At 43.9% G+C, this 69,165-nt stretch overlaps 1 protein-coding gene across 1 annotated transcript; it reads right to left on the minus strand.

Moving 5' to 3' along the window:
- Positions 1-34,961: 34,961 nt before the first annotated feature.
- On the minus strand, positions 34,962-59,292 carry TTLL6 (tubulin tyrosine ligase like 6). The gene is made up of 14 exons (XM_066629266.1): positions 59,257-59,292; positions 59,010-59,140; positions 56,738-56,894; positions 54,527-54,670; positions 53,343-53,428; positions 51,228-51,453; positions 49,211-49,392; positions 48,324-48,356; positions 47,337-47,543; positions 45,288-45,444; positions 40,030-40,332; positions 38,226-38,586; positions 35,924-36,099; positions 34,962-35,012 (listed from the first exon to the last, which is right to left on the minus strand). The coding sequence occupies exons 1-14, from the start codon at positions 59,275-59,277 to the stop codon at positions 34,962-34,964; spliced, it is 2,235 nt and encodes a 744-aa protein (XP_066485363.1). The 5' UTR covers positions 59,278-59,292.
- Positions 59,293-69,165: the final 9,873 nt, after the last annotated feature.

Below are 69,165 nucleotides of genomic sequence, written 5' to 3' on the forward strand. Positions count from 1 at the left end.
TACAGAGAAATTAGAATCTGAACACTGGATGGTTGTTTTTTCGGAACTCTAAAAGGGAAGGAAGGGCACGACTTGGCCACAGTTAAGGGTCAATAAATCCCATTTATTTCAATGGGAGAATCAAACACACCTTTAATCCCATAATCCGATGCACGCTTTGTTGGGAATAGTGTACCTGCCAGGGGCTTGTATTGTGAAACTTGTATAGGATCGGGGCTGCCTTCCACTTCCACGGAAGTGTATTCGCCTTTGACGGAGATATTTAAGTAGCGACTGCCTGGCATACGATGGATCTTGCTGTTTCGATGATTGTTAATGTACTCGATATTCAATCAGTGATGTGCGCTCACCCAAGTTTGGGCAGAGGTTGTGGAGGGCAGGAGGGAGAAGAAACGATTTTTTTTTTTTTCATAAGATACTGAACTCTTAAGAACTAGTATGTTAAAACTGGGGAGAGAGAGAGAGAGAGAGCTGGGCTTGGGCTGCGGCGTCCTCAACTAAGCTAAGGGCGAGCATTTACTCGTAGTAGATCGCCTTCCGTGTGAATGTTGCTTTATAAAGAGGGAAAAGACAGGTGTCCGTCCGGAAGTGCTCATAACCTTTAGAAAGAAAGAAAGAAAGAAAGAAAGAAAGAAAGAAAGAAAGAAAGAAAGAAAGAAAGCATGGATTTCAGTTTAAGTGAATGAATGAATTAATAAATGAAGGAAGGAAGGAATCAATCATGGATTTCAGTTTAATATGTTTATTCCCATTCAAAAGTGAAAGAAAGAAAGAAAGAAAGAAAGAAAGAAAGAAAGAAAGAAAGAAAGAAAGAAAGAAAGAAAGAAAGAAAGAAAGAAAGAGCATTTTATTTCTTTAAAAAGGGGGGGACGGATCTTAGATTGCAACATATTTTCATGGAATCGGCGAGGAGAGGGCTCTATTTCCATGAAAAGTAGGCAGCCACTTAAGAAAATAGAGCGCTCTCCTCGCCGATCCCCATGAAATGTGTTGCAATCTCTCTTTCCCCCTCCCCACGTTTTAAAGCACTAAAGTGCTCTTTCTGGGGCAATTTTTGAGCATGGGGGCGCCCAAACCTCGCTGGCGGGGCGATGGCGAGAACCAAGCGATGAGAATCACGAAATCCAAGGTCCTTCAGTGGACGCCTACAAGGATCCGAGTTGTTCGGCTGGTTCGCCTCGCAGGTGCTGCCTTTGAGCAGAAGCAGACGGTCAGGACAGGAAGGGACGCCAAACCAGAAGGAGGGAACAGACCCAAGGCACCAAAACCAGGGAGAGACTCCAAGGTGTGTTTCGAAAACGCCCCTCCAGCTGGGTCGACAAGACCAGCTCGAAATGCCCAGGGTGCTCTGTTTTTCCCAGTGGGATTCTTCTTCCTGCTCCCCCTCCTTGCCTCATGGAGCAATGACGATTTTTTAAAAAAATTATTTTTATTCCGTGCCCAGCAGTCTATTCCTTCAGCAGCCTTCTTCAGGCGGAGAGGGGATTTCGAGGACTAGTTCCAAGCAAGCCAAGGTGGGCATTGCAATGGCATTGGTTTGGAGGGTTAAAGCACAATCCTGTGCATGTCAACTCAGAAGCAAGTCCCATTGTGTTCAGTAGGCCTTACTCCCAGGGAAGTGTGTAGAGGATTGTAGCCTTAAAGAGCAGCTCACAGCTCAAGTGGAGCCATGTACCCAGGGCGACCAGATCCAATGGAGGACAGAGTGCCTATACCTTTAAACACTGTATAAAAAAGAGGGGATTTTTTGACAGGTGTAACTTTTTAAACCCTTCCATGTCCCGCTGCACCTGCCAAAATTTCCTCTTCTATACAATGGTTAAAGGTATAGGTTCTCTGTCCTCCCTGTATCTGGTCACCCTGCATGTAGCTGTACTCCCCCTCTGGGGTAAATAACAACCAGGTGGGGAGAGCCACGGATTGGGACCATGGGGGGGTAGCATCATACAGTATCATTCTACCCCCTTCCCACCCTGCAGTCCCAATCCGCAGGAGGGTCATCATCTGACTGCTGTTCTATTCACAAAACTTGGGGGGGGGAATGACCCCTTCAAGGCTTTAAATACCAGGTCCAGTTTGCTAAGCAAAAGCGATTCCCTTCACAGTGCATGGGCACATTGCCCTCCAGGGTGTCTCATTTTGACTGGACGATGTTCTTTTCAGCTGCATCTGCTTACTTCAAATATCTCTGCCCACTGGATTGGATGGAGCTGCAGAGAAGGGGTAGGACAGGGGCAAAATGACCCTTATGGATGCTTTAGACTCATACTGTATTCTCTTCTAGGGTGGAGGGGCTTTAGGGACTATCCTATCCAGCTTTTTAGCACTGATGCAGCTGCAATGCAGCCCTGAGATAGGGGAACAAACTTTCCCTTACCTTGGGGAGGCCTCCATTATTGACACACACCCCCATGGCAGGATGCAGCGCATGTCCTGTTGGCAGGACTGCACCAGAGCTGGAATGTTGGATAGTATTTGGGGCCCTCAATCTCCTTATCATGCTGGAGGCATCACTCAGTGAGTTTGCTATTGTGCACAAGAGTGACAACCCAAGACTATGCCTGTCTTCTCAGAAGTAAGTCCCATTGTGTTCAATGAGATTTACTCCCAGGAAACCATGGATAGGATTGCAGTCTCAGTCCTGCTCACCCTTTGTTTTCTTTCAACCTGGTGCCTCTGCAGAAAGAGCTTCTAAGCAGCAGCTTCTAAGGGAGATCACTTGGAGTCCGTCCCCAAAGGAAGGCCCTTTTGGCTCAGTGAAGCTCTTATGGAGAGGGTCTGCTTCTCCATCACAGTGGTGGTCCCATGGGAAACAAGAGATAGGTTTCTCCTTCTGTGCAGGGATGCTGAAGCCTTCAAGGGTACATCTGTCCTGGGGTCTCAGCAAAAATATAAAGGTGGATGGGTGGAGATGCAGGGAAGATTGTGATCCAGGCACAGCTGGGGATGGGCAGGTGTGGTTCCAGAAGGGAACTGGAGTCTTGCGCACAGAGAATACTGTGGCACAAGGTCAAGTGGGCTACAGCCATTTTCTCATGAAATTTTCTTTCCAAGGAAAGCAGATGCCACAATAAGTCTGTCCATTTGTGAGGTGTTTTATTTTGACTGCAATTTCCCCTCTCTGGCACAGGGCAAAAAAATTGTTTCCCAGAAGAAGGAAAGCAGCAGACTCCAAGTCACTCCATTATTCCAACCCTTTGGCATTCTTTGAGATTTTCAAACCACATTCATTCCATCTCCCTTCTTCAAGAAGCTCAGGGCAGCAGTAATGGTTCTTTCTCACTTTATCCTCATAACAACCCTGTGACGTTGGTTAGACTGACATCCCATGACTTGCCCAGGGTCACCCAGGACTTCATGACTGAGTGGGGATTTGAACCCAGGTCTCCCTAGTCTGACAACACGTCTTGTCCCTAAAGTTGTTGTTTTTCCCTGGCTGGCAGCAAGATTAGAAATAGCAACCAAGTGGGAAAGTTCGAATTTCCTTACATTAGATTAGAGCAGTGGTTCTCAAATTTTTAGCACCAGGACCCACTTTTTAGAATGAGAATCTATCAGGACCCACTAGAAGTGGTGTCATGACCAGAAGTGACATCATCAAGCAGGAAAAATTTTTAACAATCCTAGACTCCAATCCTACCCATACTTACCCAGGAGTAAGTTCCATTTACTATCATTGTTTAAAGCATATACCTAGTAGCCTGTTTAAAAGTACAGATCTGTAACATTTCCCCAATGCAGTCATATACCACGGTAACATCAAGTCTGATATATTAAAAATAAAATATTGAAATGAATGGGGACCCACCTGAAATTGGCTCATGACCACCTAGTGAGTCCAAGCCACAGTTTGAGAAACACTGGATTAGAGCAATGTTATTAACAGGGATCACCCTTGGTATTAATTGAAAAGAAAACCAGTTAGTGCCTGCAATATACAAGGGAATTCCAGCTCTTTCATGAATGATTAGTATCCCTTCATCCCATCAGCAAGTTATGAGCCATGAATCAAATGTTTTCCTTACTAATGTTATTTTCATCAGATATAATTACAATGCAAGTACCTTTTGTGTTATACCTGCATTTTCAATTGTCACACTATACTCAGACATTGTTTTTGTAACTTTCCTATTATTCCAATGTTGCTATACATTGTATATCTATGCTGTTCCTTTCTTATACACACTGAATTGGAGGGGGGAAAATTGGCACTTCCCCCACAGGGCTGGTTTGCCTTTAAAACAAAACCTGCAAAAACCCAACAGCTGAGTTTTTTCTAGCATAGAAATGGAAAGATGAGGAAATCTTTGCCTGCGAGATTTCTGCCCATCACACATGCCTGCCACAGAAGGCCGTGCCTTCTAGCAGCCTACCAAGAAATGCATTCAATTCCACAGAGGAGCCCACTCTGCTAAAGTCGATTATCCCTTATCTGGACATATGAAATCAGGACTATTTTGAAATCCAAACACTTTTGTCCAATTTTTTTTTAACTTTTTGTAGTGTGAATACTAGAAAGTCTTGTGCTCGTTTCCACATATAGTGCAGTACAGGCTGTAAGTTCTATTCTATTGTTGAAAAATGTGAAAGAGACCTGCAGACAGACAACAGTATGAAACAGTGAAAGGAGCAAGGGGAAGCATTTTTTATTATATTTATGTAATTATTCTGAAATCCAGACAAATTCAAAATCCAGACACTTTCCTGTCCCAAGCAGTTCAGATAAGGAATACACAACCTGTACAAAGATTTCTTCTACTTTTCTCTCTCTGTTTCAGATTCAATTCTCCTTCCTTCCATTGCCCATAAAATGTCCTGTCCCCGCTCTAGAAATTGAGACCAGTGTTTGTGATGTGTCTATGTGCAGGGGAGTCAATGTTATTTGTTATTGCTCTGTTTCCCCACCTGTACTCCTTTCCACATGTTAAATTGCATGCTTCCAAGGTAGCTACAAGTGTACAAGTGGCCTGCCCTTCCCAGCTCTATCTTTACAAGCCAAGGCTGAAAAAAAATACAAAAGGGTTTAGAAGAACTTTTCCTTGACTTTGTTTTATTTTTAAAAAAGCAACAATCCAATGTCGAGCAAAAGTCACAGACGTCTCAAAAAGGTTTAGGTTTATTTGCCGGGCTCTTTAAAAGGGTGGCTGGGAGTGGGGTATGTCAATAGAGCAGGTGTATAGCAGCAGTGGCAGCCGATCAGCCAGCCAAGCAAAGAATTTTAAAAGGTCAAAGGTAGAAGGTTTCAGTCGCTTGAAGACACACACCCATCATGTACCTCCTTGTTTGCTTGGAAGGGGAGATTCAGTTGGGTGTGCTTGTGAGAGGCAGGCAACCTCATTTTCCTACTGAAACTTTTGGCTGCAAACAGTCATGGCTCAACCCGAGAATGTGTATCAATATCACACTAACATGTGTGCATAGCATATTTGAGTCTGTGCATCACACCTTTCCCTCATCACTGAATAACCACAGCTTCTAGGCAACTGTACAAGACAGGCTCCCAGGACATGAACTGGCTGAAGGCATATGCTGTAGCAATGATGTGGAAGCTGAGCGAGCTAACTTGGATTTGGGAGTTCAGCATGTTCTAGATGGGCAAACCTAACAGATTCGGTTTGCAATTTGAGAGTACTCCTGGATCTGGCTTGATCTTGGGTGGTCAGGTTGTGGCTGTGGCCAGGAGCACTTTTGCCAAACTTTGGTTTATGTGCCAACTACACCAGGTATAGTAACCCTTTTCTGACTAAGGTAGATCTGGTGGATCTAAGCTAGTGAGATGCCCTGAAAAATGGGGACCACCACTGGGAGCAGTTCTTTAAAGGCCATTGCTGTGCTGCTCAACTCCCTGAGTACATGGATGGGAGTTTTAAGAGGTCACACTATGTCAGGGATGGGTCATAGATGAGGACTCTGGTCTCTTAGGATGGAATGGCTCGTTACCTTGGCAAAGGCACATTCCCAAATATGAGATTGCTGAGGTCATATTCAGGCAGGGATCATGAGTATTTGTACAGGAGAATCCACAGAATCCTTAAACACTTCCACACCCACCTATTCTGCCATGCAAATGCACCCCAGGCCATTTCTCCACCAATTGGACTTATTTCCACCAAGAAACCAGTTTGAAGGTGCTTCTGGAGCAGGCCTACTGATTACAGCAGCCATTAAAGCTTGCAGTATCGCCTCGCCTTGCTTCTTTTCTCAGTCAAAGCGGGCAAAGGTTCAGCCTAGAAGTTGTCATCCACATGGCCTAATGCATGCTCTCCACATTTGCAGATAACAGTGATGGAAACTGATCCATCAAACAAGACAATATGGGCAATTGAGAACTCTGACTCTGCTATAGTTTAAGTCCATGCTTTTCAATCTATTTTTTTTTCCTCCAAGTGCCACCTTTGCAGGTACCACTTCTCCAAGCACCACTGCTGCCAGAGATTGAGGCTATGCACAGAAGTGGGTGGCTTTCTTCACAGTTGTTTGTGAAGCAAGGAAGAGGCTTCTTTGGATGCTGCCACCTCCTTTTCTCCATTCTGCGCCTTCTTTGCTCAACCCAGGCCTCTTTAGAGAGGTTGCTGCAAATCCACACCTTGCCACTGGTTCATTGACCCCCAGACACTTCCATTTTCGATGGAGTCAGGCCAGGCACAACAATGTTATACAGTACCTATGGCAGTGAGGCCAAGTACCATTGTGTTCATATTGAGAAGTACCATCACCAATGGCACTTGTACCACTAATTGAAAAATATTGGTTTAAGTAGCAGCCACACAAACTAAATAAGAATTAACAGCAACCATCTTTTCATTAAAAAAAAAACAGCATACATTTGTCTCTATGGCTTCATTCAATGTGCAGTAGAACGAAGTGAGCTGCAGTAAAGTGCCCCGGATGACACTGTCAGCAAGTGAAGACATTGTTTTTCACACTTTCATAAATTGGCTGATTCCTGTGCCAATCCTGACTCAAATCCCTGATGGTTCACACAGCAGAACTGAGACGCCAGTCCACATGAGAAAGAAGTACACAAAACCTTGTACCTTTATTCTTTTCACTTTTACCTTTATTCTTGTCACTGTGATCAGGCACTAGGTGAGCGTGGAAGTTCTCATATCAGCATGATTTTAAAAGGCTTTCCATCCCTCTGTTTAAAGACCAGGGTTTGCAACACTGACCGACTGTGTCATAACCGACATTGATCCATAGGAAAACAAGTACAGCAACACTGACTGCAAACAAGGTAATACATTTATGCCTTCATAACCTCAAGGGTGCAGCCCTGTAACAACTTCTGCATGGCAGATACACAGCCTTGAGTCCTCAGTTGCCCTTGCAAAGTGCTCAGATGAGCCAGCTGGCAGTGGTGATCCATCTTTTTTGTGGGGACAGGCCAATGACAGGACATTATACCAGCGTTAGTTCTGGCTGTCTATCAAAACCACAATGCAATATGCTAGTTCTGACTTATGAAGCTAATGCAATGCTAGGCTAGGCTGCATGAACAGAAACATAGGGCCCTGTATTGTTACACTGTACAATATTTTCAACTTTGTGTTTTCCTTGTAACCATAACATGGAGGCTGGGAGGACATCCGCAGGTGAGAATTGCAGTTTTATCTGCAGATGCACCTCTAGGTTATATTAAATCTTTTCCCCCCTAGCCTTATGACCCATCATGATGTTTCAGATCAGGCAAGGCCGCTAATTATTCATATTATATTTCCCCTATACAAATCTATGGTGCAGTCACATTTGGAATACAATGTCCAGTTCTGGTCCAGTTCTGGTACAATATCCTCAAGAAGGGTATTGTAAAGTTGGAAAAATATTAAAGAGTTTGCAAAAAAGGGCAATCAGAATAATCAGTGGGCTGAAGCACCTTCTTTATGAGGAAAGGCAACAGTGTTTGAGGCTTGTTATGTTGGAAAGATGAAGAAAATTCAGGATTGAAGAAAATTCAGGTGTTGAAGAAAATTCAGGATCCTGAATATGAGCTAAGGGAAAGATAGGAATCTACCAAATGTGAGGTTAAAATGCAATAAGCATGTACCTGTATAATCTACCTGACTTTGGAATCCAGTATGAAAGACATTCATTACCTAAAAATAATCATGCCCAACAGAAACACTTCCAACCAACAGACATTCTAATGGGGTAGAAGTGGTTTGAACATACATTGAGATTTTTTGGTCAATATGTTTGCACCAGTCCCACCCACAGGGTGGATTCTAAATGGCACATGGTTCTAAATGGTGCAGAGAAAGCCTCCATGCCTTTGCAGACAAGTCATAAATGTGCAGACGCCCAGGTGGGTGGCTAACCAGAGTGTTCTCATCTGACATCATGTTCAGGTAAATGCCCAGAGAGGCCTTGTGTCAAAACCACTTTCCACTATACCAGAGGACTTCAACTTTTTTTGTACCATGACAAGAAAGAAAGAAAGAAAGAAAGAAAGAAAGAAAGAAAGAAAGAAAGAAAGAAAGAAAGAAAGAAAGAAAGAAACTGGGGACCCCACCACCAATCCCATCTCCTTCCCAGAATCCTATCTGCCCACCCCTTCCCCCATCACCAGCCACTCCCTACCCCCCATTTCGCCCTCCCAACACTGTTCACTCTTACCAAATTTTCTTATTAGAGAGAGAAGAAAAGGTTACCATGAAGCCTGACATTAGCGAAAGCTATTTTAGTACAGTTGCTAACCTGAGCAGGACTGGGACACAATTTTCTGATTCCTGAAGGAGTATATCAGGTGACTCCCCCTTTACCTGGTGGTGCTCTAGTTCAGTGGTCTTCAACCTTTTTCATTCCTGTAAGTTGCTGCAACCCCACAATTGAAGCTTCCAGACCCCTCTGGGGTCCCGACCCCAAGGTTGAAGAACACTATACTTTAGACCAGGGATTTTCAACCAGTGTGCCATGGCACACTAGTATGCCACAAATGGTCCACAGGTGTGCCATGCGAGTTTGGGGAGGGATCATTTATTAGTTTAGTGCCTTGTCAGTGTGCCATGAGATGAAAAGGGTTGAAAATTGCTACTTTAGACAGTCTCTGTTTTTGTTTTTCACTCTCACTGGTATTTCTTAAGTTCTCAAATCTCCTTGCCAAAAAGGGCAGAGTTGAGGTGATTTTATGTGGGTGACAGACAGTGAATAATTTTAACAAGAAGTGCCAAACACAAGCCTGACAGGAACTCATACCTCTGACCCAGAAACTCCTCTCTTTTCTTAAATGGGCTCTTTGTAATTATTTATTGGTGAAGGAAGGCACTTCACTACACATAGGGTTGCCAGCTGGCCTAAATTTTACTGGCCTGTCTGGAATTCCATTCTCTTGGCCTGCTGCCAAGACAGGAGAAAGGAAAGGGAACAGGGAAAAAAAGTGTACGTGTGTTTTTCCTGTTGACATACTTGCTGTTAGTACACAAATATTTATTTCAAATATAATTATGAGCCTGTATAGAAAAAATCAGGAGAAAACAGAAGAATAACTGCTATCAAAATGGCAGGATTACCAAGGTTATTTTGGTATATACCTGTGCTGTTAGGAGGCAAATGGTTGAAGGAATGGTAAAAGCCTGCAGTTGAGAATCTCATATATAGAATAGTAAAAGTCAGTCTAGATGAAATCTGAAGCCAGTGAAGATTCATGGGAAAGAGGATCAGGTGTACCTAGGGTAGGTTTATATTACCCAGCAAGTAAACTAACTCATTTGATACAGTGGTTGAAGGACAAAAATAATTATTTTCCACCACTGGAGCAGAATTCCTGTAATATCCTACTAAGAGCTTGTGTCAAGATGTTGTTGCAGCCAAACCAAAGAAATCAGATAGGATTTATCACATCACAGGGACAGATCTAGGTTCTGTCGAGCAAAAACGAAAACTGATTTTATACACCAGTGATGGGAATGATAATGCTAAAGTTTCTTGGAGAATGACCACTGAAATGATATGAGATAAGTTAGCATTTTCTGCATCCTATAATTCTGTTGTCAATTTATTAAGGCTGCAATCCTATTTATACTTGCCAGAAGGAGCATAATTGAACAGAATAGGATTTACTTCTGAGTAAACAGTCATAAGATTGTGCTGTTAATCATGTAAAGCAGTGGTTCCCAAACTGTGAGCCATGGCTTGTTGGGAAGTTCTACAAAGCAGCCAGGGGAGCCACAGAATCCTTGCAAAAAACCCTATACAATGTTTAGAATTGTAGCCCTAATGGCCAATGGCCCAGTAGGTCAAGGGAGCTGCCAGTTGAAAAAGTTTGAGAACCACTGATCTAAAGAAATGTTTGCATGCAAAAGACATTATCTATTATGATATGGAGTGGACATTACACATGCTCAGAGACAGTGTGATGGGAATGTGCAAGATCCCTCGAGGAGATAGGTTGTGGTATCAACAGTGGCCCCTTGCTCTGGCAGATCTGGTAAGCAAGGGGTTAAAACCAGGGCCTTAGATTGCAGTGAGTGTGCTCTACAGCTGCAGCCACTTGGAAGCAACAAGACCTGTAGGGTTAAAAGCAGCACCTGAAGGAAGGAAAGGGAGTGGGCATAAAAGAATGGAGGTTGGAGAGGCTGGAAGGAAGTTGGAGAGACTGAGAGAGGAAAGAAAAGGGAAGGAGCTTGGAGGAAAGACTGACTGATAGATGGACTGAATGAATGGAGGCTGTTGGAACAGAGACTGCTGGAGACTGGTGTGTGGCTGCTGGGAACCAAGGTGTTGCTGCTGAGGCTGGAGAAGCTGCTGCAGGAGAGTGGAGGAAGGAGGAACTCTGCAGGTTGAACAGGCAAACTACCCTAGTGGTGGGGTCCAGCAGTGCTTTCTGCAGGATTAGGGCACTTTCAAGTGAATTGGGGAGCTAATTAACTTGAAGCGGGCATAAGTTCTCTAGACCAAGTTTGGAAAGAGAATTTGGCAAAGCAAGCAGTCAGAGATGTTAACATTTTGAAACAAACCCATCTGCACATTCTCAAATGCATTCTCATGGAAAGTCCGCTTCACGTATTCCAGGGTTTGGGCCTGGCATGGCACAAAGGTTCCAAAGCTAAGCCCTGGTGAAACTTGGCTAACAGAGGCCTCCCCAAGATTAAAAAAAAACAGAGTCCAATCCTGAGCTGGGTGTCACAAATGTGCCATAAGACATGCCCATGAAACCCTGTGCCGAGTCAGTGCTGGTGCCAGCCCAGTACCAGTTGGCTGAGCCCAGTGATAGCTGCATGCTGCCAGGAGCAAGAGAAGAGTTCTGGGTGGCAGTAAGGTTTGTTGGGGCAGAGGGAGGAGGCGTTCTGTGGCGGGGGGAAGCAGGGCGTGAGGGGAGCCAGTGGTGTAGCTGGCAGGGGCGGTCCACCCAGGGTACCACCCTTGAGGGGGGTGTAACACCACAAATGCCCCAACATCGCTAACATCACGAAGGTTAGGAGTAACCCTATCATGCTATATACCATTGGATGTGGAATTTCCAGCAGAATGCAGTGCAAAAAGTACGATTGAAATATCTTCTTTCCATCAAACGTTGTGGCTAAAAAGCCCACATTGAACCCTATGGAAAATGAAACTGAGCCATATCGTGCGTGTACTCACGAGTAGGCGAACTTGCCATAGTTCATTGGAAAGGGCAGGCTGAGAGGAATCCAATGATATTCGAATGGTTCATATCCAATGAAAGTAGCCCAAAAAAAACACCCAAGAAGGAAGTCCCTCCCTCCAAGCAGATGAATGTATTGAGCCCTATGGAAAGCAAAAGTAAGTCACATGGGCATGTTTACTCATGAGTAAGCAAATGTGCCTTGGCTCCTGGTCAAGTCAGGCAAAGGGGAATGCAAGGCTAACTGCATGGTCCCCATCTAATGAAAGTGGAGCTCAACAAATGCTCCAGAAGGCAGCCCCCCCCCCCCCAAGAATAAACCAGAGGCTTGAGCTGGTAAGGTGGGCACTGGGGAGGGCTGAAAATCTCACTGCTTTATTTGTGTGTGGGGGGTGTTATTGCAGGCAGCAACCCCCCCCCCCAAAGAATAAAACAGAGGCTTGAGCTGGTAAGGTGGTCACTGGGGAGAGCTGAAAATCTCACTGCTTTATTGGGGGGGGGGGTGTTACTGCAGGCAGGCTACAGAGAAAATTCACTTGGTGAAACAGGGCTGGCTTCCCCTTATTTATCTGTTTTTAATTTAATTATTTATAATTATTTTATTTTGCTTGATGATGTCGCTTCCAGCCATGACATCACTTCCGGTGGTTCCTGGACAGATTGTCATTCTAAAAAGTGGGTCCCAGTGTTAAAAGTTTGAGAACCACTGCCTTAACTCAAAACAGGCTAATGAGACATCCCGGGGGGGGGAGGGGTGAAACCCTAGTGCTCGAAATTCTGGAAATCATGGCTTTTAGGAATAATACTATCATGTTGCACTTGCTCCCTGTGTGGAAGGGATTGTCACTCCCGAATCGGCCTTTTCAGCCACACTAGACGCTGTTCCAGAACCACCTTTCAGAGCGCGATACCATAGTCTTTCGAGACTGAAGGTTGCCAACTACTATCATGTTATATACCATCTGATGCAGAATTTCATCCATTGCTTGTGGGGAAATATTCACTGCATTTATTTTTCTGGCCATTATTATTATTCATTCCATGTCATGACTATTACTATCTCTGTCTCACCTACCTCACAGGGTTGTTGTGAGGACAAAATAAGGGGAGGAACCATGTACACCATCCTGAGCTGCTTAAAGTGAATCAATTAATTAAACAATATAATTAATAATTAATTAGTTAATATATTGATTGATATTATTAATTAATTAAGTCATATGGGGTGACAAAAATTTATGGGCCCTTGGTGTCAAATGACCTAGCTATGCCTCTGAGGGGAACAGGACTGGTGGAGCTCTGCTCTGCCAAATAGCCAGTGCAGACTTGAGAAACCCCATTGAGGGACTTGAGGCTTTCCCTGGGGAGACCTCCGGTGTTTGCCATGCACAGCAGGATGCAGGGATAGACACTTTGGTGCCACACCTCCCTGTGGTGGCACTGTCTTCAGAATTGGGCTGTTATTACCTTACTTCAGGGCTGCATTGTGGCTGCTTTGATGCTGGAAAGTTGGATAGGATTGGGCCGTTTAATATCTTTGCTTTGAAAGGTTGGTTTATAGTTGAATTTATGATAGTCATAAAAGGACATCTTTTCATCTGCTTTTAAAATACAAAATTGCTATCCAGGGCCTATGAGAGGAATTTTATCAGGGGGTACAAAGTTTTTCTGGGCCCCTTCCCAAAGGGGGAGGGGCGCAATGGGGGCAGCAGAACGGGGGGGGAATAGGATCGGGGGAGGGTGCTGACAGCTACAATAGTCTTTGAAGCCCAGGTCTACTAGCCTTCTTTATGCAGAGCCCATCAGCAAGTTCAGGTGAGATAGGAAAATGTCAGATCATAGGAAATTTCTGGGCCCCCTCCTTTGGCTCCTGGGCCCCCTTTCTGACCCTGGGCCCGGGTACAAATTACCCTCTTTACCCCCCTCTCCTAGGCCCTGTTGCTATCAATATCTGTCTCTTAACAGATTCAGGTGAGTGGATAACTGGAAGTTGCTCTGCATTCCCTCAAGGGAATGACATGCACAGCATACAATCAGTATATTAACGACATTGCTTTGAGCTTTGGAAAGTGCAAATGTTTGGAAAGTGGTTTATAAGTGTTTTAAATAAATAAAATAAATAAATACAAGGAGGCAGATATGGCTAGGTGGATTTTCACAGACACAACCTTGGAGTGGGGTCTATTCAAAGAAAATGAAACCAGATAAATCACTATTGAATTCAACCATTAAGTGAAATCACTTTGAAATAAAGTCCCATTAATTTCAATTGCTATACAAAAGCATGCTGGCTCTTGAGTAGCTTCCATTCATTTCAGCAGGGCTTGCAGAGAACATCCTGCTGTTTTTGCCCCTTTCAATTAGATGGCATTTATAATTTTATTCATAGAATACACTTCGGGCACAATCCTATCCTGCGTTGGAACAGGCAAGCCAAGCAGCTTGCGCTGTATCCAGCGCAGGATTGTGGCCATAAGCGGTTCAGGCAGAGGTGAGGGGAAACTTTTCCCCTTACCCCTGCGTAAGGGCTGCTGGCCCCTATGGGTCCTGAGGTGGCACAAGTCTGAGGAGAGTGGAGTGGCTTGGAGCTGCTTTGTTCTCCCCAGGAATGGGAGTTGGGATCTGGCATAATTGCTGGATCCCAGCCCTGCTTCCCACTCCCGGCTCACCCACCCTCCTCCCACCCAGGAACGCCTCCCTCCTGCCTCCTCCCCCCTGCCTACCTTGTGTCAGCCCAGCTGGGCAAACTAAGTCTGAGAGACGAAGCCAACACAGAGGCTTGCATCAGCCTCCACAGACCAGCACTTCTCGGAGCGCTGGCCTGGCTTCCTCTCAAGGAAGCACAAACGTGCCATAAGGCGTGTTTGTGACACTCCTGGGCCTGCACAAGGGACATGCGTTGGCCCAAGGGTGCCTCTGGGTCATGCCCTTAATTATTTATAATTTTATGTATTCATTATTTCTAAATTTTGTTTATTACCCTTCCTCCAGGGAGCTCAGGGTGGTATATACAGTTCCTTCCTTCCTGTGGTTCTCACAGTAACCTTGTGAGGTAGGGGATTTTTCCAGGTTAGACCTGGAAGATCCAGGCTCAAATCCCCATTCAGCCATGAATCTTCCTGGGTGACCTTGGGCCGGTCACTCTCCCTTAGCCTCACCTACCTCACAAGGTTGTTGTAAGGACAAAAGGATGGAAGGAATCACGTACACCATCCTGAGCTCCTTGGAGAAAGGACGGTATAAAAATGTGAATGAATAAATAAATAAATAAAATGTGTCAGTGTTTAAGGTACCAGCCAGGTGACAAGATTCTTTGTTATCTGTCATAGCAGAGTAGACTACTGTCTCTCCTGAGACAGCACCTGGAGAAATCCATTCTTGAATATTGCTCCATCTTGAACCACAATAACCCTGCAAATGGGTAACTAGCATCAATTTGAAAGTTGCTGGAATAACTCAACCTCTACCGTGCTAGCTAGCTTGTCTTTATTTTCAGGGAGATTTGTTAGGGTTTTGGGACAGTGAATCCTAATTAATGCCCCACAGTGCAGAAAGCAAATGGAAAGCAACAAAGTGCTGAGATGAGCAGACAGCACATTGCGGACTACAGAAGGAGCACTTGTGTACAGAGGAAGTGTGAATACAAGGAACACTTGTGTAGTGTTTTCTGTAGTGTGAACACTAGAAGGTCTTGTGCTCATTCCCACATACAGTGCAGGTACAGACTGTAAGTTCTATTCTCTACTCTGTGGTGTGTACCTGTTCAGGCGCTGTTGAAAAATATCAAAGAGGCCAGCAGACACCCATATGGGTAACAGTGAAAAGAGGAAGCAGTTCTCATTATATTTATGTAATTATTCCAAAATCCAGACAAATCTAAAATCTCCCTTCCTGTCCCAAGCAGTCCAGAAGGGATATTCAACCTGCACTTAGAGGCATAGCTAAGGGAGGTACATTGCCCCGGGTATCACACCTTGACGGGTGTCTTAGAGGCCTTGGAAAGTCACTTCCTGTTTTTGCTGAAAATTGGAAGTGCCTTTCAGAGGCCTCTAAGATGTCATATGGGCGTGTTAAAAATGGGGAGGGGTTGTTATGCAGGTGGTATGGGGTATGGAGGGTTTTTGTGCCCCTGGGGGCAAGATGCCTTAGCTATGCCACTGCCTGCACTAAGAATGAATAATAATTTAATGAACAACACACAAATATTTTTCACCTCTTTGTGTTCTATCCAAAAGGTATATATTATTTTCTATAACTGACCTGCTCCAGCCCACCATACAGGGGTGGCCGAGGCCCCTTCAGCCAGGCCAAGGAAGGGCAGTGGGCAGGCCTTCCCAAGTCACCTCCTTGGAGCTTCCAAAGAAGCAACCTCCCTCCTTGCCAGCCCAGTTTCTTATGAGCCCTGCCGTTTGGTCGGGAAGCCCCGCCCCTTCTGGCCACATGGCCCACCTGAGGTCTCACAAGACCTTGGGCCAGCCAGAGCACTGAATGGACACAATCTTGTTGCCAATGCCCCACCCAGTGGGCATTCCTCTGGTGCCCAACTTCACTCCCCATCCCTGTGGGCACTTAATCAGTTCAAGATGGACAACTTCCCTGCTGGCATGTCAGTTTTGGGGGTACTATGTACCCATGGCCCCCCTTGGATCCACCATGCCATCATAAGACCTAAACTGAGCAATGTGGTATTGCAGCTGACAGTTTGGGGACCCCTGGTTTAGGGGTTTTGTTTGCTTATATTACAAAGGGAGCATTCAGAAATTTTCTTCCTCAGCACCATGAAGTTGTACCGTCCTTCCCACCATCTCATTTGGCTGCCTATGTAGACCAGGCCAGACCTTGTCCCCTTCACTGGCAATCCTGCCATCTGCATTTATCATCTGCTCTATTTATTCAATATAGTTCACAAGCTAACGAACCAGGCTGTGCCAGTTGCCCAAGATTATTATAACTCTGCTTGAATCCCCTTTATGGGGCACACAAATCACGCTCTTATATCCTGGATTTACCAACAGCTTGTCAGAGGAGGTGGAATAACTGGAAACCTTGTCAGGTGAGTCAATTTTATCTTAATTGAACACTTTGTAAGCAATTAGTTTCAAAGAAGTGAACAAGACTCCAGATGACTTAAAGCTTAATGAATTTTTTTCTTCTGCTTCAATGAAGGTTTTATGCCTTGCTTAATTTTCTAGCTAAGTGCAAATTTTCTAACCATTGTTTGGTAGATCCAATGTACGCGTGAATATGGGAAACAAAGACAGAGATACGTCCCTCCTGTGTATTTTCCGAAACAGCTTGTCACATGGGTGGGAGATGCTCATGGGAGGGGAGGTCACACAGATTGCTTTTTTGCCACTTTTCCGGGAATAGAGAAACAGTGAAGGGAAAGATAATCTGTTGAATTTTTGCCTCTCATACACCTATTAAAAGGCATAAGAGTCCTAGCAGGAAAAAACAATTATGGTAATCACCACCCTAGGAATTTCTTTTACCCTGTTAGATAATAAGATGATTTTATAGAAATCCAACCACTGTTACTGAAGTATTGTTGCCATAATCCCAAATACTCTCCACTGAAGGACTTCTGTGATTTATAAAGTTGCATAAGAGGCCAAACATCAGCGACTAAAACTTATCTCTGCACTGTGTGCATCAGGGTGCCATTAAGAGTGGTCAAGATTGGTATCCTGTTTTTCAGTCTACATGTGATTGTTCTCCAGGAGCACTGAAATCCCTGCAGAACTCCTTGTCTTAACCCACTCATGCCTAGCTCTCTGAGGTGGTAAAGCTATCACTGGAGTGCAGCACTTCAAAATACAGGTAGCAGCTCAAAGGAATGAATTCGCCTCCGAACAAAAGAACACACCAGAACTAGCATGTACATTTTTCCCATGTAGGTCATTTTAAAAAGTTTTCTAGAGTAATATATTCAGTCACATTCACAAGCACTCCACTTTGTAATTGGAAGTGGTACAGTCCAAAACAGCTTCACTGACTACAAACAGATCTGAAAATCAGTTCAAGTCAACCAGATCACAAACGCTTTCGCTTAAATCGCCAAACTGTGGCCTAGGGGCCAAATCCACCATGCCACAAGATTTTATCCAGCCTGCAGCAACTTATTTTTTTGTCAGAGCATGACCTTTTTAATCATTATATTTTATTTCTCAGTTTAAGCATGGCATTGTTGCTTTGTAATTTATTTTTGTTCTGAATCATGTCATACAATTACAAAAAAGATCCAAGTAAAACATATTCATTCATTTATAAAACAGATTTTTTTTTTGCCCCACCAAAATGTGTAAAAGATACAGTGTAGCCCTAATACTAAAAACATAAGAACACAAGAAGAGCCCTGCTGAATAAAACCAAAGGCCCATCTAGTCCAGCTTCCCGTATCTCACAGTGACCCAGCAAATGCCTCGGGGAGCACATAAGACAACAAGAGACCTACATCCTGGTGCCCTCTCTTGGCATAAACAAAAACATGCTCATCTGGTGTTGCAGACTTTTTGACCAGATATTAACTACAGGACAACTACAACAATTGCCCCTGCAATAACCTGCACACACCACTGATTTCCGAACCAAAAAGGAGATCATTCTTTGGATTGAAGGCAGGCTAGAAAAACAGAATTGTCCTACAATAAGAGTCACTTTTTGAAGTGATGCTCCCCTTATATTTAACAGGGGGAAAGTAACTGTCCCTTTTCACCCCCAGCACAGTGTCTCTTCTAGGTGGCTGTTCACTGGTGCTCTGCATCTTTTTAGTTCTGCATCTTTTTATTTGCGAGCCCTTTTGGGACAGGGAGCCATTTAGTTATTTGATTTTCTCTGTAAACCACTTTGTGGATTTTTAAAACAAAACAGTATATAGATAATGATAATGTTAATAAAAACAATCAATCAACTGCCAAAAAAACAGCTTTACTGGGAATGACTTACATTTTGTGACATTATTTATAATATCAAAATAGGATAAAAGCCAGGCATCCCAGTCCCTTGAGAAAGATAATGTTTGGATAAAACAAACCAGTCAATAACACCTATCTGACTGTGTGAAAATATCATCATCATCATAAAAAATGTAGTCGACAGTTCCAAACAGAGTTCTGCAGCTCCTGAATGGGAGGCTGTGCACTGCAGGGGGGGGGGGGGCTTTTTGTGTCCACACACAAACATTTGCACCAGAGACTGGGCACATCCACCCATCCATTCCAAGAGTCAAGTACTAGACTTTGAGGGAGAAGTAAATCCCAAGATTTACTTGGGTTTAAAAAAATTTAAAATCCACTCTAGCTTCCTCACCCTAACCTTTTAACTGACACACCCAGTGATGGGGTGGTTGTAGGGAAAGTTGGTGATTTTTCCGAGGCAGAGATCAGAGAACAATAACTGCCAGTGGTCAACAGGTGTGCCTGTCTACCACCAACGTCATGGCTGGCTCTTAACCCAAGCTGCCATTATCATTGGGCACCCTATTGCTCTGGGTGCAATCAGAAATGGAGAAGGATCCACCTTCCAGTTCCCTGAGGGGCTGTTCTGATGCGGTTGCTACTTTTTGTTGGTGACTTCGCTGGTCACTTGTGCCTGGCTGGGAGCTGCACATACACAAGAGGGGCTGGATCCTTTCATCACTTCGCAGCAACAACAGAGGGGGTGTCAAGAGTGTGGCGGGGAGGGGAATGCCTCTTTTTGGTATGAATTGGAACGGTGGGGAGGTTCAAGGGAGCCGGTTTTTCTGCGGGGGCGATTTCAGACCGTGAAATTGACAGATTGGCTACACGCACACCCCCACGCAGCTGATCCCGAGAAGCCGTGGACTCCTTGGGTGTGTAGTTGCCTGGGGTGTGATGCTGTTCCGCTGGCCCTGAAATCATCTCGTTTGGACGATCAGAATAATGAACCCTCTGATGGAAAACATTGTTTTCAAGCATGTCTACAGGTTAAAAGTGTGGCAACGTTTGTCCAAGAGGGAGAGCTCATTTGGTGTGTTACAGACCCCCCCCCCAACACACACCCCACCCGTAGAATTTCCCAGCCTGAGAAAGGCGCCTAGCTAGGGGTGGGCTTTGCAAGAATTCCGTGCAAAACTCGCATGCAATTATATGCATCGATGTAATTAAGGATCGTGGGTATACAATCCGGAGGGATTGATCGCGCGCTTCCACGCGCGGAAACGAATTCGGAGTAGCCCTTGTTGGTACATTATTCCGCTTCGTTTTCGTGGGGCTTGCGGAGGAGAAACTCCCCCCTGAATTGTTTCTATAGCTGTGAATTATATCAATGGGAAAGAGAGAGAGAGAGAGAGAGAGAATTAACACTTTAAAGCGTCAAAGAAATAAAAAACTGGAGCAAAACATGTTAAATTGTGTTTTAAACTTTTTTTTTTCCTTTCCCCACAATGCATCAAAGGTACAAACTTAAAAAGAAAAAAAAATTATTTCTATTTACTGGGAAAACAGGTGGTCAAAATACATTTTAAAAGTAGATTTGTTTTAAAGACAAAACCTGTTCATGATATGTGTGTTCATTCATTCATTCATTCATTCATTCAGTTAGTTCGTGATATGTGTGTTCATTTTTTTATTCAGTTCGTTCGTTCGTTCATTATTTATTTATTTATTTAGTCACAGCCCAGTCCTATGCCTGTCTACTCAGAAGTAAGTACCATTACAGTCAATGTGTATGGATTGGAGAGTGTGGATAGGATTGGGCTGTTAGTTAGCAATCCTAACCACACTTTCCTGAGTGTAAGCCCCATTGAACCAAATAGGACTTACTTCTGAGTAGACCTGGTTAGGATTGTACCCTTAGTTACGAAAACCCTTTTTATGCTATGCTGTTTTATGCTGTTGGACGAATAAATCTAACAGCATTCCCTTCTAAGAAGAGGAGTCTGGACTAAGAGAGGCTTTAAAGTATGGTTAGTGCAAGGATGTGGGGATTATATAGATATGCACGGAAATTTTTTTTAAAACGACACAGTGACCTTCTCAAAAATATATCAAGTTACCTCGCACTTCTTACTGTACATTGTAGATCTTGTAAATTAATAAGGCGGACTCCTCTGCCGAAATCTCCTGGCTCTTGGAACAGAAACTGTGAAACTGCTCAGAAACATTTAATCGCATTTTGCTATCATCCTGGGCTTAAATGTGCGTGGCTGTGAAAATAAATATCCACATATTAAGGGCTGTCTAGCAGTGGTAAAAAATACTAGGAAAGTTTTGAGCTCCTGTATAAACTCAAACATTTCTTTCTTTCTTTCTTTCTTTCTTTCTTTCTTTCTTTCTTTCTTTCTTTCTTTCTTTCTTTCTTTCTTTCACACCTTAAACGAATCCTTAAGGATGAAACAAAACTTCTCTGTCTAAAACGTTTCATTTCCCAGATTCTCCTTCGTCCTCGCAGCCCAGCTTACCCCCGTTCAAGACGCCCAGGCTGCCTGAGAGGAGTCGACACTTTCCCCACTAAAGTCACATTTCCTGAGATCTTCTACCCTGGACGATTTGCTCTCCTGGGTTCTCCTCTCTCCTTAGATCACCATGACCCAGAGGTTTGGGTATGAAAATTTGCCTCCTCTTATTCAATCACACACACACACACACACCCGCAATTGCTCCTGTCTCTTTCATTGTGGGCTACAGATGGTTCACAATATCCCAGTTTTTTTAAATGAGATGCTTTGGGTCAATTGCTGTCAGTACAGTATTTCCCTTGTGTTGTGGGCTACCTCCAAACTACCTACCCACCACCTCTTTCATTCCTGTCTCCTGGAGCCTGCTGCCTTCAATTCTGTCTGATTGTCCAGTTGCCAACAGATACTGGCAGGGTGACCAGAGATCCTCTTTTCCCAGGACATGTCCTCTTTTTTAGGTTTGTGCCCTGGAAAAGAGCTCAAATGTTCTCCTTTTCCCTGTGAGCAGGTAGCTCATAGCCTTCTTGTAATTAATCTATCTATCTATCTATCTATCTATCTATCTATCTATCTATCTATCTATCTATCTATCTATCTATCTATCTATCTATCTAAAAAATATTTTATCCCACCTTTCCTCTGCCAGAGCAGATGCCCAAGGTGGACTTTATAGAAAAGAAAAGAAAATTAAATAAATACAATTTATCAAAACAATAAATAAATAAATAATGCCAACTTGGAGGACGGCAAAACTATTAACATTCAAGGAACTGCTATAGAGGCACAGGAGGCAGACAACCCAAATGCCAAACAAAACAAAAAGCTTTTGAGCCCTCAGCAGAAACACCATGAAGGAGGGGATTAGATCTTAATTCCCCCAGTTGGCAGTTCCATAATTTTAATGAATTATATGTAATGTAATTTTAAATTTAATAATAAGTAATATGGTGTTTAAACTAACCACATGAAATCCATATACAAGTGTTTTTAGTTTATATTTTGTTATGTCCTATTTTTTCCTGGACGTCCTTCATTGTGGGATGCCTTTTCCTCTTTTGTGGCATCCAGTCACCCTGGATACTGGGCACAATCCAACTACAAGTTCGTGGAGGCAAGCCCTTCTGAAATAAACAGGAGAGCAGGTCCCGCTTGCCTTTGATTTTCTATTGTCAGTGTATGTTATTTGTTGCATCAATAGTTTTATGCTTATTATTTACATGTCACCCCTCTTCCCCCAACCTGCTACGAAAAACAAGCTCATTTTTTATTACATCCCCTCTGTATTCTTTTTTAGGGTATCGTATTCAGGTTAGCTTGCCCAATCTTAAAATGAATTTGTTTGCAAGTGAGATTCCCCTTGAAGTGAGAGGGAATTAAAATCTATCAGCTATTTTCTTTCTAATATTGCCTTATGCAAACAAATTGGGTAGATATTGGATATACATATTGGATAACCACTTTCACTTTGTGAACTTTTTAAATTGAAAAGTGATATATAAATACTATTAATGATGATGATGATTAGAGAGACTGACTGACTGACTGTAGGTGTCTGTGTGTGAAACTGTGCTTATTCATTGTGTAATAGCCCTCCAATCTTACATAGAGGCATCCCATTCTTTTCAATCACCCTTAGTCACAAGTGTGTGATGTTTCAGATCAGGGTGCAAGATTTTCCTTATCAAAACTATTTTGATTCAAAGTGTTGAGGCAGGAGCCATCCAAACTCCATAATAGTGCTTTGTTTTGGCTGGAATGTGCCTTTAATATTTTATTTACCTTACCGATTTAATAAAAGGAAAACAATTATCACCTAACATGGGGTTTAAAGGTTGTTTGTCATAAGAATTGATGACAGTTTTAATGTACCTGTACCGTGTGATTTCCTCTTTTCCTTATAACTCTCTTGGAGCATAATGTAGGCACTGTATAGAAAAGTGTGCAGATGAAGTTACTGTATTTGGATTCAGCACAAACTGTAGTGTTCATTGTTCTCAGAATTGTGGCTATATTTTTGATGAAGAGTAGTGTGTGCACATGCACGTGTGTGATATTGCAGACTGTGGTAGGAAGATTTCTCTTTTCCCCTTACAATGGTCCTCAGATATTTTCAAACAACCCAACATGAGAACGACAGAACTCTCTCAGTCTTAAATCTGTGCGTGTAGCAAAAAAGTCCCTTGAAATTGAAACTGCAATCTTATGCCCACCAATTTGGGAATAAGAACATAAGAACATAAGAACAGCCCCACTGGATCAGGCCATAGGCCCATCTAGTCCAGCTTCCTGTATCTCACAGCGGCCCACCAAATGCCCCAGGGAGCACACCAGATAACAAGAGACCTCATCCTGGTGCTCTCCCCTACATCTGGCATTCTGACTTAACCCATTCCTAAAATCAGGAGGTTGCGCATACACATCATGGCTTGTACCCCATAATGGATTTTTCCTCCAGAAACTCCAGATAATCCTCCAGATAATAAGTCCCACTGAATTCAGCAGGGTTAATTTCCAAGTTACCAGGCATAGGTTTTTCAGTCCCATTCCCACCCACCCCACCCACCCCCCCAAAAAAAAACAACCCAGGATGACATTGCAAGGCCTTATCTTTGTCATTGCCTTCTTGACATTAGTCCTTATCAGCAACATGGATTCCTTGGAAATCACATGGAAATCTATAGGTTTTATTCTGTGGCTGTCTAAATAGAGAAGTTGGAGTTCAAGTTATTGCCCCATTGCTGGAAGGTATCCATTGCCTTAATCCCAGATCTGTAGAATCAACTGTAGCTACTCCTTGGTGCACTCAGCTTAAATGCATTATTATTGTTATGGGGTGAACTCCAGCATTGAAATCTGGTTTTGGTTCCAGTAGTTCTGGAGATATTTCTAATTAAGGTCATGTAGGAGGAACAATAATTATTAATTTAACGAGTTACTCTTTTTTCTGTCATGGAAGTGTAAATGTCTTGCCTTTTATGGCATTCTATCCTCATTTGATTGACAGTTTCCTTTTTTTATTTTGTCACCAGGAAAATAAAGGCAACAGTTCAAAATAATATCCAAGATGCTTCCAAATCCAAAAAGAAACACAGAAATTTGGCCAGATTGATTGGTGCGACCAATGCTTCATTGCCCTTGAAGTGTTGGTTGTTTATCATTTCCTAGAGAAAGCAAACATTTATTTATTTTTCACATTTTTATACTACCACCAAGGAGCTCAGGAGCTACACCATTCCTTCCCTCCTTTTGTCCTCACAACAACCCTGTGAGGTAGGTAAGGCTGAGAGATAATGACTGGCCCAAGGTCACCCAGGAAACATGTTCTTCCAACTCATAAATATCTTACATGTTGAGAAGGTGATTTGCAGCTTTTTCAAATGATGTTTCCTTAGCAAAAAGTGTACAAAAACCACAAGTACACAAAAAGATGCAATAAGCCCATGTGCAGTCCCTGAGATCCAGAGTGTCCTGTGAGGGAGACAAACAATGGAACAGTAACTGGAAAAAATCACTATCGTGCATTTCGTGGGAAAGGGCCCTCTCCCACTGTCTCTCCTGGATGGATGCATGAATGTTCCTGACATGGAAGAGAGAGCAAGGTATATTCAGATCTAGCCAATATGGGTTTGACACTCACATTCTAGATTTGAACCCCAAATGACAAAAACATTCCCAGTGATTTAACATGCTGTTTTGCTCTTTCTGTCAGGCTATCAAAAGAGGAATCATTCTTACAAATGAAATGGCTTCCTTTTTTTTTTTCCAGCGGGATGGTTTCTATAGTAAATAAAGGCAAAAATATGTTTTTTGGACATAGCTAGTAGGCAGATGATCATAGCTAGAGAGCTGAACCATTAGCCCATTTAAATCCTGCTACCAGCATTTCCAACAGACTGTAGTTTCATTTATTTTTAAAGGTCTTGTTTATCTCAATGGAGCTGCCCTCTAAGTTCAGTACCAATAGAAAGGCTCCACATAACTGAATCTACACCTGAAAGGATGTTCCATTGAAATTAATAGGACTGATTGCTTTCTAAATAATTACTTCCAATAAACCAGCCAAGGAGTTGAGTGATATTAAACAAAATATTTAGTTTTCCTTTAGTTTTCCCTTATACACTACTGTTTTGCAGGTTTGTGGGAAAGGATCAACTACATTAAATACATTATTCTTGTACATGAGATAAACACATGAAGGCTTGTGTTAAATTTTAAGAATGCCCCAAACTATTGCCCTCCTCGAATGGTGTAACTAGCATTGCTCCTGCAGTGGCTACTTTATGGCTATCATAAATGCAGTGGGCCCACCGGGAGGCTGCAGCTGCCTCCCATGCACCAGCAGACCCATGGACACCCACTGGAGTAAGTAAGCTGGTGCAGGGGGTTGAAAGGAGATGGGGAGGGCATTGAACGGGATGGGGGGTGGGTGGAATGTAGAAGGGGATGGGAGGAATGGCGTGGTGACGGAGCAAGGAGAAGCATGGATCAGGTCCGGGAGGAGGGTGGGTCAGGTCCAGGAGAGGAGTAGGGTGGAGCACGTTGGTGCCAGTCGGGTTAAAAATTATTCTTGCTTCAGCCTCTACAAAGCTAACATTATTTCCATGTTTCCAATCCAAGGGGCAGAAGTCATGACTGAGGAGATAATATTCAGATTTTACCCACAGAGCTGCTACCCACAGCTGGGATTCTACATGTGCCTCCCACACCTGCCCACCATCTTTGCCCAACACTTCCTGTACCCTGTTAGGACTCATCCTCCCTCTTTGCTTGTGCTGAGCCCTTGCCTGGAGGCAGCAGCACTGACTTCTGCTGGACCACTCACGTGAATGGCCAACCAAGAGAAACCCCAAGCAAATGGTCTGGCAGCTGCCACTGCCTCCAAGCGGGTTGTTCACCAGGCTTTTTTTGCTGGGCTCAGCTGATAAGCAAAAAAGTGACCCAGTGGCATCAGCTGCCTCTAGACTGGCCTGCACACTTGCCCACTGTCTCACCCAGGGCCAGTCGGGTTGAGAAAGGGAGTGTGCCCAGGACCAACAGCAACAGCTGCTGCCACTGCTTTCTACTTCCTCCTCTTCCTGTTTCTCCAGGAAGTATATGGAAGTATTGATACGTGAAAATCCCCTTTTCCCTTCCAAGTTGTGTTTTTATATCTAGTTATGTATTTTGGACTATACAGACCAAGCAAGCAGGCCACTCCTCCCCCAGCACATGTTTCTAAGGGCCATGGCCAAGCTACAAACACATGAATTACACAAACCCCCAATTCCTTGCAGGTCAATGTATAACCTAATCACTGTGTCTCCTGATTATGCAAAACAAGCATGCACCTATGGAGGAGGAAGTCTATTGTTCTTTTGTTGTAGCTTTAACACTCTTAAGCACCTTATGCAAATTGCCTCCCTCCCCCAGAGCCAAGCTTTGCTGATAACTGAGTTCTGGACCCTTCCACCTTTTCTTTACATACTCCAAGTGTTACTGAGCATGCCCACAGCTCTGGGATACTTCCGGTCAGTTTGAATTGACTTCCAGGTCAAAGACAACTCTTAAGAGAGAACTCAGAGCACATGCGGTCTCTCTCTGTTTGCTCTCTTGCGAGAGTGGTCCTGCGGGACTCTTCATCCAACTGCTAACCCCCCCCCCACAGGTAAATATATTGTGCGTCTAAACTTCCCCCCCTTCTTCCCTACCTATTCCTCCCTTCTCCCCCCATCTTTAGTCAGCAACTGGGTTTAGCAGATTAAGGAACCCCTAAAATACCTTCCTACACCCTAACCATTTGTTTCCTTTTCGGATGCACCCCAAATACATAGCACATGCATCCACCACGAGTTAGGTACACCAGACAAGTATATACTTATTGATTCTCCATGTGTATTATGTTACCTTTGTGTGTTTTTGCAATAAAAATATAATCCTTTGATTGAAAGTTACCTTCCTCCCAGTCTCCTCATTAAGCTAAACAAGGGATTTCTTTGCTCTACGCTGTCTTGTATCCAGCCTATGGTCCCAAAAGTTTCCAGAAGGCTAATATAAATAATTCCCCTAAACAAAACAGCCTTTTTGGTAACAGTATGCTGAGGTGTGGTGGGGGCCTAGATCTCCAAGGAGATGCTCTAGATGAGATGTTCTAGGCCAGCACCTCCCCTCTGTTTCTTCCCATCTCTCAGCCATTCAAATCCAGGCACAACGAGTAGACAGTGATAAAGATGACAGTGATGAAGGTATGTGCTGGCCAGAGAAGGGGAGGGAGGATGGAGGGACATAAGGAGAGGAAAAAAGAGCATATGGCGATATAAGCTTTAGCATGTGTGCAAAAAAGAGAAGGGGTGGCACAGGGGATGTGCTGTTTCAAGTGCGTAGGAGGGTTATGCCAGAAAGTTCTGTTCAAGAGCTGCACTACAATTGAAGGGGGAATTCAGTCACATCATATCTGCATTGCTGTGTCAAAATCAAACACACAATGAGTATGATTCATTGTTGAGGAGGAGGTGTGCCCAGTGAAAAAACTGCAGTCACAAACCACTGGGAGCACAACTGGGTTCCCATGCAGCTCTCATCAGCTCTCATGCAGATTTATTTCAATGTGTCAAGGAGAGGAATTTCTCATTGAATTGTGCCCAAAATTTAGCATGGGAATGGGGAAAGATTCCCAAATGGTTGGGTCTTTCTACAGATGATGACGGTAGCACTGTATGTATGTGTTTTTGTTGTAATTATCGCTCTCTTTTCAGTGTCCATGCCCTGTGGACAGCTAACAATAAAAAAGTCCAGGCAATAAAGCACAAAAAAATTATAAAATACAGTAGATTACAACCATAGCAGTGCATTAAAACACAACTGAGCAAATGTCTTTAAAGGCCTGGGAAATATGGTCTTTGCCTTGCACCTGAAAACACAGAATTATAATGAGCCTCCATGGGAAAGATGCTGGGAGCAGAGTATCCCCCTCCCAGGTTTCTCTTTGCGCAGCCAGGTTAAAAGAAGCAAGAACAGTGGATGAAGCAAATGTGGTAGCACACTAGAAAATAATGGCCAGGGTGAGCTGGGAAATTTGGCACCACCTCAGGTGGTAGCTTGGATTCTGGACATTTGCTTCTTCTGAGAAACCTTGAATTGTCTCAGTGGAGTGCCACCCACTTGGATGACTTCATCAGATAATGCATTTCTCTGAGTCCAACTTCAAAGACATTTAAAGCTTAGGTGCATGTAGTGGCAGATGATGGGTCTAATAACAGCACATCTTCTGATCTATGACTAAGCTGCCATTTTTATCACCGCGGAAATACAGCCGACAACATCGTTTAACAAAAACTGGTAAAATGCTGGTAAAAACGTCTGTGATTCCTCATGGTTGGGTTTCGGTAATCCATCATTCTTGTGCAATTCCTGTTTAGGGCAATTTATTGTAGTGCTAGGCACAGCTTCAGACTACAGTGACTGAAGCACCTGCTGATTAATTGCCCCAGATCACAACAGAGGCAGACTGGCCCGGCCTGTAGGGTCACTGGCATTTGGCTTACAGCCAGTTACAGACCTTAAGGGAGGATTCAATGGCCGCCCAAGGCAGCAGCGTTTGGGTGCTGTGGAAGGACAGAGGCTCATCTGTTGTTTAACATTCTTATACTTTTAACCGCAGAGAGTGGGAGCATTTGGTTGCAGTGCCAAATATCTGGGACCAGCCCAGGTCTGCTGTTGCTCAGCTAGAAAGCTGTTCTTGAGAGGAAGTATCTCACTGGCCTTTTCAACTGAGTTCTTTCGCAGACTGGCTCATAATAAGCCAGAAACTAAATTGACATATTACAAATGAATGAATCCCTGAGCCCAGATAACATCTACCCAAGAGTTCTCAAGGAATTCACATGTGAAATTGTGAAAAAAAAATTCAGAAAAAAAATAAAAAACAAGTAACTTATCCTGTAAACCAGCCTCTATACCAGAGAACTGGAAAATCACACTGATTTTTAAAAAGGGATCCCACAAATTACAAATAGTCATCTTAAATTTGATTTCTGCAAAGGTAAGTCTTACCTTATAGAATCCTTTGAGAGTGTCAACAGCATGTGGGTAAAAGTGATCCAGTGGACTTTCAACAGCTTTTGACAAAGACCCTAACCAAAGGCTCTTGAGTAAATTTGCAGTCATAGAAAAAGAGGACAGATCCTTTTCTTAACTAGCAATTGGTTAGAGAACACAAATCAGGAGTAGGTATCTATGGCAAATTTTCACAGTGGAGGGAAGAAAAATGCCTCCCCTGTATGAGGACCATGATGCTAAATCTTAAAGGGACTAGAGTTAGGAGAACATGGTCAGGTAGCCAAGTTTGCAGAAGACACCAAACTATTCAGGGTGATAGAAACCAAAGCAGGTTGTACAGTGCTCCGAAGGACTTGGATGAATGGGTTACCATTGCCAAATGGTAATTGCATTTTGGTGTAAAGTGTCAAGTGATATACTCTGGGGCAAGAAATCTTAGCTTCAGATATACAGTGATGGGTATCTGAGCTGTATGTGTTGAACTGGGAAAGAGATATTGGAGTTGTGGGTAACTCCATGAAAACATAACCCAGTGCATGACTGTGGTGAAGCAGGCAAATTCCATGCTGGAGTCATTCAGAAAAGGATTGAAAATAAGAATACTAATCTATGGTGTGGTCACATTTGGAATACTATATACACTTCTGGTCACTGCACCTTAAGAAGGGTATTGTAGAGCTGGAAAAGGTGCAACAGAGGACAACCCAAACAGTCAGGGTATAGCATCTTCCTAGCAAGGAAAAACTGCAACATTTGGGACCTTTTAGCTCACAAGAAAGTCAATTAATGGGGGGGGGGGAATGATTGAAACTTAAAAAATTAGGCATGGTATGGAGAGAATAAAGTTTTTCTCTCCCTCTTGCAATACTAGAACCAGGAGTCATCCAATGAAACCGATTTGCAGGAGATTTAGGATGGACAAAAAGAGGTATTCCTTAACCCAGTGTGTAATTTTTATACTGTTTTTTATGACAAATATTGTATATTTATATATTTTGTTAGCTGCCTTGGCTGGCCACAAAGTGAGGGAAAGGCAGGGTATAAATGTGTTAAATAAATAACACAGGCCAACACACATTTTGCTTCCTTAAGCGTTACACCTGAATATATTTGGGGTGCTGATTCCAAAAATGGCATCCGTTTTGCCCTGTCACGTCTAGTTTTGGAGACACAGCATAGCCTTGTTAGTGAATGGTTCAAGCAGCTTCCTCATGAGGAAGCTGCTTGAACCATTCACTAATGAGGCTATACTATATCGCCAAAACTAGACGTGACAGGGCAAAACGGATGCCATTTTTGGAATTGGCACCCCAAATTCATATCAAACCACCATAAAGTTTGGGAAAAACTTTTCTGACCCTCAATTTTGTAGGCCTATGTAATTAGTCTGTGGAATTCATTGCTGTACGATGTGGTGATGGCCATTAGTTTGGATGGCTTTCAAAGGGGATTGGACCAATTCATGGAGGATAGGCCATCAATGGTATAAATCATAATGGCTATTCAGTACCACCAGGTTCAACAGCAGTATGCCTCTGAATGACCAGTTTCAAGGAAGAAATGGTGAAAGAGGAGTATGTCTTTTTCACCTGCTTGTGAGTTTCCCAGAGGCAGCTGATGGGCAAATATGGGAAACAGAATGTTGGAATAGGTCAGCCTTTGACTTGAACCAGTAGAGCTTTTCTTATGCCCTTATGCTCAAAGAACAAAATAAGTTACTGTGTAAGTAGAGTTGATCACAGCCCATCAGGTTAAGCAGTGCATGTTGAGTGTGAGGGGAGAACAAGAAAGGCCCTTTTATGGTCCCTGTGATTAACGTAAAAGCCTCTCATACCACCACATCCTTTCATCCAGCCACAACCTCTCTTCCTTCAGTTCCTTCCATGTATGAACACACACATTCACACACCCTCTCCTCTTTCTCAGAAAGCATGCCCATTCTTTTGTGTGCCCCATTTCCTCCCCCCACTGGGACCGGATCACCACTGCATATGTCTTGACATCCATCCACCATCTTTAGTTCCAGTAAGGCAGGGAGTGAAGGAGGCAGTTCAGATAATAATCTTATGGTCTGTATCATATCCAAATAGCTACACTGCAGTAGCAATGATAAGTGTGTCAAGTTTGAAAGCCCAGAATTTCATAGTGGTTGGTCAAAACAACTTCCAAGATGCTTTCAGGCCTACAGTTTTAACACAAGCACCAAGGGAGAACCAGTGTGTAAACAACACTAGTCAAACAACTCTACTTCCTCCATTGGCGTACAACTGATCCACCCCAGGTAAACTCCTACAAACTGTATTTGAAACCATGCTACTGAACCGAAACAACAAAATAATGGGAATAAACGCCAATAAAACCTTTATCTATGGGCAGGATGCGGCAATGATCATATGTGGCAAGCCTTCAGGGCAGAGAACTTTATAGGAAAGTTCCAAAATACACACATCAAAGACAAATGGAGAATGGCTGTTTGGTTTGTCTCAGCAGGGAGTCTTTTTATACAAGAAGAAGAAGAGGGAAAAAAGAGCCAACACAACAGTGACAGACCTTTTTTCCCCAAAACATTGAAATGTGGTGGGCCATCTTAGCCATTCAGTGCTGCCTCCATCTTGTGGCTCAGCGGCGCCAGAAGAGGAAAACAATTCCTCTGGCCTTTCAAGGTGCAACTGCAGCCACCTCCTTTTCCTGGCACACACTCTTCCTCGACGAGCCGTTAGTTATTGGTTCCCCAGCCCCCACCATCTTTGCTGACTCAGAGCTTGCTGGAGATTATTCAGACTGGAAGTCACATTGTGTCTTTCCGACTCCGTCATTAAACGTTAATTGTTGGAAAGGGGAATCGGCTCTTTTATTCGACCTTAGGGATGCACTGCAAGCAAGGAAGGGATGGGGAAATGGGACAGCCTGGGGCGTGGGAGTGTAAGTGAAACAAAGATTGGATCAGGAAATCTAGTTTCAAATGCTGGTTCATCTGTGAGTTTTCTAGGCATCCCTATACAAGTCACGTTCTGTCATAACTAGACGTACAAAACTGTAACATTAGTAGAATAGTTTTCATGTGGTACTGCAAAGTGCAACCATTTGCATGTCCCCACTGATTTTAAGGGATTCCCAAGTGAGTTTGTACAGGACTGTAGCCTAAGCAAATTATTCAGATTTACTGCAAAGAAAGCCCCCCTGAATTCAATAAGACTTATTTACAGATGAGGGTATATAGCAGTGGTTCCCAAGCAGTGTGTCACAACGCCCTGAGACAAAAATCGTGTGCTGGGAAAGCCTGTACACCTGCCCACCCAGGCCCTCTTACCACTGTTTGAGGAGGCATTGCAGTCCTCCAAGTTTGAAAGTATCTGGTGATGATGTCATCACCAGTCACTTCCAGGAGCCATGCACTGCAAACGCAGTGTGGTGGCATCAGTGGTCCCAACAGAATCGCTGGTATATGAGGTTGCAGTCCAAGTGTTTCATATATATTAGCTCAAATAGAGAATTGTGTTGGTCCATTCAAACAATCTAAAAGTAACAGTAGGATATGATGGAGGCAAATAAATACAGTTAATAGTAATAAAGCCAGCTGTTGACTGACAGGGATAGCTAAGCCTCCACTAAGGAAGGTTTCTTTTGAGCACAGATGCACATTTTGCTCCACCTCCCAGGTTACTTCATCTTCCCCACCACCACAATCACCTCCCTGGTCATGACAATCATTTGGCTAATTAATAAAAATGGAGGAAAAGGGCAGATGTTTCCAATAATTTTTATGCATTCATGAGGGTGGAACTTGCTTTTAAAATTAGAATATTAGGATGCTAAAACTGAGCCAAAATGGAGTTTCTGCAGTTGAGAATCCCACTTATATTCAGAAGATATCCCATCCTTGTGCCAGCACTGACATGGCTTAACCAGAAAGCCCATTTGCCATGCTGAAACTGCTGGACTTGTAATTCCGATGTCCTCTATATCTGCCTCCTGTCACTGGTGTGCATATTTGATTTATGAATATTTTACTTTTATTTATTTATGGCATTGCATCTGCAGAGAGAAAGGCAAACTTGGTAAGCTGGAAACTCCCAGTTGTGTAATAAAAACAAACTGTATCAATTGAGCAAAACTTGCATATACATAATTTCTATTCTGGTTTGAGTAGGATTTGTGTCTGTTTGAAGGTGATACAAGGCTGGTGGGGTGCAGGGCATGGAAATAGCTGGATGCTGATCAGAGAGCAGGAAACACAGAAACCTAAGAAATCCCACACATTACCTACAGGAAGCTATATGCAACCTAAGAATACACACATATGGTAGGTGGTACCTGCTCATCATACTGTCGTATGGATTACTGAGATAAAATGTAGACAAATTGCTTTCTACAGCTGAAATACTCAAGTACATGAGTCACCTTCATATCAAACTAGATGTTTATAGGATACAGTTACTCCAAGTGCCACATTTACTTTGATAACATTGCCAACAGGATCCACAAGATCACCAAGGTATTCCACCTCCTTCATCACAGAAAAGTATGTATCCCTCACTGCTGTCTTCTGTTCTGGCTCTTACAAGCTTTATCATACATCATCTCCACTGTCAGGAAGTCTCAACCCTGCCGGGAAGCCCCAGTCCCTTGACTCCTAGTAATCATGACTATAAACTTTTGCATAAAATAAAATAAACATACAATTCTAGGGACCGTGTTCCAAATACCAAAGTTTGTAATGCGCAGTCAACACGTCTTTCTGAGTGGCCTATATATCGTGCCAAGAATATGGCTGCCCAAGTATAGATTGCAAGCCATTTGGGGCCAAGTATGCTCAAGTATGTTTCAGCTCAAGTATGCTTTACCATCCCTTCTTTCTGCCAAGAACCATGGTGTGGATGGAAATAGGGAGGGCTGGGGAGAAGGAAAAATTAAACAGGTATCAAAGATATATGACCAATATGAAGAAAATGGGAGAAAAGTGTTGGAATCATAACAACCAATTACAACTATAGAAAGACACAACATAAACAATCCAAAGATGTACAGGACTCCATTTTATTCCAGTGGGGAAAGCCAAATCCCATTGTGCTTGAATCTTTGCCATCTTGAAACCTTTATTGAGATCTGTTAACTGTCCATTTGCTGCGCCTTCTTTCTAGTAGATCTACTAAGATAAGTTCCTCACATTTTTCCGAGCAATTTAGGGTCAAAGTTGACATGATATGCAATTGCATGTCTGTTTTCCCTGACATTTTTTATTTTTTAAAATAAACTGCAACCTTGGGGGTTGTGAACGGATGTAGCAGGATGAGAAGACTATTTAATCCCTTTTCCTCCAGCCATTCATCTACTCAAAATCACTCCTGAGAAGCTGCTGCTTCCCACAGACCTGAAATCTTTTCTCTGTGGATGCAAAAAAGCAACAGGTGGAGTGATTTTAGACAAACACCTGGTGGGGAAAGCGTGATGCAGCTCCTCCACCCAGCATTGTTCTGATTCTGATCACAATCTTTGAGGCTGCTTTTTTATTTATAAAACAAAACCCAAGTGAGTGAGACAGGTGACTGTATCACATCTAGTTCAGTTCAGTGTGCAAAACAAAGTGCAATGACTCCAGGTGCTGTGGATCTAGAGGGAGTTATGATAGGGACTTGTGCAGAAGGCCAACCCTCTAGTAGCGAAATTTATTCATGCAGCACCCATTTCTGTGGGAGTTGGTGAAAGAGGATTTGTTAGTCTGCATAGAAGCAATGGTAGCAGCCAGATACTTCTGAGCAGGAAATCAGAAGCCTTCAGTACTTCATGACCCACTTACTCTAAAAAGACCTAACATTTTTGCAAGTCAAATTTCTTTGGCTGCGTGAAAGCTCCAGTATATAGGAGAGTATTTGGAAAGTGTATAGCTGAAACAATCCAGTACACCTCTCAAAGGAAGGAGCGTCTTTAGGACTCCAAGAACCATTCTGTGTGGTCTGCAAGAGATTCAATCAGTTCCTGGAAGAAGAGGAAGGAAATGAGAAAAAATGAGCAAACAGTAGATAAAGGCAAAGGTCTGAAACATTTTGCCCAGACTAGAGGATTAGCGACTGTTAATTTCTGCCACTGAGCCTGACAACTCTCAAGGTGGCTTAACATAAAACAAAACCCAATAATTCAGTTTGAAAACAAATAACGTACAATTCTATATCTCTCTGGGATCACTGATTGGCAAAAATAATCTTTCTTTCAATGTTTTTCATCTCTCTTTGTTTCTCAACAAACATTCCCACTTTTTAACAGGTTTTCCTGTTTTAGACTGATCTGCAACCACATCTCGTGGATTCACTGATGCCCACCACACTAACAATGAAAACAGTTCAGAACCTCAGTCTACGCAATCCCATCTAGGAATGTATAACTGTGTCAAAAAACGTTCTGTATTTTGGTTGCTTCCAATGGATTAGGGCAATGATTCCCAAACTGTGTGTTGGGACCACACTGGTAAGTCACAACCTGATTTTTGGTTGTGCATGCACGTAACCCCCTTCCAAGAAAATAGTGCTCCTTATTGTGTTCCATCCTCACACAGGATTTAAAGTTCAAAGGAAAAGTGTCCTTTTAAACTTTAAACTATGGAAGGAAGGAGCATGAGGAGGGAAGGAGATGATCTGGTTCACACTCACTTTTACCTTGCATGGCTCGTGTCAACCCGAATCCACCACTCTTCATCCCCCCACCATCCACTGCAAGTCCAATCACGCCGTTTCATGGGCTGGGGTAGGTATGATGTAGACCTAAAGATAGCTGGAGGGGGTTGACTGTACTGAAGGCAGTTCCTCCAGTTCCTCCCAAGCTCCCTCCCAAGATTTTTACTTTCTGCTGCACAATCTTGGCGGTTACCTGGCTTCTGAACTTTCTCCTAGTACTGGGTCGCTGCTTTTCCTGGATTGCTGGTGCATCCGAGAGATCACCAAAAGGTCTTGCAAGCCATGCTGGTGATTAGGCCTTTGTGAGATTAGGTGAAGATTGTGGTACTTTGTTGGCTTCCTATGAGAAGCACTTCTTCTGCCCATATGGACATCTCTTTGGAGGGAGGCACTTTCTATGTAACACAAAAAAACATGATCAATATTCTGCAATTGTATACATGTAGCAGTATGCTGTGGACCTTTCTTGGACCTAACATACAGAGAGGAAATGCTGGTGAATGGTGGGATGTCAATTTCAGGGCCATGTTGAAGCACACAGGGGAATCCATAAGTCCTGCCCCCGACTCCCCCCAATGTTAGCCAAATCATTCCCCCTACCTTCCAAACACAGTAGCTGTGGGGAACAGCCTAAAAGGTAAGGAGTGGTTCCCTTCGCTCCCCTCCCCCTCATAATTTGAACACTGGCCTCTATCCTTGATCATTCAGCATCAATCATATTCACTGGCAAGTGCAGGCACAGGCATGCAGCCTCCCTATCTTCAGCCCACCCCATTTCTTCTCACACCTAAAATCAGCAGTTCAGGGATTATTTAGGGGTTGGCCCCAATTTTGGGAGTCCAGGTAACAGACCATCAGAGACCACACCCTCAGTCTAGTCACCAGTACTACTACATAGGAATATTGCTTGTTTGTAGGTTTTTTTAATCTTGCCTTTCTCCCACACTGAAGGGGATTCAAGGCTGCTAACAATATAAAACACAAAAAACAATACAATATTAAAAACATAAATCTTAAAAACAATTAAAACATAAAGCAAACAGCCAAGATCACAACTATTAAAATACAACTCATTAAAAAGCATCAGCCCTCAATATCAACTAAAGGCCTTCCTAAATAAGGTCTTGAGGCCCCACTGAAAGGACACCAGAGAGAGAGTGAGAGCTTAATTCCAGGGAAAGGGAATTCCATAAATGAGGCACCACCCCAAGAAGGCCCTATTTCTAGTCACCATCCCCCTCACCTCTACTGGTGGTGGAACCATCAAAAGGTCCCCCTCATATGACCTGAGCAGATGGGTAGGATTATATGGACTAAAGTGGTCCCTCAATACCCTGGTCCCAAGCCATTAAGGGCTTTAAAAGTCAAAACTAGCACTCAGAACAGAGCCCAAAAACGAACCGGCAGCCAGTGTAGCTGCAGAAGCAGCAGCCCAATTGAGCTGAACCAAGTCTATTTAGTAATATAAACTACTAAAAGGATCACAGGGTTTATAGAGAAATATAAAGAATATAGAAGATGCATGCCCCCTCTCTAAGCAGTAGAGCAATGCTGTATGCATTGCCTAAAATGAAGCATCTACGTGCCCCAGTATCATGAAAGCAAAGGTTCAAAGTCAGACTCCATCTTAAAGCATCAGTTGTGTGTGTATAGTGGGGGAGGAGACACCCAGATACTGCACTTACAATGCCTATTTATGGTCTGTGTGCTGATGCAATGCGATTCAACTCCTCCCTGAAAAGTGATCTCCTCCATAATTCCAAGGTCCAACTGACCCATACCCTTGGCAGTGGCAATCCTAGCACTGGTAGCGCCTGAGGCCACAACCACAAGCTGCCACCCTGCCCACCGACCGGGCCGCCACCCTCTGCCTCCTTTCCAGAGACCCAGGGATGCCACATGCAGCCTCCCCAACCCTCCGAAGTCCTTGTAAAGCCTTTGGAAGGCTGAAAACATCACTTCCAGTTTCACAGAGGAAACCGGATGTGACATTATTATGCCCTCAGAAGGCATTCTGAGGGCCAGGAAAATCTCCCCAGCCCACAGAAGGCCTTCTGAGGGCTTAATACATAACTTAAGGCACAGTGCTCCTTAAGTCCAGTGGTTAGCTAGCTACCATTTCAAGGTCTCCTACACGTGCAGGAAAATGCAGGAGTCTTTTCCCTTGGGACACCCCCCCCCCACATGCAGAATGACCACAAAGGTCTTACACTAGCAACTCTCAGATGTGCAAACCTGCGGGAGGGGGGTTAACACCACTGACAAGCCCCATTCATCTGAATGCTAGCAGTCCAACATGTTGACTCAGCAGCACCAATCCCCCAATGTGATCCATCCTGAATGCATTCTATTCCTTAGGAAGAAAAGGTGGGAATCAAAAGCCTGCAACACTGGAAAACGTCCAGGTGACCCTATTCTACACTTCATGTTCCACTTGATCAATGTTGCTGCAAACACCCTGACCCACCATTTGTTTTTTAAAAATTTGCACAAGGTACTCAGAAGAAGGGATGGCACTCACGTGCTCGACTGGCGAGTTGACAAGGTTGATGTTGCAGGCAAAGTCCAAGGTGCTTATCAACTCCGGTGAAATTCATCTTGTTGAAGAATTTTGAGAGAAAGAGGGGTTTCCTTTCTTTGTTATGCTCTGACAAGTTCACTTTCATTGTCTGGACAAGTAAGCGTGAGGAGCCTGGGCTTTCTCTAACACGAACGGAATCTCCTCCAAATGGACGAAAGCTTTTAACAGCTGTACCTCCACAGAAAAGCGAATCGGTTGCTGTTGCACTCTCTGCACGAAGCTTTATCATTGTTGGAAAGTATTTAGGAGGGCATGGGCTTTGCTTCCCACAAGCATTTGCAATTTCTTCTGGCGAGTGGACCTGGGAGGGAAAGAAGGAAGATCTGTGATACAAGTTTCCACTTTTCATGCCTGTCAAAGGTATGAATAATCCTATATAATCCTATATGATTGGGCTGCTGGCTGTAGCTCTTTGCGACCGTGGAAGAGACTTCCACTGTTGCAAAATGGCCAATGATAGTGCACAGCGTACAAGAGGCACTACTTTTCATCCATTGCGCAAGTAAGGCTACCGAGGGAGTGGGCAGGGGGTGAAACAGAATGGGGAGGCTGTGTGGAAGGAGTTGGATCTTGTGGCAATGGTACATGCCAGATCTCCCATCATCCCTTTTGACAGTCTGACTGCCTCCTTTCTCTCCTTGCACCTGCGCCAGTGAAAGAACTGATGCAGGTCTGAGGAGACCTATAGTGGAGTACAAAGCTTACAGAGGGGTAAAGGATTTAAATCCCCTTTCCCTTCTGAAACCTCCTGATCTACATATTTTGGTTGGATACAGCATGAGCCTTTCTGGCACTGCTGCACCAGTGGGGGGTGAGAAAAGAATAGGACTGGGCTCTCAGAAGGTGATTCAGTTGAGACAACATGCTTTTCATGCTCAGCTCTGGTACTGAGATAACTTGAAACACCTAAGCATGAATAAACTAACTGGCACTTATTCCAGGGTGACTAGCTTTCTATCAAATATTTATATTCAGATAGGTAGAAATACCTAGTTCACAAAACAGCAGGAATACTTGGAATCAATTTCATGAACCCCTTTCTATTTTGATCCAGGAGAATTTCCAATGTTTTTGTCCCTTACTGAGAGACATTATACAAGAAACACTGTCCCAAGCTGTGGAGACTCACTGGCAAGCAAAACATTTTGGACAAAACACTCACAGCCCAATCCTGAGCTGTCCAGTGCATAAGACTGCCACGGCCCCAATATGGCTATTGTGGCATCCAATGCATGCCGGGCAGCCCACAGCAACTCCTCAGTGAAGGGAAGCAATGGGGTTACTGGATTCTACGGTGGCTCTTGAGCTGGCGCAGAATCAAGGAGTCCTGTGTCGGGCCATGAAGCCCAACACAGGGCTCCGAATCTGGCGGAGCTGAGCTCCACCTGTCACACCCCCTTCTACTCCCTTCCCCACCACACCACCTCCCCGCCCTCCATGCACCCTGGAACAACTCCCCCACTCCCCCACTCACTTCACCACCACCTGGTGGTTCAGGCAAGCCACCACAGTGGACCACAGACCCAATGCTGGGTTAGCTCCAGCACTGGGCCCACAGTAATGGTCACAGATGTGCCTTATGGCACATTTGTGACAGTGCATACCAACGATAAGCCGGCGCGCAGGGCTTTGGATTGGGCCCTGACTCTGTTTCTTGCCTGATGTGACACTGAGGTTTGAGATCCAGAGCAGCAGTAATGTATGATAATCACAGTTTGTTACTTACTGTTGATCTAAAGCTCACATCAGTTGCTGAATGATGATTGCTAATGGTGTCCGTCAGTTCTGGACTGGAGTTGTATTGCTCCGGGATCCTGGAAGAGTTCTGTCTAGTAAGGTCAGGCACAGAACTGTAAGGCCTCACAGGTTGGCTTTCAGGTGTTTCCAGAGTGTTGACTGTCCCAGGGCTCTCATGCTGTGCCCCAGGGCTCTCAGGTGGAGGGATTTCTGAATCCCCACAAGCCACTTCTTTCTTGAATTCTTGCTCATCTGAGAAATTTTCAAGCAGAAGGGCAGTCCCAGGCCTATATTCTGAACAAATAGGCGGCTGAAGATATAAGGAAAAGAAAGCCAAAACAATATTACATTCAGGGCTAGAAAGTGAAGACCTTGAGCATTTGAACACTTAGATTAGATTTGATTCATTGCTAGGAGCTTCAACAATCATCATCATCATCAGCCTATTTATACATAATTCATATTTTAAAACTGCAGAAATTATGCAGTTTAACCAGTCTTTAGAGTATAATATACCGTATTTTTCGCTCCATAAGACGCACTTTTTCCCCTCAAAAAAGTGGGGGGGGGAAGTGCGTGCGTCTTATGGAGCAAATACTGCAAAAAAAAAACAAAAAACTCCGCCCCTGGCCCCGCCCCCTGCCCGCTCTGCTCGGCTCCGCTTCCCAGGAAAGTGTGGGTGGGGTGGCAGTCTTGCTGAGCAAGCCCGTGTGTCTACTCAGAAGTAAGTCACAGAGTCACTGGGGCTCACTCCCAGGAATGCCTGGGTGGGGTGGCAGTCTCGCTGCCCAATCCTGTGCATGCCTACTCTGAAGTAAGTCCCATTAGAGTCAGGGGGGCTTACTCCCAGGAAAGCCTCTCTCCGCCCCCCAAGCCTGGAGCATCACAGACTCTTGCTCTCCCCCCAAACCTGGAGCATCACAGCTTTTCTCTTCCACCCCCCAAGCCTAGAGCATCACAGACTCTTCCCTTCCCCCAAGCCTAGAGCATCACAACTTCTCTGCAACACAAACACTTTCCCCCTCTCTCACACACAGATGCTCTGCCCCCCCCCTCACACAGCAGGGGAGGGGCACTTTCACTCACCTCATCCAGCATCTGAAGCCCCCCCCCCCATCACAAAGAAAAAACTGTCTCCTTGGTCAGAATGCCAGTGTTTGCTTATTGCACAAGCCCCAGGTAAGGCTCGGTTCTCACCATAAATCCAGAGGTTTGTTGTATCTTGAGAATTCAAGTTGTGGTTGGACTTTTCACTTGTTCATTTGTATTGGAATCACGGAAGAACTGGCGAGGAGGTAGATGTGAGCAGTGGCCCCTTTAAGGGTAAGGCCTGGGCATCCAGCAGAGTGTACTGCACAGCTGCAGCCACTGGAAGGCAATAGGGCCCTCAGGGATATAAGGAGTACCTGAGGCAGAAAGGGTTTGTGGGTTTTGAAGGAGTGTAGGTTGGAGGTAGGAGAGGAGGCTGACTGGGTTTATTGAATTTGGAATTGGACTGTGGATTGTGACTGGACTTGGATACCCTGATGGATTTGACTGACCTTGGACTGTAATTTGGCTTATTGGTTCTGGACTCTGATTTGGTAACTCTGATTGATGGGACTGATTTACTTGGCATCTGTGGACTGGAACTGGACTCACTTTTGCTTGCTGCACTGGTGAGCTGCACAAGGGGGACTGATCAGCCTTAAGCGGGCACAGGGCCCAGTGGATTGGAATTTAGCAGAACATCATTGTAGCAGAAAGATAATGTGATCCCCTATTTGTGTGCACCTGCTTTTGTGAGCTTCATAAATTCTGACTCTAGCGATGATGAGTTCTTGGGGTTTCCAGAAAACTAGAGTACTCAAACCTTTAAGTCTCTCCATTTGTTAATGACAGTGATAATGGTTCTTAATGCCACTGTTGACTGCTGTTCACTTTACATGGTTCAAATGTTATTCTGTTATAGTTTATTAAATATTTTATTACACTATTTGGTTCAGAATATTTTTTCCTTGTTTTCCTCCTCTAAAAACGAGGTGCGTCTTATGGTCAGGTGCGTCTTATGGAGCGAAAAATACAGTAGTCAGAGTATTAAACACTACCCAGTTTCAAAGAAGTTGGGGCCTTAATCAATTCTGCTCTGTGGCAGCCACAGAGAAAAAGGTAAATAATCTTGTGACATCATTATCAAAACCCACTCCAAAACACACTCTTTTGGTATAGTCCAGGGTTTATTTAATTTATTTTTTTTAAAAAAATTTAAAAATTATATCTTGTCTTTCTCCTAAATTTCAGGTTGCCTGAGGTGGTGACTGTAATCAGCGGATGCTATTTTAATCAGAAATGAGATCAGTACATCATTGCTATTTTTTCATACAAATGGAGAAGAGATGTTTCACATTATAGTATCTCCCATTTCCCACAAGCACATTATCACATTTGTATCTAGGGTTTCTTAGGGTACGTTACACTGCGACATATGGCCCATTCCTAATGAGCTGGTGTACCAATGGAACACATGTTCTGCTGGCACATGCTATCACAAAACTGCTGTAAGGTGCTTTGCAACAGTGCTTCCAGTCAATGCACCTGCAAGGAAGGCCAGAACCTTCTAGCACATTCCTGTGCTCGCAGGGATGCCCACCGAACCAAGTAAGTCTGGTGCAGGGGCAAGGGGAGGACAGGGAAGTGTGGAACAAGCTGGGGGAGGGTGACGATCAGGGAGGGTGGGCAGATCGGGACCAGGAGGAGAGTAGGACTGGTGGCCACGGCACATGCCAAAATCTGAGCCCCTTCCCAGGCCTTATCCTCCTTCAAGGAGCAACACAGACTTGCACCAGCTGGCACAGATCCAACTTGCCCCATAGCAACTGGACTGGTGCTAGTTGCTGTAGCAACTGGGCTAGGGCCAGTTGGCCCATAGCTGGGGCTTACCCTGAAGCAAGGGAACAAATGTCCCCTTACTCCAAGGATACCTCTAGCAGTCAAAATTCCTCCACAGGATGTAGCAGAGCCTGCACTAGCGCCACAGCATCACTGCACAGGAATTGAACTGCGCAGGCTGCCTGTGACATGTCCAACATCACTCACTAAGGGCACAATCCAGAGGCGTAAGTCTCTTGCGCCAGCCCAGGAGGGTTGCAAACATGCCGTAGAGCGCATTTGTACCTCCTCAAGAGTAAGCCGTGTCGGTGCACAAAGGTGCACCAGCACAAAGAGGCTGAATACAGCCTCCATGGCAGCTTACTCCATGAGCCTTGCGTCGGCCTGGCCGGGCCAATGCAAAGCTCTGGGGTGGGCAGGAGGGAGGTGTTCCTGGGCGTGGGGAGGGCGGGCAGTGGGCAGCCCCAGGGGCAGGCAAGTGAGAGGGGGAGCTGGGATCTGGTAGTCATGCTAGAACCCAACCCTCGTTCCCAGGGAGATTGGAGCAACTTCAAGCCGCTCGCTCTCCTTGGACTTATGCCACCTCAGGAGGTGGTGCAAGTCTGAGGAGACCCATAGGGCCAGCATGCTTTTCCTAGAGGAAAGGGGAAAAGTTTCCCCTTGCCTCTGGCTGAGCCGTTTTGGGCCCCTGTTCTGCGATGGATACAGCACAAGCCTCTTGGCTTGCTTGTTCTAGCACAGGGTAGGATTGCACCCTAAGTTTCATGTCTGAACTACCCATATCTCCTGGATTCAATTCCACTGCAGTATCCACTAAGCTACACTACTTCACACATACATAATTTTCATGCTGAGCATGACTAGATATCTTATGGTTTTATTACATGTCAGCTATACTGGCAGTTTTTAAATGGGTGACATATATTTTAAATACATAATTTATACCTCATCTTAGTGTATCAGACTTTGAGAATCCTAAAGGTTATTGCTTGAGAGCTATAGAAGCCTTTCTTTTGGACTCTAGCTGCACCTTGCTTTCTCCCCTTCACCCCAAACCCATTCTCATTCCTTCTCCAGTTACCTTGCAAGGGGTAAATAGGCACAGTCTCCCTGGGATGTAGGTATAAAGCCATAGCATCTCCTCACAGCTTTCCTACAAAGTAAGTTCAAACTATGCAGTTCAGAAGTGGAATGCATGCAGAGTGAGAGGCCAAGCAGATGCTGCATGATAGCTGCATGGAGACTTATAGAGTCCTGATTTAATGTACACTTTGCAAATGCCAATAGCAACTCTAGTATTACTTAACTATAAGGTATAAATAGAGTGCAAAGTGTTCTACAGAAAACATACATTTCTCTGCAGTCTACATCAGACCATTAGGATCCCTCCTCAAAATGTACCTCATCAGGTAGTAGATAGTGAAGTCTTTGGCCTCTAGCCCCATAATTCCAAACTGAAAAGAAATACAAATTGGTTTTACACTGCTTCAAAACCCTTGCTGCAAGTATGATAGAAAACCAATGTAAGGATGTAAGGAGATTAACATGAAAGTATGAGAGAGACAGAAAGATCCAATTAGCAGAGTATTTCCAGCAGACCAGAGAGGGAAGATCAGACAGGGATGGTATACAAGGAGGAGGCTACAAATCTAGATGAGAGACAATCAAAACACGGCCAAGAGTTTTTGACGAGAAATAAAGAGACGAAAGGGAGGATCTGACAGATTTGGAAAGAGAAGAAGTTGACGGAGGCTATCCTACCCTCAACATGGTGGATAGTCAGATATAATAATTGTATGAGGATTAACCTTAAATAAGGCCCAAACCGTAACCAACATTTCAGCTCTGACATAGCTGTGCCAATGGGGCATGTGCTGCATCCTGCAGTTGGGTGGCAGTCATGGAGGCCTCCTCAAGGTAAGGGAATGTTTGTTCCCGTACCTTGGAGCTGCATTGCCCTTAGGTCAGTGCTAGAAGGTTGGTTAGGATTGCACCCTAAATCTCACTATTTTCTATGGGGCTTAAGTCAGCCTCAGTGAGTGCAGGATGGCGCTTAATCCAAGTCAGCCTGACAATGACTTTTGAGGGGGTCTGGTAATTGTAACTGATGAAAGGCCCAATCCTATCCAACTTTCCAGAGCTGATGCAACCATGCCAATGGAGGGTATGCTGCATCCTGCAGTGGGAAGACAGTTACAGAGGCCACCTCAAGGTAAGGGAATGTTTGTTCCCTTACCTCGGGGCTTTGTTGCAGCTGCATCAGCAGCAGAAAGTTGGATAGGATTGGGCCCTTAGAGAGCCAAAATGAAACTAGATTTTCCATTTCCTTTCCTATTCCTCCAGAAGTACAAATGGGAAAAAAATATCTCTCTCAAAATGATTGTGACTCAATCCTACCTGGGTAGAGATTTGTACCACAAGTGCTCTGTTTGGTGCCTTTTGCCTGCACACCTTTATCTTTTCTCCGCCAGACTCTCCCTGCAGCTCAGCCTTCTTGTCTCTCAATAGAGATGCTTTTTGCTCCTGCTTGAGACGCAGCTCCTGGATCTGTTGCCTAGTGATGACATTGTAAGAAGGTTTTAACAGTCAGGATGCGGAGAAGTGCTGCATGCCATATAAATGAACCACTGTCAAGATGTTACACTGAATTTATGAACCTCTTAATTCCCTGTGGACTTCCAAGCATCCAAAAAAAGGTGCATAAGGCTCAGTGGAGATGCCATCAGGCATCAATCTGACCTTGCTATTGAGCCAAACCCAGTTGATTGCCTGGGATACCCCCTCTGTAAGGTAGCACCATAGTTGGGTGAAGGGAAGAGGGTTTCTTGTGGTGGGCAGGAGCCTTCTCCTGAGGACCAGGGGCACTTGCCTTGGTGGATTTATGGAGGCCTGGATCCACCATAATATAAGTATCACTCTATATGGTGGCAAAGAGAGGTGGGCAGCATGGGGTACTGAAGATTTTTTGGTTGGAGTCTCTGAAAGGAAAGTTTGCTTAAGGTTCTGCTTTCCCATCCCCAAATATATTTATGATATATATATGATATATATATGATATATATCTGATATATATCATGGGTATTAGACAAAGCATGAGGTGAATGCTGGACGTTATTTCAAACTGTACAGAATACTTATCTCTAGTGAACCTAGATAGATAGCATGATAGAACCTAGTATTGGAGAAAACTGTGACATGGGCACAGTCATGGGCAGGGTGACCTGGCATCCTCTTTTTCCAGGACATGTCCTCTGTTTTAGCCTTGTGTCCTGGAAAAGAACTTAATAGTCCTCTTTTTCCCTGTGTGCGGGCCCCGCAAGCAGCACATAGCCTTCTTGTAATTAAATTGTATTAATATAGTTTAAATTTTAAACTATAAGTAATACAGTGTTTAAATTAACTACGTGAAATCAATATACAAGTGTTTGTAGCTTCTATTTCGAAATGTCCTACATTTTTCTTGGATGTCCTACATTTTGGGATGCCTTATCCTCTTTTGCAGTTATGACATCTGCTCATTGTGGTCATGGGCAATCATTTACAATAGATAACCAACATGTGCCTAGATGGCAAGTCACCTGGAATCACACACAATGAGAAAGCCAGGATCAGATGTAAGGGGAAACCATGGTTTCCCACTTTGAGAACAAAGGGAGCCTTTGCCACTTCTTCATGAGAAAGAAATGCTTACTTGTATTATAAAAATGGTTTTGTTCTGCTTTGTAATTATTTCTTGGTTTGTTTTATTGTATTTTTGTGTAATGCTTTAAAAAAACATTTGTTAATCTTTGACATTACCTTAGCATACAAAAGCAGTATATAAGCATTTAGAATAAATTTAAAAACCACACGTGCACACGCCTGCACGCATGCATGCATACACAGCAGTTCCATGTTACATAAAACAAGCCAGGATATTTAACCAATCAGTCTTATCTGATTGCTTGTTTTAACTCTAGTTAATTAACAAACAGTTCCCCAAGTCTGTATGTAAGACAGAACTGTGGTTTGTTTTAAAGTGAAAACTCTCATGTGTAAAGGAGGGAAAGGGAAGCCCATGAGCCTATGACTCTCTAAGGCTCACATATGCATGAACTGTGGTTTCCAATTCCATCTGAACTCAGCCATTGATTTTGTTAAGAACAAAACCTCAAGGACTGCCAAGAAGGATTTGGGAAATGTCTGGAAGTGTGGGCTCAAAACAGGACAGTAGGTGTTGAATTAATCTTGCTGCTGCAGTCATGGGATACTTGCTCAGTCTGTACACTTTGTAAGTAAAGATAGTATAGCAAAATCCCAGTACAACACCAGTGCTCTGACGCCCCCCCCCCCTGTAAAGACTGCCTTGAACTCAGAAAAGGACAAGAATAAACTGTTTAAAGCCATTAACTTACTGAACTTAGCAGTAGTTTAACAGAAGACAGGTAGAGAAGTGCTCTTCCTTACCTGGCATACTCTTCACGTGCCCTGGAAGCTGCCGTTTCCTGGAAAATTGAATTATTATGTTGGAAAAACTTATCGTATCTGTCTGAATCAGAACTGGGGTAAATGCGGCGATAGCCTCCTGTGTGTTTTTCTTCATATTTCTCTGCTTGCTGAAGCCAAGCTGCTTGGCAGTTCTTGTATTCCTCGGCCCTGGTAAAATCACCCAGGCTGTTAACAATCCCCAGAGAAAACTGTTAACAATCCCCAGAGAAAACATCCACAACAGATTATCTTTCCCTTTTATTTTCATGTTGTCTATTTCAGTTTTAAATCATTTATCTCTGTGCAGTAAGGCAAAACATCAACTATCTTTTGAAGAAGGTTAAAATATATAAAATCATACATTTATAAAATGCAAAAATAGCCGCATATCCCTTTTACTTCTTTACTGGATACGGAAAGTTCTGGAGCACATAAGTTGCCACAAGGACATACAGCTCAACCTTGCTTGCTCCTGCCCACCCATGTCACTCGGGAATGCAAGACCAAGAGGAAGGTTCTCTGGACAGGGTAACAGCTAGCCCTCTTTCCCTTCCTTGCTTCCCTCACAGCAGGAAGTAAGATGGGCAGAAAGGAAAGAGGATGCTGGCACAGTTCTTGAAAGAATTTTGCACCAAGGCTCTCCTCTCATTCATTCCAACATTTCCCCAGATGACTGAGGACTTAAGTCTGCAAATGACACCTGGAAACTGTAAGTGAGTTCCATGTTCTACCTCATTTACACCTTTTGTGTACAACTTCCAAGAACATACACTTAACCTTTATACAAATGAGATTGCTGAGGAAACCCAGCTTGAACCAAGGATAACGAAGAGCTAACATTTTAAAAATGTGCTCTGTTCTTTTAAAATTAACACTGGGGCATATCCAAGTACGGGATCAATGATGCTGTCTCTTCTGTGCTGAGTATACTCTGCAGTGCTCACAAAAATGGTGAGTTCCTCTTGCTTTGCTGAATGCTGCAAAGCTCTCCTACATTCCATAGAAAATTAAGGCACTAGAGACAAAAAAAAAAAAAAAGATGATCCTCAAGCCTTGAATGTATGCCCTGGATGACTAAACATGGTGCGATTACACAAATTCTGCATTGTTTTAGGAGAAAATAAATGCAAAACCCGAACCCAAATTTCTGGGAGAACAAAGCACGCACAGTATCTCACAACTGAGAAGGAAAAAAATGAAAACAAAATGAAACGTATCAATTAGTGTGTGGTCTGGCCACACTCAAAGGTTGTGAACTGTACACATTTCTCAAAAGTATACTGATAAATTCATTTACTTGTGATGCCTTTTGAAAAACTGGTTTAGCTGTTTAAATGCTGTGTTCCTTTCTGTGTGTCACCTACGGCTGCAATACAAGAAATCAGCTGCTAAGGCTTAAACTAGAGGTTGCACTCACATGCTGATGCAGCTGAAAATTGTGTTTAGCAGTATAGAACTTGGTGTGGAAAGAAACACACAGTGTTGTGATATCAAGATATGGATGAGAGATATTCAGCATTGGGTGTGGTGATATGAGCTACACAGTTCTTTTCTCAGCAGCAGCTATGTGCATATCATAATGGCTCATGCTGGCCCAAGTTGCCCAAAAAATATGTTTGTACGTTTTGTTAATTTATGTGCAGTTCCCTTTTAATAAATGTTTAAAAATCTTCATCAATGAGGGCTACTAAATGAATGGGAAGCTGCTTCAAAAATATATCATTACTTGTATGTTCCAAGCAATGCAATTTTTGCAAAAGTAAACAAATGTGCAGATCCATTGCACTTCAAATATTTTTTGCAGAAGGTGTTATAGAAATTCCAGGAGTAGCAGAAGGAGGCAAAGCTCATACCTGGCCTCTCGATTACGACACTGCTTGAAAAGTCTTTCCTTTCCTCGCCGTTTCTCTTCTTCTAGGATTTTCCGTTTATCACAGGCTCCCAAGTTAACCAAAATCAGAGTGTCGTACAAGAGTTGGTCTTTCACTTCTTTGTCCAACAGCGAATCAGTACTGAAGCTTGGAGAATGATTCACCTGAAATTAGAGGAGTCATACTTATTTGAATTTGCTACAGTTTGACATGCAAAAGGAACATTCCTGGGAAAATAAAAGTGTGGGAAGATCTGAGATGCACTTGCAAGGGACGGAAGCTGAAACTCAAATTTAAAATTTCCAGAGCCTGGGGTCTGGCTAGCCATAGTGTTGAAGGCACATTCATATTCCAACACTAATCAAAAATCATAATACGCAATAGGCACACATAAAAAGGCACACTGATGGCCCAATCCTCTTGGGCTCCTATGTGGTGGAACATGCTTTCCACTAGCATATGTTGTCACAAAAATGCTGTAAAGTGCTTTGCGAAAGCACAAGTCCCAGGAATGCTGGTGCCAGCAATTGTCAAGAGGCCTACCAGAACGGGTAAATCCAGTGTAGGAGTATGGAGAGGGCGGGGGAGGAGGTTGAATGGGGCAGGGGAGAGCAGAACATGGCAGTGGAGTGGGCAGATTGGGCCCAGGAGGGGGAGAGACTGGCAACACCAGCACATGCCCTATCCAAATTCTCTTCCTGGGCCTCATGGACCTGCATGGATCAATGTGAACTTGCACCAGCAATATCACAGATATTGATATTTGATTTGATTTGAGAATCTGGTGCAGATTTGAGCAGAACTATTGCAGCTGCTGGGGCTTACTCACAGAGGACTTCCAACAACCAAAAATCCCCTACAGTATATAGTAGACGCTGCACCAGCACTGCTGCATCTCTGCACAGGGATTTAGGTAGGATTGAGATGTTAATTACTGTTTCTCAAGTATGGCAATCTGTTCTCCTAATGTCTAGAGAATCAAAATACCAAAATTCAAGTTCAAGCATCTTCATGAAAGTCTTGTATGTACTTACTGAGTTTTTATCTTGTAAGTCCTCTGAAGGAGGGTTGTAAGCTTCCTGTTTGGTCTTGACGTTTTAAGACTTCGATTAAGCTAACCCTGATTATCTGATTACTAGATGATGAGGATTATCAAGAGAAGGCAGCTATCACCATCATGGTCTGATTAAGAACTTCTTTGTGGAATCTGACTGGCCACTAAGGGAAGGCAGAATGACGAGCTAGATACTGTGATCCAGCTTGTCAGTTTTCTTTTCTTAGGGCACTTCGAGGCATCCTTCTTGTAGTGTCAGCCAGCCACCATTTTTCCACTTGCAGTCACACACACAATTGCAGTGCTCCTTCCACACCACTTTGTATGTGGTCACTTGCATTGTATAATTTGTATCCATTCTAGCAGGCAGTGCTTAGCAAAATATCACTGAGATATAACTGACCCACTCCTTACACCATGCCTTTCAAAAAAAGGATGGAGCGGGAGTGTTAACAACAGTCCACACATGTGACCTGCCATCGCACTGCTGTATCACTGTACTTTTTAAAAAGTCAGTTTTTCTATGCTGATAAATGTGACGATTTAAGCATGGGAGAAATACACTGTTGGATGTTGTTGTGAGAACCACCCACTACCACTATCACCACATTCAAAAGGGAGTAAACAAGATGTGACAATCCCAGCTTAAACATCCCAACATCCCTAAGTCTCTTGAAAGACTCTTTTATGAAACCAATTGACTGTCTTCTCAACTGGGGCTTTTTTTTTTTAAAACATTCCCTTTAGTCTAACGCCCTCTGCTGGACATCCACATGACTGAAAGAGTTGCCATGGCTTGCACACTGGTGAGGCAAGTAAGGAACTAACAGAAGTGGTGGAGGTCAAGTTAAGTTGTAACAGAGGAGTCTGGGAATAGAAGTCTTTTGTCTCCGAAGGCTAGTTTTTGAATCCAAGGTAGAGGCCACTTGTTTTGTAGGAACATACCTCAAGCAGCCATGGTTTGAGTTTGCGATCCAGTAAAATATCAAATCCCAGAATTTCAAAGCAAGCGCTCCACATGGTGTGGTTGGGGAAGCAAGTGAGATAATTATGCCTGATGACTGGATGAGCCGATATCAGGGTTTTAATAACAACATCCTCAATGTCCTTCCATATCTGGTCTGTTTCATAACCATTTTGCTGCATGTGCTTATTAAAGGTGGATAGCTTCCTTAAAAAAAGTGGGGGGGGGGGAGAGAGAGAAAGACAATGTAGCTGAAGGACTGAACACTGTTTTTCATACTTTAAGTAATGAGGTGCTTGTTTATAGTTGCACCTGATCTCAAATATCACTCTCGTATACGGTCATGATCTCTGACTTGACATATATTAATCCAAAATAAGTGCAAAGTTCCTATCTCTAGATCTGCAGTCACAAAAACAAATGCCACAATACTCAGGAGTCAGGGTGACCAGATGCCCTCCTTTTCCAGGAAAATCTCCTCTTTTTTAGCCTCGTGTCCTGGAAAAGAATTTAACTCCTCCTCCTTTCCCGTGAGCAGGCTATGCAGACAGTGAGCAGGCTATGCAGACAGCACATAGTCTTCTTCTAATGAAGAAATTATATGTAATATAGTTTTAAATTTAGTAATACGTAACATAGTATTTAAAATTAACCACATGAAATCAGTATATGAGTGTTTTTAGCTTTTATTTTGTCGTGTCCTACATTTTTCTTGAATGTCCTGCGTTTAGGGGTGCCTTATCCTCTTTTGCAGTTATGATATCAGGTCACCCTGGGGAGTGCATGTAAGGAAAGGGGTGGGAAAAGTCACCCCTTTACCACCCATCAATCATCCAAATTATAATAAATTGTTAATAATCCAATGGGAGGTCAGGGTAGAATGGGATGGGGTAGGGTTACCTAGAGTTGAGGAGAACTAATATGCATTGCAGTCTTGAGTGTGCATCATGTAGGATTCCTTAAGAACAAAGTCACATTATTGGTCAACCCACATCCCAAGTTATACAGCCAAGGGGATGGGCTTGATAGACCAAGGGGAAGACAGCAGGAAAATGGGAAACAATATAAGACAACCCAGGTAAGCACTTCCCATCTTTTACCAAACTTGACATGGTGGGCTGGTTAAGTTCAATTTCTAACACCACACCTTAAATGATCATGAGATCCTTGTGCCTACTTCAGGCCACCAGGGCAGTACAAAAAGGACATTGGGTTATGTGGAACCCAAGTGGAATGGGAAATAGATTCAGGCAAAAGCAAACACCTGTTATTGGATATACAATCCCTAAGAAAAGGTCTGAATGCTGCAATCCAAACTCTTTCCATCTTTTTTGCTTCCCCGGCCAGGAACTAACAGAAATGTGAATATTTTCAAGGGCACAGATTGATCACACAGTGATCAGCGAGAAAAATCAGAGCATGGACAGTGGTCTTTTAGCCTTGGGAGTACAGAGACATTTGCTGTAGTAACTTCTCCCTCTTGTTTATTGATGTACCACATTGCAGATCTTATTTTGGATAGCAGCACAAGCACTGCAGGAGCGAGGCGGCGCTGCTGGCACTTGACCCTCTTACTGGAGAAGTAAAATAATGCTGTGGAAAAATACCCAAAAAGCAAACCAAGCTTTTGCCGCAGTGGGCAGAACACTGCAGAAGAGCAGCAGCCAACAGACTAATAAGGTATTAGCGATCAACAGAACAGCCAAAGAGAGCTAGTGCGGGGGGGGGGGAATTGAGGCGACTGTAATTAGATAGAACTGACCGTTCCATGCAAGATTTAGAGAGGTGGCTAATTACACTCACCGAAAACAATAAAACAGAGGGCGGCAATCCAGTAATTCCATTTGCAACAAATTCATTTGTATTTCCTTTAGGGGGGGATAAATCCAGGCTCCTCTCGCCTGCTTCAGGTCCCCTGCTGTTACTCATCTGAGCTTTTTAAATGATTTATTTCACCTAACGACAGAGAATGTGCCACGTGCCAGCTGAATTTAGAGAAATGTTTCCTAAACACGTATGAAATGGCCATAAAGATTCATGAGAGCAGGCCCACCAGCGTCCCCCCAGCTGTGATTATTTTGGAAAACATTCTGTACCTCTTGCTACCAGAGTCTTCATCTCGTACAAAATTAGCACTGTGCTTGTTAATTGAATAATTAGTCAGGTGCATACAGACGTCGTCCTGTAAATAATTAAACAAACAAGCAGATTATGAGGCTACAGAGGTTTCAGCATCCCTTATGCTCCTTCTGCAGGTTTGGGTGGGAATGGCTGAGGCATGAGAGGAACCACCTATACCTTATCTAATGTGTACATTGGATGGCCTTTTAAACCCCATGCTTCAAGGAAATGGACATGGCTTTCCTTATTCAGTGTATTTGGGAATGGAATTTGAAGAGCAAAACAGGGACCGCACCCCAACCACTTGGAAAGGGGGTTCCATACTTCTATACTCCACAATCAGAATAAATTATGTAAGGAACCTGATGATACAAAGAGAATCACAGATATGAAAGCGATATAAAGGCCATCCAATCCAGGCAGGTTTTTTGAAAGACTGAGAGTTCAAAGCAAAGCAAAATCAACGAAAAAACCTCAATGATTGAAACCTCCTGCTCCACAGGAAGGAGCTATCAGGCTGGTGTTCTAATCTCAGCATAAAAAGAGAGCACAGACCTCTTTAATTGAACCACGGGCTTTGACCAAAAACGCTGCGATCTCGAGTTTCCTTATGGCCTTTAAGATCTAACTACACTTTTAAAACAAATAACTGGACACAAACATGCATTGGGAACTCTGCATTATGGATTTGGAGTAAAGAAGCAGAAGGTAAGGAAAAGGTTAAGCACCCCATTCTCTCCACAGTTCCAAAGTGTCTCCTCTTGAAGCTGCTTTAGGTTTTGGAGTTCTCTTACACACCTCTGTGTGTATAATGTTTAAATTAGGCACTGAGAAACACCACAAATCAAACCATAACTTTAAAAGAAGTTTGCAGATGTTGGTTGCGGTGTTGTCTGCAAAGGATAGAAGATACAAACATTTGTCCATCCTTATTACCTCACATGGCAACAAAAGAAATTATGAAGACCCTTGTGTGTGACTATACCTTTAGTGAGATAAGTAATCCATAATATTGTTACATTTCCCCTGAAGCTATAAGGCTTGCATATAAATTCTTTGGAAATTTTAGCAACCACTCAATGAAAGGTGTGACTTGAACCAGAAATGAATACCATCCTAGAATCCCAGGTAAGGTTAACAAGATTCTTTCTCTGCTCACCAAGTTGCTGTGTGAAGGGTCTGAGTAGGCAGAAGTTGCAAAGCGCGCAAGACCCTCCTTGTAAACAAATACCCGCAGTGGATCACATGACGTCACCAGCACATAAATCCGAAGATCAAATTTGAACCCATCAATGATAAAAGGCTTGGGAGAAGAAGATGAAACTGAGTGAGCACCATGCTTCCCTCAAACATACAAAGGAGATAATTAACTTGATAAATCTGGAGAGTGCAATATCACTATATACGAGTTCTTGACTGTTCCGGGAGTTTCACTAGCTTCCTACAGTCTTCCTGTCCTAACCCGCATGTACTTTTTGACCTATGGAGGCCCAAAAGGCTTATGTCTTATATATCTTACAGTCCCCTATTACGTGCATCAAGACTGATTAAGGGCGCAATCCTAACCAACTTTCCAGCACTGGCACAGCTGTGCCAGTGGGGTATGTGCTGCATCCTGCAGTTGGAAGATAGTCATGGAGGCCTCCTCAAGGTAGGGCAATGTTTGTTCCCTTATCTCGGAGTTGCATTGCCCTTATGTTAGTGCTGGAAAGGTGGTTAGGATTGCAGCCTTAGAGTGCTATCTACTTAATCCCACCTGCAGATGAACACACACAGAGTGGCATTTTCAGTGACTGCCCCACAACTGTAGCAGCCCTTCCCTGAAGGTTTATCCCAAAGCTATCAGACATCTGGAGGCGTGATAAGAACTGTTAATACTGACAGCATACTGCTGGACCATAACATTTTGCTTTCTGAAGCAGACCATCAAATGGTACCCCTTCCCTTCTTTTTTTCTATTCAGATTATACTCCAGTTCCTTCCTTTCTTAAAATCTCTCCTTGTTTCTTTTCAGTTAGGAATGGAAAAGAAAAAGCAGTGTGGTGCCACTTTGTCATCCTTCCTCTGGAGGCCATAGCCATTCATGGCAGGGGTGGGCTGCTGTACTGCCCCTGAGAACCGGACCACAATCTGCTGTGCTGCCCCTTGCTATATCCAACTTCAGAAAAAAGCCACCCTTACATACTGATAATCTGGAGCTAGAGCTCTGCAGTCAAGCTGGTTGCAGTGGCATTCCTGGAGGGGGGCAAAATGCTAAGTTTTTCCAGGTGCAGGATGCCTGTGTAAAGTGCCCCCTCTCCGTTGCTTACAGAGCCACTCTCGGCTGTGAAAGCCTTGGCTGGAAAAAACTTAGCATTTTGCCCCCCTCCAGGAATGCCACTGGTTGGCTGATAATTTCAGATCAGTATGCATAATTCAGTTCCTGCTCCTCCTCTACACCTCAGCTTCCTGATTCCAAACTCCTGAGCTTTTTACACCCCTGTCTACCATCAGACCTTCCCAATTCTAGGGTTTGTGGGACACTTCTCTTCAGATTCTGTGTCCCACCCCAGCTCCCCAAGGCTCCTGCTTCTCAGTTTGTTGCCTACTGTGTCCCTTTACTTAACCCTTTATGCCCCCTTGATGGGAGCAGTTTGAATGCTAAAAGATTGATTTGATTTGAACCCTTATGGCAGTGGTTCTCACACATTTCGCACCGGGACCCTCTTTTTAGAATGCAAATCTGTCAGGACCCACTGGCAGTGACATCATGACCGGAAGTGACATAATCAAGCAGAAAATTTTTTAACAATCCTAGGCCAAAATTCTACCTACACTTACCTACACTTACCCAGGAGTAAGTCCCATTTACTATCATTGTTAGAAGAATATACATAGTAACTTGTTAAAAGTACAGGTCTGTAACATTTTCCCAAATGCAGTCACATACGATGGTAGCATCAAAGCTAATATAGTAAAAATAAAAAACTGAAATGAATGGAGACCCACCTGAAATTGGCTTGTGACCCACCTAGTGGGTCCCAACCCACAGTTTGAGAAACACTGCTTTATAGGATTAATTCACTGTCTTTCTTGGGTTCCCTAGTCTCCTAAAATTCTTCACTGCCTCAAGCCCCCTTCCCAGCAAAAGGATACAACTTCTTCTGTCTCCAGGTGCTATATATACATCTACGTCCCCACCCCAACCCCAGTCCAACTGCTTCCTTTACAGATCACAACTGCTTCCTTTACATCACATTTCATTGAATTACTAACCCTTCCCCCTCCATAGTAGAACATTTATGAACATTCACAATACTGCAGCAATCAATAGGTTAGAGAAACTTGAGGGTGACCAGCAGGCCATCTTAAGCCAAATAAAAAGGGTTACCTTTGAGATATAGAGCTGACAGATTAGATCCTCTCCAGGTTTGATATCTTTCACAGTTTTTGTGATGAAGATGCCTCTGCCTTGACAACCAGAGTCTGGTTTACAGATATAGGTCTTATGTTTCTTTGACCGGCCATAAGCCTGTAGTTCTCCATAGCTGAGAGCAGTGAAAGCAAAAGGGGATTTATATGGGATATTCTACCAAACAATGCAGGGACGTGCAGTCAGGGGAGGAAGAGCCTCACCAGATCCAACAAGTAAAACACAAAGCACAAGCAGGGCAACCAGATGTCCTCTTTTCCTAGGACATGTCCTCTTTTAAAGCCTCGTTTCCTGGAAAAGAACTTAAATGTCCTCCTTTTCCCTGTAAGCAGGTAGCACATAACCTTCTTGTCATTAAAAAAATTGTATGTAATAAATTGTATGTAATTTAGTTTTAAATATAATTATAATATAGTGTTTAAATTAACCACATGAAATCAATATACAAGTGTTTTTAGCTCTTATTTTGTCATGCCCTACATTTTGGTGTCCCTTGTCCTCTTTTGTAGTTATGACATCTGGTCACTCTGAGCACAAGGACCCAACAAATAAAAAGAAAAGGTATCCTGCTTTTCCACACCAGACCTTTCTTCTCCAGCACAGTCAGTGAGTTAAATCGCACATGCGAACACATACATTCATTACAATACACAGGGAAGCCAATTCATCATGGGTTACAAGTCATGGTAGGTATGTGCAAGCTCCTGGTCTTAGAGATAGGCTGCCTCTGATTGCCAGATGCAGGGTTGTGCACCAGGATGCAGGTTATGTCTGTTGTCTTGTGTGCTCCCTGAAGCATTTGATGAGCCACTGTGAGATACAGGAAGCTGGACTAGATGGGCCTTTGGCCTGATCCAGCGGGGCTCTTCTTATGTTGCTGCAATCATGGCTGGCTTCCAATGCAAAACAGGCGGTATGCCTGTGTCAGCAATCACTGGGGAAGCAGCAGGTAGAGTTGACTCAGTCAGTTAGGCCTCATTCATGGCTGACTTCCAATGAAAAACCAGTGGTGTGGCTGGCTTCCAGTGAAAAAAAGGCAGTGTGCCTACCTTTTAATGGGAATATTAAATTTAATATTTAATATTAAATATTAGAGGATAGAAGACAACAAGTAGGTTCTCCCTCCATCTAGATTTTGGAAGAGCACCAATTCCCTTATCCTGTCATTACAACTCTACAATCACATTACAATGAGTTCCCAGGTTATATTAAGCACGTGCTTAATGCTGACATGCTTGGTCTAAACAGATAACACATCGGTCCTCACTCCTGCAAATCAGAACTGCAATGTGATAGTGTGCTGTAATCCTCTGCAATTGTCTTGAGTTGGATCTCCCCTTCACATTTGCTATTTGCCCTAGATGTCAGGTTAGCCCCATGGAGAAGGCTAACTGAAGAAATCTCTTCAGGCAGCAGATCAGTGAGAGATGGCTGCCTCAACTGCTCCTTTTCTCTCCTGGATTCAGAAAGGAAGAGGGAACCACAGCAAAAGAGGAAGTGTGGCAAGAAGAGTGGTGGGCTAGAGTAGATGAAGAACAGTGGAGTGGCCGCTGATGCACCACCAGGAAATGAGGGGAGTATTTGATACATACCCTTAGGCACCAGAAGTCATGTCCAGTTGGGAATCTCTCCTTGGCACCAACAGAAACTTTTTTCCCCAGGCATACAGCAGCCACCAATGTGCATTGAGAGCATGACAGAGGGTTTAAAGTCCCTCTGCCCCATATATGATCCCAATCTGCAAGGGGCCCATTTGCTATTTAGTTTAAAAGCACATAAAATGTTAAACTCATGCTAAACATAACATGTCATATGACCCTCAGTTCACACACAGAAAGTTTCAAATAGGATGTTCAGAAGTACTCAGTGTTAACATGTTCTTATCCCTCTTAAGGCAGAAATTTCAGGACTGATAAAATGTTATGGGTTCATCCACATTCAGCTTTAGGGATGGCTCAGATGCATGTTATTCAGTACACTCAATCTTCACAAACCACAGAGCAGTTGTGCTGCTACCCACCAGTCCAAGTGGTGAACAGGGAAACAGGAAGAAAGTGGCATCTTCAAACAGACCCAAAGAATTGGTCAAATCATTTTTTTTTTTAAATGTATGTAAAAAATACCTCTCCCCCACCCACTTTGCCTTCACTCCAATTCTGAATCATTGTGATGATGAAGCGAAGCTAATCCAGAGGCAAAACCAGTACATAAAAATGTTAGGAAGACTCACTCAGCAGGAAGACACCAAGCTCTGGGAAAGAAGTTAAATTCTTTGGGAAAAAGCTTTAACATTCTGCCCATGTTCCTGGCCAGAAGATCCTTCCTGCAGATTTCAGACATCCCAGGGAAATGATTGATTTTCTAGAAAAGGAGTTTAAAGACAAAACCTTTACTGATTAGATCTTCAGCTCTGTTCTTATGAATGAATTTTTTTTTAAAGGCAGATGCTTTAGCTCCACCTCTGGAGTGACAAATACCTGATAGCTTTTCATTTCCATTACTCGATCCAGTGAGACTGAATAATCCGTCCAATACAGGGTCCAGTCATCAGTCTCACTTGCCTCCCTGAGGCCACACATCATAGCAGCTCGTCGCACTGCATCACAGGAAGACAGACAAGTCACACCATTGTTTGCATAGAAATATCTGGTGTTTTAGCACTGGACTGAAAGTGCAGAATATACCTATGCCAAAGACAGTCTTGTTCCCAAAACAAGCAGATACTTAGCAGTATGGGCAGTGGCGTCACTTGGGAGGTGCGGGGTGTGTGAGCTGCACCGGGTGATGCACACAGGGGAGTGTACCACTACCACTACTCACCAAAATTTTTAATATCTTGTTATATGAAACAAAAAATATCTCTATTCTTTCAAAAGTTATAGCCAAAAAACCAGTGGGGGCGGGGCAATGGTACATCACCACAGCCAAAACCCAAGGCATGGGAGGAGGTTCAATATAGGGGTGATGGGCTAACCACCCATACCTGGTGATGCAAACCCTAGTGATGCTACTGAGTATGGTTGTTTTCTTATGTACGCACTCTCAGTCCTTTGGTGGCCATCTTGCAGATCATACACATCCCAGAGGTAGTCCACAGGGATCTATGAAATCCTTATGGGATGGAAGATCTGAATGTCAATATTACACTAAAAACAGCACTCACCTGCCTTGGTTCTCGTGTAGCCAAGCATCATGATTCCCATGAAGGGGAAGGGCATGCACTGCAAAAAGGGAGCTGCTTTATGGTCTTAGGCACCAATCACTCAAGATACAGTAAAATAATGTTTTTCTTACTGTTTATGAGAATTGACTGGGGAGCAAGTGCAACCCTTCTCCTTCACAATCAGGGAAAAATATTTCACGAAGAATACTACTACTCACCACTCTCGTATTTGCAGTTGGTCAGATTTATCACTAGTCATCTGGAAAACATAAAAAGAAGGAGAAAGACAGAGGCAGACAGGCAAAATCCAATTCATAGATTTATGACAGGCCCACCAGAGAACCTTCTGGATCTACTTTATAAGATATAAGCCTATACCTCTAAGTATGGATGGACAGGCTGGGGAACCCAAATCCTACCTTAGCTATGGACTCACTCAGCAGCTCTCATAAACTCTCAGCCTATAAACCACCTCATGGCATCAAGTGCTATTTAAATGACTTAGGGCCCGATCCAGACCCGTGTACACCATCTCAATGCCAGTGTGCACTGTCACAAATGTGCCATAAGGCATCTTTGTGAGCTCTTACCACAGGCCCAGCACCAGAGCTAGCTCAGCGCAAGCCTGCACTGGACCAGTTCCAGCGCTGGGTCTGTGTTCCGCCAGCTGGCAGTTGCCTAGACTACCTGGTGGCAGAGAAGTGAATGAGGTTGTGGGGGGAGATGGGGAGAAGGCATTCTGGAACAGAAGTAGAGGGGGGTGGGCAAGGAGAGGGCATGGAGAAGGCGTGGCAGTGGAAAGAGCAGGGCAGGAGGAGGGCGAGACTGTTGGAGCTTGGCTCCACAGGATCCTGAGTCCCATGTTGGGCCGCGCAGCCCAACACAGGAGTCTCCGATTCTGCGCCAGCTCCAGAGCCACTGCAGAATCAAGTAGCCCCATTGTGGGGCTACTTCCCTTACCCAGGGGAAAGGGACAAAAGTCCCTTTCCCTGGAGGAGCCACCATGGGCTGCCCTGTTGCACGCAGGATGCTGTGGTTGCCATTTTGGCACCGCAGCAGCCCCGCACTCCAGGCAGCTCAGCATTGGGCTGTTAATAATAAGACTTGAAGAGAGCAGAATTGCACGTTATCTTCCCCAACCCATGTTTGTAGAGGTAATGTGAATGTGGGGGCAAGACACTTACAAGAGAGAACTACAGGCGTTCAACTCCTTCCACACCTCTCATTCACACCTTCAAATCCCACTCCACCCTCAACTAGCCTTACTTCTGATTTCAGAGATGGGGGGATTATTTAAGAAAACATAGAGGAGTACCTGTAGAGGAAATCTGGTGGCCTTCCTGCCCACCAATTCTCCCCTGCAAATGCTTTGTCAACCTCCACACCCACTGATTCATAGAATCATAGAATGTTAGAGTTGGAAGATATCTTGGAGGTCATCTAACCCATCCCCCTGCTCAGTGCAGGCAACTGCTACAGCATCCCTGACAGGAGGTCATTCAGCCTGTGATTGAAAACCTCCAATGAGACAGCCAACTACTGCACAAGATAGACTATTCTAGTGCTAGAGAGCTCTTAGATTCAGAAAATTCTTCCTCATGTCTAGACTAAATCTACTTCCCTGCAGTTGCAACCCATTGGTTCTAACTCCTGCCCTCAGGAACCACAGAGAGTAAGTCCCCCCTTGTTCCGGATGACAGCCCTTCACATACTTAAAGTCAGCTGTGATATCTCAGTCTCTTCTTCCCTAGAAAAACATACCAAGTTATTTTCACTATTCCTTAATATCCTTGTTGCTCTCTTCTTGACTTGCTTCAGATCAGCCAGTTCCAGGTTCTTCCTGACATTCTGCACATACCACACCTCTTCTTCCTTGCTGCCTCCCTAACCCCCTACTCCGCTTTGCTGAGAGTCCCTGGCCAGGTCACTGCTTCTTTGCTTCCTTTCCCAGCCAGGTTCAGTCTGCAAGGACATCCTTCAATGAAATGAGGGACTGCAGGTAGCCCTACTTGAAATCTAAAGTCTTGATTATAGAATGTGGAAGGAGAGGAAAGGGCAATGGCACTGTGCACAACCAATTTTTTGAAGAAGAAACGTGCTTTGCAACTCATTTGCTGCATATGGTCCACTCATCTTCGTTGCAAGGACACAACATTTTCTGAGCCCTCCAATATGTAATATTTTGTTTCTGGGAAAATGTGTTCCTTACCCCATTTGGACATCCATTGCTGCTATTGTGAATCTTACATAGAACGTTTCATGGGTATCTATTGTGACAATCTATTGTGGACATTATATATCTGGACTTTCAGAAGGCGTTTGACACGGTCCCTCACCAAAGGCTACTGAAAAAACTCCACAGTCAGGGAATTAGAGGACAGGTCCTCTCCTGGATTGAGAACTGGTTGGAGGCCAGGAAGCAGAGAGTGGGTGTCAATGGGCAATTTTCACAATGGAGAGAGGTGAAAAGCGGTGTGCCCCAAGGATCTGTCCTGGGACCGGTGCTTTTCAACCTCTTCATAAATGACCTGGAGCCAGGGTTGAGCAGTGAAGTGGCTAAGTTTGCAGACGACACCAAACTTTTCCGAGTGGTGAAGACCAGAAGTGATTGTGAGGAGCTCCAGAAGGATCTCTCCAGACTGGCAGAATGGGCAGCAAAATGGCAGATGCGCTTCAATGTCAGTAAGTGTAAAGTCATGCACATTGGGGCAAAAAATCAAAACTTTAGATATAGGCTGATGGGTTCTGAGCTGTCTGTGACAGATCAGGAGAGAGATCTTGGGGTGGTGGTGGACAGGTCGATGAAAGTGTCGACCCAATGTGCGGTGGCAGTGAAGAAGGCCAATTCTATGCTTGGGATCATTAGGAAGGGTATTGAGAACAAAACGGTTAGTATTATAATGCCGTTGTACAAATCGATGGTAAGGCCACACCTGGAGTATTGTGTCCAGTTCTGGTCGCTGCATCTCAAAAAAGACATAGTGGAAATGGAAAAGGTGCAAAAGAGAGCGACTAAGATGATTACGGGGCTGGGGCACCTTCCTTATGAGGAAAGGCTACGGCGTTTGGGCCTCTTCAGCCTAGAAAAGAGACGCTTGAGGGGGGACATGATTGAGACATACAAAATTATGCAGGGGATGGACAGAGTGGATAGGGAGATGCGCTTTACACTCTCACATAATACCAGAACCAGGGGACATCCACTAAAATTGAGTGTTTGGCGGGTTAGGACAGACAAAAGAAAATATTTCTTTACTCAGCGCGTGGTCGGTCTGTGGAACTCCTTGCCACAGGATGTGGTGCTGGCGTCTAGCCTAGACGCCTTTAAAAGGGGTTTGGACGAGTTTCTGGAGGAAAAATCCATTATGGGTTACAAGCCATGATGTGTATGCGCAACCTCCTGATTTTAGGAATGGGTTAAGTCAGAATGCCAGATGTAGGGGAGGGCACCAGGATGAGGTCTCTTGTTATCTGGTGTGCTCCCTGGGGCATTTGGTGGGCTGCTGTGAGATACAGGAAGCTGGACTAGATGGGCCTATGGCCTGATCCAGTGGGGCTGTTCTTATGTTCTTATGTTCTTAATCTTATGATGAGTGGCACAGCCTCTTGCCTCAGAGTGTTTGAGTGAACACTGACTTGTTTAGAAGATTCTGTTTGATTCCACTATAGGCGTATTTGCTATTGTATCACCATTGCTGGGTGAGGGCTTGCATGAGGATCACACAACCAATGAAAATTGCACATGCTAATGTTCCAAGTCACAATGTTCCAAAGTTTGGACCTGGCCACAGTGAACCATGCCATGGTAACATCAGCATTAGACTATTGCAATGCACTCTACATAGGACCAGGGCTGCTGAGAGCTGGCATTGGGCTGGGGAGTTTGTCCCCTGCCACCCTCTCAGGCCTGCATAGGACTGCCCTTGAAGACAGTTCAGAAACTGCAATTAGTGCAGAATGTGATGGCTTGTGTCATTGCTGGAAGTCAGTGGATTGACTTTGTTGGGCTGATGCTCTGGCAACTGCACTGGCTGCCAATTCATTTCTGGGCCTAATTCAAGGTGCTGGTTTCAACTTTAAAGCCCTATACAGCGTGGGGCCGGTAGCTTTGAGAGACAACCATCTTCTGAACAGTTTGTCCCCTCCAGTCATCAAAGAAGGTTCTTCTAAGTGCATCCTCCTTTGGATGGTGGAAGAGGCAGAGGCATGAAACAGGGCCTTCTTAGTAGTGGCACCAACTTCATGGAAACACCTCCTTCTCAGTTTACAAATCATTCCCTTCTTCGAAACTTTCCATCAGGGCCTAAAAACATTTTTCTTCAAACTAGCCTTCTAATGTTTACATGGTTATTTTAATACAGTGTACAGTGTACAGGTTTTATGGGGATGTTTTATTGTTGACTGCATTTTTATAGGCCTTGCCCTTCTAAACTTCTATTAAGAGGTGACTGCTGCTGGTTTGTGTTATATTTGTGATGTTTTAATTATGTTTTAATGTTTAATTTGATGAACTGCAGTGTTTTGTAAGTGTTATATATTTTATGGCTCTATAAGCAGCTTTGGGTGTCCTTCAGGGAGAAAAGTGGGGTACAAATCAAATGAATTAATGAAGTTGCTCTTGTGCTCCAAAACACATTCACATATGCTAGATTTATTTCCTGAAGTATTTTTATTCATTCCCCCCTTACTTTGGATGCTATAATACTTAAGAGTTGAAAGTCTGCATCTTAGAAAATTCTGCAGTTGCCATGTTACGTAAAACAAAAAGCCTTAGCATTTGACACTGTATTCACATAATGTAAAATTTGCCTGTAAAATCTGGAGTATTTGCAGACAGTACAGGAGACAGTTACTGCCTTCCATCCCAGGTGTACAATTTTGAGAAGGCACCAACTGTCTGGCACTGGATGTGTGTGTGTGGGAGGAGGGTCGCAGGAAATTATACAAATACAGGCCCGGCCAAATGCTTGCTAGTGGCAGCTACTACAAAGAGTTTTTAGCAGAAACTGCCTGCATGCAATTTTAAACATTTCTCAGGAGTTCTAAAGACTACAGAGAAAAAGAAAAACAAAATACTAAGGATGCTGATTACCACATTTCATGTCAGTCAAAAGGACCTGGACATAACAGGGCAAGAGCCGCTACCCAGCCAGAGTTCATGCTGTGTGGTATTCTAGAGCAGAGCTCTCCAGACTCCGGTCCGTGGGCCAGATTCGGCACACTGCCTATTCCCTCTCCCACATGAACAGCGTTTACCATTCCGCAGGGGAGCATCCTATCCCTGCCGCCAATCTCCCACAAACTGCGCTCTGGCGTGCTGCTTCTGGGTTCTGTTGTCCCAGCAGACACTGCACCCAGATTTCTGGCAGATGCGGCTGGATAGGGCGCAGTTTGGGGGAGATCAGCGGTGGGGAAAGGAGGCTCCCTGACAGAACAGTAAATTCTGGTAGCTCTGGGGACGCCTTTCCCGGCAAGCAGCAATATCTAGTTTGGAGAAGTACTCTGGGCAACATAAGTTACAGAAGAGTTCGCACACAACCTTGTAGCCATTTCCCTTCTAAAGACTCACATGATATATCTATAAAAATATTATCTTTGGGAGTTTTTAAAAAGAGAATCTGTTTTCAAAGAATGCTAGATGCGGGAAGCTTCTTGCAGTTCTTTGGCCTGTGCCCCACATTCCTGTACCCATAGCATCATGCTTGGAGCTTTCCACAACCACTGCTAAAAAGGACGCAGTGATTCACTCAGTTTAGTCAAAGTTGCTTGCTTGCTGATCACTGCAGCTTCAGATTAAGTGAGCAACATGACACCAGGGCCTTGAGTGGGATATCCGATGAACTACAAACAGTTCGGTTCATTTGACAGAGCAGAAGCTGCCAACTCCAGGCATGCGTGTAGCCAGCCCCAACAGATGGGGATTTCTGTGGATTTGCCCACATATAAGAAAAGTGGTAAGAGAGAGGTGGGTTTGGATGTGGTACTACACCTAGGTTCAAATCCCCACTCAGGACTCACAGAAAGGACCTGTCAAATCCATCTCCCTCAGTATCATCCACCTAACAGGGTTAACACAAGAGTAAAACAAAAATTTAAGGATATAATAATATGCATCTTGAATGTTTGGGACAAATCAACAAAGATTGAGAGTAAAAGGAAGATTTAAGAATACAGTATATTCAGTCAAATTCAATAATTTTCTCTCAGCACAATACTGTTTCTCTCCCATGGTATCTTACCTCCCCCTCCCCTTTCTCTTTAGTACCATTAAGGATTGTCATGCATCCCACTAGTTAGCCCATCCTCTATTTTCAGGAGCTTCAGAATTATACTGCTTTGCCCTTACCCAAACCTAAAGATCCTTTCAATGCTTATTTCTAACCTCTTTTTCTTCTTCTTCTTCTTCACTGTAGCACTGGAACACAAACCTTTTCCGCTTTCCTCTTCACACGCCACGGTCTCCTGATCGGTATTATCCAGTACACTCTCCTCTCTTTCCAGTCCACTTGGAAAAAAATCTAGCTCCGATACATCCTTCTCGCCCAGCTCTTCCAGCTCTTGTCTCCTACAGGGAAATGAACCATTCCTTTGGGCTTCATCTGATGCCCTCATCCTGTGAAAATGCAGCAAAAAAGCAAATTGGAGCTGCAGACACTCATACCCACCTGTTGATGGGTCCAGGCATTTCCTTATTTAACAACTAAAAAGACCCTCTCACCCCCTGGTAGACCCCTCCTTAATTGGCTGAAACCTCCATGAATTTCTCTACATTCTAACAAGATGGCCTTCTCTTCTTCCCAACAAAAGGCACAGCCATCTATCACATCTCTTTTCATTAACAGTGATATCCATGTGAATGGACACGCCACACAATGATAAACACTGTGATTCTCAGTCCTTTCACTTTCTGTGATGCTCTGCATGTCCTGCATTCATCCCAGTTGCAGGTGTTGCAGCAGAAAGCATCCTTCTCATTATAGGTAAAGGTTCTTTAATACCTTAACCCTGCTCATCTGCACAGATTCAGCCCTCCTCAGATTCTAGAGTGCAATGCTATAGCCCAAAATAGCAGCCACCTCACTTGAATGCCACCTCACTACTGATACCTGATAAGTAGTATGAGAGAACTCTGAGTCTATCAAATCTACAGGTTGAAACTTGAATCTAACAGGTCAGGTTCTCCAGCAAGCAAGCAGTTCAAAGAGAAATTAAGGTACAGGAAATCTTTAATTTGGGTCTGTGAATTTCATGGGTAAGCTTAATATTCCTCATATGCATCAGTGTCAAATGTGTTCTCTCCTATGGAAAACCTAAAATCTGCAAGATAAAAACCTAGAATCCAATCACTAATTCAGAGTGCAATCCAGAGTGCTCTTTGGGCCGGCACAAGTCCCTTGTGCTGACCCAGGACAGTCACAAATGTGCCATAAACCACATCTGTCATGACTTTGGTAGGTGGAGCTGGTGCAAAGACACACACCAACCCATTTAGGCCAAATCCAGCCCCACCACCACCACCACTGACACCAGGTAAGATTGGGCTGGCCAAAGGCAGCCAGCATGGAGGGCTGGAGAGGGCGGGGGAGGTGGAACAAGGGTGTTCCAGGGTGGGGGAGGATGGGTGGTGGGGGCAGTGTGGGGACCAGGCCCAGGAGGGAGGTGGGACCAGCATCTGGCACTTAGGCCAGATCCTACCCTCCTCCCAGGCAGTCCAGCTTTAAACCAAGCTGCTCATATTTCACTGGTGCAGATCCAAGTAGCCCCACTGAGGTGTTTGCCATGCTACAAGGGGTAAGGGAAAATAAATCCCCTTACTCCGAGTTGCATGGGATCCATCTCAAACCCTGTGTTAAATACAACACTGGCCAGCCATCCTGCTTGTTCTGGGCTGCAGGATATGATTGGAATAGGACTGGACCCTATGCCAGGATATCCTACCTGCAGGATAGGACTGGGCTGTCATTCAACAAAGGCTGTCATTCAACAAAGTTCATCTAAGCCTTACCTAGATTCTAAAGTATTTGTGGGAAGAATGTCAAAATGAATGTCAAAATGCCTGCCTAATCAGATGTCCTGAAAAACAGGCACACATACGCATGGGTGACACTGACATGCAGCTAGTCATACAAGCAGTTCATATGATCCTTGTGTTAAAAATGGGGTTCTGTGACAGATCAGTTACCAACTCCAGTTTTTTTCCCCAAACCCTAGCTATCCAAAATGTGTGAATAATCAGAAGTTTAGATAAAAGGATAGTGGCATACATTGGCTTACCCCAATTGTTCCCTAACTGTGTGTTGTGGCACCCTCAAGGGACACCATGGGATGTGGTGGTGAACTCACAGGGACACCACAGGATGTCCCTGGAGATCTCTTCTTCTGTTTCTCTTGGGTACCACCATCTTGGATCATGCAAGAGAAGCCCCCCTCCTTCTCCCTTTCCCCACAGATGAAGCTAAGCACGGGAGAGGAATAAGATCCATCCTGGTTGGACCACAGCAAGACAGAGATCAGCCTTGCATTTTTCTTCATAGCAGAACAAGGTAGTTCTCCATGGCACAAATAAGATAGTGCACCTGGCATAATTGTGCATTCTGGTTCTAACTGCTTTGCTCTAAGGGTCAAACTACATGTGATATCATGCATGTGCATAATGGAGACATGCTTGTTTTTTTTAAACTAAATAGCTCCCTACACAGATCAGGACCATGGAAGCTTTAGCATTACCCCAATCACAGTTCTGATCTGGCTTTCCCCTCCCACCAGCTGCTATTTACCAGGGAGCAAAAGGCTCCATTTATGCCAACAGAAGCTTCTTTTCCCATGGCACAGGAAGGGGAGACAATCCACATCTGGACTGTGTTGAGGTATAGCTAAAGTTCCACCCTCCCCCCATGATACCAACCAACACATCATTGTGAAGCATGTGCTTAATGTTAGCACATAGTTTGACTCTTGGTCCCACCCATCTGGGTTCTGAGTTTGGGTTCATAGTTTGACCCTTGGTCCCACCCATCTGGGTTCTGAGTTTATGAATGATGACTGGAAACTGTGTTAAAATTCACAGACACTTCTTCTGCATATTATTCTGGTCAAGCTTTCATTAAGTTTAATAATACTTCCAGGAAAGTATTATTATTAATCTAATATGAACAAGGATATTTGGAAGTGAACAAAACTGTTAGCAAAGCAATTCTTTAAACTAATATTCATCTTCTTATAG

This window comes from Tiliqua scincoides, chromosome 5 (assembly GCF_035046505.1).
Source record: "Tiliqua scincoides isolate rTilSci1 chromosome 5, rTilSci1.hap2, whole genome shotgun sequence".
Taxonomy (NCBI): Eukaryota; Metazoa; Chordata; class Lepidosauria; order Squamata; family Scincidae; genus Tiliqua; species Tiliqua scincoides.

Coding starts and splice junctions, on each gene's coding strand:
- TTLL6 (XM_066629266.1), bottom strand. CDS start 59,277: ATGGAAATGAAAAGCTATCAG. Junction 38,587..40,029: donor ATCATCATTCAGCAACTGAT/GTGAGCTTTAGA, acceptor TTTCCCTCCCAG/GTCCACTCGCCAGAAGAAAT. Junction 35,013..35,923: donor CCAGGAAAAGCAGCGACCCA/GTACTAGGAGAA, acceptor CTCTTCTTCCAG/GAACTGATTGAATCTCTTGC.